This window comes from Sminthopsis crassicaudata, chromosome 3, assembly GCF_048593235.1.
Source record: "Sminthopsis crassicaudata isolate SCR6 chromosome 3, ASM4859323v1, whole genome shotgun sequence".
NCBI classification, from domain to species: Eukaryota; Metazoa; Chordata; class Mammalia; order Dasyuromorphia; family Dasyuridae; genus Sminthopsis; species Sminthopsis crassicaudata.
In genome coordinates, this window is record NC_133619.1 from 496,010,840 (window position 1) to 496,082,928 (window position 72,089).

At 37.1% G+C, this 72,089-nt stretch overlaps 1 long non-coding RNA gene across 1 annotated transcript; it reads left to right on the forward strand.

The window, feature by feature from the left end:
* The first annotated feature begins 10,979 nt into the window (after positions 1–10,979).
* On the forward strand, positions 10,980–47,715 carry LOC141559727 (uncharacterized). Its single transcript, XR_012487537.1, has 4 exons — positions 10,980–11,116; positions 38,781–38,982; positions 44,813–44,892; positions 46,381–47,715. It is a non-coding gene; the product is annotated as an uncharacterized LOC141559727 (long non-coding RNA).
* The last annotated feature ends 24,374 nt before the right edge of the window (positions 47,716–72,089 follow it).

Genomic DNA, 72,089 nt, shown 5'->3' on the forward strand with positions numbered 1-72,089 from the left:
ATTGGACTCGTATCTGTCCCACTGAAGAGAGAACCTGCTTTGGTGACATCACAGATTCAGCAAAGCAAAGAAGCAAAATGATTTTCTGATTTTTATCTCCTCTTTTGGGCCTCAAACTTCCATGGCCCCACAAGACATTTCTGCCAGTATGTCTTTTTTTTTTAAAGCTTTTTATTTTCAAAACATATACATGGTAATTTTTCAACATTGACCCTTGCAAAACCTTATGTTCCAAATTCCACCCCATTCTCCCCACCCTTTCCCTAGATGTCTGCAGTATATGTTACTGTCACCCCAAACCTCAAATTAAATTTAACATCTCTGACACCTGCTCCTCCACTAACTTTCCTATTTCTGTCTGTGGCACATTTATTAATCTCTAGGCCACCATGTTGGCAATCTTGGTTTCAAACTCTTAAAATAAAAATCTTGGTTTTAAGACTTTGTCTAGATTATACAGGTGATCTCAACTTTTATCTCTGTCCTTTCCAACCTGTACTTTACACGAATTAGTCTTCTTTATGTAGAGATTTAGTTATAATCATTTGCTTGAAAATCCATCAGTGGTTTCAAGGTGTCAATCAATAAACATTTCATATTATGTGTCAGGCACTGTGTTAAATGCTAGGGATACAAAAAGAGGCAAAGGACAGTCTTTGTTCTTGAGGACCTTACAATCTGCTCTTGTTCTTTGCTGTTTATTTTCAAAAGGACCAGCGACATTATGGCATGATGCTTTGATTCATGCATGAATTAGATTTAAGTGAATCAGAGTTGTCCAAAGTCATCAGTCTTGCTTAATTCTCCAAAGTCATCAAAATCCAGTGGCAAGACAAAGGTCAAGATGACTGGAGATGTCCCAGAATGTGGTGGGTGACCTTGGTACTTTGATGTCTGACCAAGCTCTGAGCATTCCCCATTGACTACTTCAGTCCCCATCGGAACAAATTGTTTTCATCCTCTCATTCAGCTGGAGGAGTTTCACATGCTTGGGGTAGACAGCCCCTTAACTCCGGATGGGTTTGAGGTCATTCAGTTATCCTCAGTTGGTTTATAACCCATCTGCTGAAACAGTTTTACGTGTGGTCACGGCTCATGCTGTTTAGTTTCTTGGAGCCACAGGTGAAAACTGGGTGAAGGTAGAGACCAAAGCTGGATGAACAGCCCTGACAAAAGGTCTCAGTAAACCTTCATACCAGAGATGATGATCCCCCTTGAATACTTATATAATCTATTTATTTTTTAAATGTGGAAATAGCATGTAAACTGATCTAACAAGTTTATTATGAGGCTTAAAAAAGCAAAGATAATTATAATCCTTTGCAAACTTTAAAATAGTATGTAAATATCAATTATTATTTGGCAACACTGTTATTTCTCTCAATATTTATAGAAATAGAATCAGAAATATGCCTATAGAAAATTGGGATCATTTATTTAGTTCTGGAAGGAATCTCAGAGATCATCCAGTCTATCAACTCCCCACTTAATAGCTAAGGAGACTGAGGCCCAGAGAAGTTATAAAACATGCCCACTTTCTTGTGTTTATTTTTATTTTTTATATAAAGCTGCTTCTTTCTTCCTTCCTTCCTTCCTTCCTTCCTTCCTTCCTTCCTTCCTTCCTTCCTTCCTTCCTTCCTTCCTTCCTTCCTTCCTTCCTTCCTTCCTTCCTTCCTTCCTTCCTTCCTTCCTTCCTTCCTTCCTTCCTTCCTTCCTTCCTTCCTTCCCTTTTTCTTCCTTCCTTCCTTCCTTTCTTTTTCTTCCTTCCTTTCTTCCTTGACAGTTGGGGTTAAGTGACTTGACCAGGGTCACACAGCCAGGAAGTGTTAAATGTCTGAAACCAGATTTGAACTCAGGTCCTCCTGACTTCAGAGCTGGTGCTCTATCCACTGAGCCACCTAGCTTCCCCTAAAGCTTTTTATTTTCAAAACATTTGCATAGTTTTCAACATTACCCTTGCAAAACCTTGTGTTCCAATTTTTTTTTCTCCCTTCCTTCCTCCCACCTTTTCTCCTAGACAGCCAATAATTCAATCTATGTTAAACATGTACAATTCATACACATATTTCCACAATTATCATGTTACACAAGAAAAACCAGATCAAAAAGGAAAAAAATAAGAAAGAAAACAAAATACAAGCCAACAACAATAATAGAAAAAGTGAAAGTACTATGTTGTGGTCCATACTCAGTTCCCAAAATCCTCTCTTTGGGTGCAGATAGCTCTCTCCATCACAAGACCATTGGAACTGGCCTGAATCACCCGGCTGTTGAAGAACCAAATCAATCATATTTGGTCATCATATAGTCATATTGTTGCCGTGTATAATGATCTCCTGGTTCTGTTCATTTCACTCAGCATCAGTTCATGTAAGTCTCTCCAGACTCTTCTGAAATCATCCTGCTGATCATTTCATAATATTACACAACACTCATACCATACTTTATTCAGCCATTCTCCAACTGATGGACCACTCAATTTCCAATTCCTTGCCACTTTACAAAAAGGACTGCTCTTGTATTTATTTTTAATGCTGATTTATTTGTGTTTGTGTTTTTCTCTAGTAAAATTGAATTTTTTAAGGACAAGTACTTTTCATTTTTGTCTTTACATTTCCAGAATGAAGCAAATGTAAATAATAGCTACTTAATAAATGTAATTTATTCATTACGTACCAGGACCCTCAACCAGTATTAATTACCATGTTTATTATGTAGTTTAATTAGGAAAGGCAGCAGCTAGATGGAGCAGTGAATAGAGTCCTGGGCCTTGAGTCAGTACTTCAAATCTGGCCTCAGACACTTAGCTGAATGAAGCTGAGCAAATCACCTACTCCTGTTTACTTTAGTTTCTTCTCAGTTAAATGAACTGGAGAAGGAAACTAACAACCACTCCAATATATTTGCCAAGAAAACCCCAAATGGGATCATGAAAATGGAGAAGACTGAAAAACTACTGAATAGCCATAAATGCTTGTCAAGGTAAGTCACTTAACCTATATGAACAATTAGAAAAAAACTCCTTTGCTGTGAAAAAAGTTATTACTTCATTGTAGCCACAAGGTGGTACTGTAGGCTTTGGCAAACTGGTCCTAATGCTAGTGAGACACTCGGGTTCTAAACCTGGTTCTCACTGCCTCCTGGGGAAGACTGCAGAATTACAGATGGAGAGGAAACCAGGAAATATAAAATCCAGCGCCACAAGCTGGTTATTTCTCCTCCCTTGACCTTTATATCACAAAACTAGAGTTAGAAGAGACCTCTCTAATTTTACAGTTGAAATTGAACTTTAGGGAAGTTAAGTAAGTGCCTAACAAGGTCACATAAGCATTAAGCATCAAAAAAGGTAAGATTTGAAAACTCATCCCAGTCTGAGCCCCTGAGTCACTGTATTTTGCTGCTTCCATAAGCTTTTCCTTTCAATAAAACAGAAAATTTCCTGGGAGGTTTCTAGCCTTGCTAGTGTGGGAGGCATCTGCCAATGTAGTGGCAAGAGTACTGAATCTGAAGTTAGAAAACTTGGGTTGGAATCTCAGTTCTCTTACTAAATTTGAACAAATTCTTTTTCTCTTTTCTTTGCATCTCAGTTTCCTTCTCTGCGAAGGCAGAAGAAGTAGGGTGGCCACTTAGGAGTCAGGGAGAGCTGAGTCAAGGACCGCCTCTGACATATATTAGTTGCGTGATGGTGGGCAACCTCTCTCTTGTTGTTTAGTCATTTTAAGTCATGTTTGACTCTTTGCAACACCATTTGGAGTTTTCTTGGCAAAGATATTGGAGTTGCTTGCCATTTCCTTCTCCAGTACATTTTATAGATGAGAAAACTGAGGCCAACAGAATAAAATTGCCCAGGGTCACACAGTTATTAAGTGTCTGAGGCCAATTTTGAATTCTGGAAGATGAGTCTTCCTGACTCCAAGCCCAGAGTTCTAACTACTGAACACCCAGCTGCCTCTCAGGAACTCCAGGCTACTCTCAAAGATTATGGGTTACAGACAAGTTGACAATCTGTATGAGGGTTACCTTATGCCAGTGAAATCCCAAATCTGTCTACTACACCAAAAGTTGCTAAAAAGTCTTTTGATGCTCATTTTCTTCTTTAACAGATGAGATGATTGAGTCCTAGATGGAGGAAATAATATGCTCAGGATCACATAGGCTGTGAATTACAGAATCCAGATTTGAATCCAGGATCTTTTGATTCCAACTTTCCTCTACACCGTGATGCATTTGATAGGAACATTAAATTGAATAAATAGCATCAAGGGATTTCCTTAGCTTAGGATCTAGACATATAGGAATAGTCCAGGACTATGAGAGATCACCAGTGACTCATTGCTGATATCAGGCCAAAGCACTCAATGGAGAACTATTAAAGCAACTATATAAAAGGAGAATCTTATATCCTCTTTAGACTACTCTGTGCAATATTGAAGGCTTCTATCAAGGGTTTTTAAAAAATCATATATCATTAATTTAAATCTCTTATGCTGTAATTGAGGTCATTTCTTCCTTCTTTGCCTTTCCCTCAGCAGGATGGTGAATGATTTTATACAAATGAAAATGGTCAAAATGCTCGGAGTTGACTGTACAAGCTGATCTTCAGCCTTCTTGTTTCCATGGAGAAGCACCCAATTCCTTTAATCTTTTTTTGTACATGTTCCCTTTTTTCCATGTTTTTTTTCTCTCTCTGAATTCTCTCAAAATTCTATGTGCTCTTTAAAAAGCTAAAATGTTTTTCTTCATCCTTTTTATTTTCCTAGTCTCTCTCTGAATATAACAAATTTGCAATTTCCAACTCCCCAGTCCTCCTAACACAATCATGTTAGAGTTACTGTTTTCATAATAAGGCTCCATTATATTGTCTCCTGCTCAGCTTTGGTCTATTATTACCCCCTGAATATTTTTTTGGGGGGGAGGGATCTTTACATGCAGATAGGCTTTCCCATCTTTTTCCAACTTTATTCCCATAGTATGTTTTCCCTAAAACTCTCAATGATATTGCATGGCAGCCAGACTGGGCTGAGTGAGAAGCTGAAATCCAAGTAGGAGAAACACCCAGATTCAGAATAGGAGCTAGAAACCTGGATTATTATTCCTTAATTCTGACTCCTTCCATCAGGATAACAAGGCTCATTAAAAAGAAGCTATTCCTGGATCTTTAAATATCTTTTAAATTTATGGCATGGAGGTCATTAGGCAGTTTTGACATCCATGACAACGGGATCTCTGACCACTTTCTCAGAGAAGTATTTGGTTGGCAATTTATCTTATACAAGCAGACTGCTCTCTGCCAGCTTCTCTCTGTTTGCCATCCTATTATCCATTTCAATTATTCTTTTGACTCTAGTTATAGGGTCTTCACAAAGAAAGTACTTCTGAAATAATTGGGTAGTGATCACCACTGTTAAGGGCACTATTTGAAAATATTATTTCTACATGTTAGGAGATCCAGGGAAAAACCAGTTGTTGGAAGTATTAGGAAATTAGGGATTGTGGGAGAAGTAAGATGAAATAGGGGTAAAAATTCAGTAGCATAAAGGTAGGTTAGTCCCAGACCTGAAGTATGGAGAATGAGAGCAAAGGGATTAATGGAGAGAAGGCTGGGCAGCATAGGGGGTCTTAATTTGTTATCCTTGCTGTGAAATTGGGAGGACTTGTAAGAAAACAGAAAAAGGATCAAGGACATGAAGCTTAGGAGTGGAAGAGGCACAGAGGGGAAGTAGTGCTGGTGAATGGAGGTGGATTCTAGGAGCACTAGGACAGAAAACAAAAAGGGCCCCGAAGGTCAGCAGTGGTATGTGTTTAAGGGTACTAATGGTGTTTTGACATATTGTTTCAAGAACAATTTCTATTGCTTGGAAGAGTTGGGAAGCAGCTGCTAGGAATTGGCTCCTGGATGACAGAAAAGTGAGTGGGAATGAAAGGGCTTGCTGATTAACAGACAGGCTAATGTTCTGCCACTTGGCATTGTCATCAATTAGGCTATTTAAAAGATGGATAGACAAATGTCCAGTCTCCTGTAGTTAAAGTAAGGGCAAAGAACCTGGTGTTTGAGGAGAGCCAAAGAAAGTAATGTCTGAGAGGGGACTGAATAGAACCTTTATTTGACTATAAGACTGGTCCAGGATGCTTGCCTGGAATACCCCCCTTTCTTTTGTGACTCTTAGTCTCCCAGGGTCTGTTTAGTCACCCCATCTTCAGAGTCTTTCTTCCCTAGCCTAATGATTAATTCTAGCCTCCCTATTATCATCCATATGGAAATTTAGCATCTCTGTTTCCATTAGAACCCTTATGAAGGGTTCCACAAACAATAAGATGTTTTGTGAACTCTTTTGATCTAATAGGAAAAATCTAGGAAAGTGTTATCTAAACATTTCAATTGATTATGTAGCTCTATCATTAAAAAATATTTAGCCTGTACCTCAATATGGATTTTCACTTATTTATAATTATGTGCATATAAAAAAGATGAAATAAATATAAAATATTATTTGGTCCTACAATCAATAGGAAACCATTGGAGTTGAGTGTGCAAGGGCAGGGAAGAAGCCCAGATAGTGATTAGCTATATTATTATATATATTAGCCCTAGAGGGCCAAGGCTTAACTTAGGAAAGATTAGGAAGTCTCACGGTATGGGGGAGTATGTAGGAAACAAAGCTAGGTTTGATGGTATTGAAGACAATCTCCATGATCATCAAGGATTGGAGATGGCCCAATTTTCTATCCTCCAATTTGAGGGTCAAGCCATGGCTTTCTTGGGTTCACCACATGACCCTCAGACTTTGTGGACCATTGCTATATTGGACCAGGCCCTCCACTTCAGCTGAAGTAATGTGAATTTTAACAGTGGTCTTCTGGAGACACTTCTCCTTTCCCTGCCTGAATTAGGGGAGTAACTAATTAAGGACAGAAAATTCAGATCATGTGGGAGGAATGGGCTGTGCCATGGCAGGCTGGTGGGAACCCTTTGGGGCCCTTCAAATTAAATCACGTAGGATAGAGGAGACTTCATCTCCTTGTCAGGCCAGCCCTGTTTAAATGTATCACTTTATTCTGGCTTTGCTCCAATAGCTCACAGACATTATAACTCAGTCTTTATTGCAACCACATGTGATATTGTGTTGCTCACCCTACAGGAAGAGCCTGCATAGACATAGTCCTAATCCTATGGGAGTTTTTAGTGTGAGACAAGTCTTAGTGAGGTGATGTTACTCGCCCTGGTTCAGGCGACCCTGGTTCAAGTGCTCACAATTACCAATTGTGAGTCTCAGTGTCATCCTCTTTAAAATGGGGGTGACAATATTTTTATTACCTACTTCATGGGGATGTTATGAGGAAAAAATGTTATAAACCTTAAAAAAAAAAGCCGTAGAAACGTGAGTAATTATTATGTGGTTACACTTGGTGAGCCAAACCTCCTGGATGCCAAATTCTTCCAAAGGGCCCCAGTTAACAAGCTTGCAACACAAAGTTGGCTCTTATAATGTGACACTTTGGGGAATGAAATGGCCTGAGGCAAGAAGAAGGATAACTCTCTAAACTGAATATTAGAGCCCATCCCATTGAATTTTTCTTGTGGGTGGTGGTCCCTTTCTCTCCATTGGTGGCTCCAGTCTTAGTCTGATTACTACCACTAATAATATACCCACATACACATAGAGTTATCCCTTCCACACTTTCCCTATCATGGTTTTGATTTATAATGGGTTGGCAGAATAAATAAAATGAGAATTTGGGGGGAATTTTGTGAAAGCCATAGATAACATGCAAAGGCCATAGATAATATGCAAAGGCCAGCAGACAACACAGAAAGAGTTTAGAAACTCAGAAATGCATAATATATATAGTATTATATAATATTAACATATTTTATTTTTTAATTCCATACTAATTCAGACTTTTTCTATGGTATGAAGGGCCAACTTTTTTTACAAAGATTTTTCAGATTGGTGGGGCACCCCTAACTCCTATGATGTGAAAGGGATAACTGTACACATTTTTTCCTCAAGGATTTGTTTCCTCTCACAGGGAAGGCAAACAAGCTTCATTGGAGCAGCAAGGCACCCTGAGATAGACATAAGAGAAAGCATGTGTCATTATCTCCTTAACCACCATCTCCCCTCAAATCTTGATAATCACTCCAGGACATTGAACTCAAGACCCTTGGGAACAGCAGGGTCCATCAAATCACTCCCTGACAAGTACTGGAAGCTTTTATTGAGAGGACATAGAGATCTACCTTTCTCATCATCAGTAACAGCTCCTACTGAGCAACTGCTCCTAATAGTTAAATAATCACAGGAACCTTGGGAGAGGTTGCCCACCTGGACTTCTAGTCCTACTTCCAATCTAGCTCTTTTAACTTATCATCCAGGGAAGCAGTTCCTGTGGAAAAGGGCCAGCCATATTCACCAACTGTCACTTATAGGGCAGGTGAGCCAACTTACCTGAAGAAACAAGGCACTCTGAGGGAGAGAGAGGAGGCAGCATGTGTCAGGCATATCAAGGCCACTACCTTGATCACCATCTCTTCTAGGACCCTAATGGAGACAACTTGGGGCTTTGAATCCAAGAGCTTTGGGAATAGCAATTCTAGCAGTCCAGTGCCTGTAGAGAGCATCCTGGGAAGCAGCCCCTGGGGAAATCTAGCCTGGTAAGCGCTCCTGCAATAGCCATCCCCACTGAAGCCCCAGAAATGAAAGTTACCATTGAAGTCCTTGGAATTTATAAAATGGTTCAACATCAGAAACTCAGTGGAAATGATATGAAGTGCCATTCCCATCTGCTTTGCTGCTACATCCCTATGAACATGAAATCTTTCCATCTAACTTGCACCTGAAACCTCTCATATGTATTGTTTCTTCAATTAGAATGTAAGTTCCTAGAGAGCAGGGACCTTCTTGCCCTGCTCTTTCTATTCCCAGTGCTTAACACAGTACTTTGCATATAGTAAGCACTTAATAAATGCTTCCTTCATTCAAAAGAGACTGTTGTCAAGGAGAATGAGGCTTGAGTTTCAGTTGTAAATGCTTCCTGAGGATTGTTTCAGTACCCACTGATGATGAATCCGTGGCTCATGATTTATGAAAATTTTGATCCTTGAAACATTCAAGCTGGTCAAGTTTTCTGAGACAAAGGACCGTGTCATTTATCTGACATCTTTAGTGAGAACTTTTGCAAGATTCTGGGTGCAGACTACCACATCTTGGAGGAAATAGACTGAGTAGAAATTCAAGAAAAAAAATTTTGTGGAGATCGAGAATGAGTGGAAAAGCAGGCACCTGGAATAGCATGTTTGTACTTCTGGAAGAAAAGGCTTGGAAAAAGTTGTAGAATTTCTATTCTCAAAAACTCTTCCCATGAAATAAGACCAGCTGTCTTCCTCCTCCTGATGGCTTGTGGTATAGTCCTACCAGAGGGGCAAAGGCCAAACAAAATTATCTCAAAATTATTTTAATATCCACAGGATTTATATTCTGTGTAGGATACAGGTATCTTGCCTTTCAATACCAGCTGACATTGCAGAGAGGCTACTTCAGTACTTTGTAACGATAAGGGATGAGTTAGAATCTGATCTTGATACTTATTAGCTGCGTAACTTTGTAGAGTATGTCACATTTCAAAGATTTACAAAATCTCTGATTAGAAAGAATTTGGGGGTCCTCTACAATATGGATCTGAACAAGAATCTTTTTCACAACATCTGCAATACGTGGCCTTTTCTTAAAGACCTCCAGTGACAGGGAGCTCATCACTCTTGAGGAAGCTCATTCTATTTTTAGATAGCTCTAATTGCAGCTAGGTGGCACAGTGGATGGAGCGCCCAGAGTCCATCTTCCTGAGTACAAATCCAGCCTCAGACAAGTTGCCAACTGTGTGATTCTATGCAAGTCATTTATCTCTGCCTCAGTTTCCTCATCTGTAAAATGAACAAAAGGAAATGGCAAATCCTTTTTTTTGCCAAGAAAACCCCAAATTCACAAAGACTTGGACACAATTAAAATGAATGAGCTACAACGTGTTAAGTGACTTTTGCTGACATCCCACCTAAATCTGCCTCTCTTCAACCTCAGCTCACTGACCTTAGTTCTTCCTTCTGGGTTGATGAAGAACAGATCAATTAATAAGTATTTATTAATGACCTACTATGTGCTAGGTATCATTGATAACAAAATAACGAAACTATTCTGTACTTAAGAAGCTTTCATTCTAGTGAGGGAGACAAAAGAAGACATAGAAATATGTATAGGAAAATATGAAGAGAGTAACTACACTTCGTTGTTAATTGTGTCTGATCCTTTGTAATCCATTTAGGGTTTTCTTAGTAAAGATACTGGAGGGGTTTGCCATTTCCTTCTCCAGCTTATTTTACAGATGAAGAAATTGAGGCAAACAGCTGGTAAGTATCTGAGGCTGCATTTGAACTCAAAGAAGATGAGTTTTCCTGATTCTAATCCAGTGCTATTATCTAGATGATGCATAGGCACCCCAAATACAAAAAAGTTTTACTTTGCTTTTAGAACACCTTCATTTAGAGTTTCCCCAATTCTGAAATGCCTTCTCCTCTTCCTGATTCCTTTTCCCATTTCTCTTTGGAAAAGACCTCTCCCTTTGGATGCAATCAACCAGTTATCAAGAAATGGCTTGTGAAATAGTTATCTGTATAACTCTCTACTAGAGTGTAGAGCCAGGATTCGAATCCAAGTCTTCTGACTCTTACTGCACTCCTCTCTCTTTTCCCATTGAACTACCCTACCTCTATGGTGGTCTCGCTCTTCAGAACACAATATACTTAATGAGGAAACTGGGATAAAGAGGTGATTCAAACTCAGGTCTTACTAAGCTAAATTTATTGAATGAATGTTCCTCTCTCTACTGCCAGGTGATTTTCTTTCCAGCTGGGCTGCATCTGTCAAGGCAGCCAGAGGGGACCATTTAGAAAACCACCATTTAGTAGGCTAGGATCCTACCAGAGTGGGCTGCTGAATGAGAGACAAATGATGGCTCCCACAAGTCAGCGTCCCTCCAGAGGGCAAGAGCAAGCTGGTCTGGAGTGAAGTGCCTGACAGAGCCCAAATAATAAAGGAGCTCCCCCAGGGAGAGCAGAAGAGAGGTAGGGCAAGGCAAGACACATCCAGAAGTGAGTCCAGGAATGATGGGATGTTTGGTTGAAATGATACTTTTCACAAAAGCCCCTTTGAAAGCTTTGTGGTTTGTTAATGCTTCAGTGAATAAGTTTATTTCAACAATTTGGACTTGGTTAATCCAGCATTGTATGAGATTTTGACATCCTTAACAGGTTGTTGGTTTTTCCCCCCTAGAAAATGAATTCAACCTTTAGTGAAAGGAAAGGTGTATGATAGCCCTGGGAAATGAATCCTTTCACTCTTTCTGTATAGTTGCTGTCAGGCAAAGTCTCAATTAGTGTTTAGAATTTTAAAATGATTAAATATTGGTTTTATTATCTATAACTAATGTCTGAAGTAACCTTTTCCCTTCCTAACCCACCCCTCTTTCCTGCCTCCTTTCATGTATTATCTCCTTATTTCTATCTAGTTTCAATCACTGATCTAATGTTGCCTCAGTCAAACTAAGACCTGGGAAAGAACTTAACTTAAAAAATCTAAGGTCTCCCATTTCATCCAGGGACAACTCCAGTCATCCTGATCTATATCTGGCCACTGGACCCAGATGGCTCTGGAGAGAAAGTGAAGTGCGTGACTTTGCATAGCCTTCTCTCACTTAAATACAATTCACTTGCATATCATGGTGTCACCTCCCTGAAGTCATGGTCCTCTTCAGGAATGAAGGACAAACAACAACGACAATCTCCATCCTTGCCTTCCCTATTAGATGGTAAACTCTTAGATGGCAGAGACTATCTTTCTTTTTATTAATTGGATTCCCCATTGCTTAGGACCCAGAGCATAGTAGGTACTTAATAAATGTTATTTTATTGGATTGCATAGCAAAATACTTTTATATGCTTTCTCTTGTGAATTTTTTAGAGGGATGGATTAGAGTGACTGAAAAAGCTTTTTATCCTCTTTTTTATCCTTTTTTAAAATCCTTTTTTATCCTCTTATTGACTGAAAATTTCATCACTCTCCAACCAGTCTGGAGATGAGACTTTCCAAACTCAGCTATGTTACTGGTGTTCATTAATGCTAGTTATAGCTACCATTTACATAATGCTTTAAGATCTGTAAAGTTGTTTACATAAATGATCTTATTTTATCCTTTAACAACCCTGGGGAATAGATATTGTTATTTCTATTTTACAAATGAGGAAACTGAGGTAGATTATGATTAAGTGACTTGTCCAGGGTCATATAGCTAGTAAGTTTCTGAGGTCACATTTGAACTTTGGTCTTCCTGACTCCAAATCCAGCTCTCCCTATATCCATTAGGCTGCCTGTCATTCCATGTCTAATGACAGAAATCGAATACTCTCCTAATCTTTCAATTCAACAAGTGTTTTTTAGGTACATAATCTATGTAAGGTATGGTTGTTAGAGCTGGGGGAATGAAGATAATATGTGAAAAACATTTCTAGTCCTCATTCTCGTGGAGGATACAATGAAATAAACAGCTATGAAAATACAAGAGAATATGAGGAGAGAAAAGAACACTGGCAACTAAGAGGATTCTAATAAGGTATTCTAATTATTCTAACTAATAAGGTATTCTAGAGAAGCTGACACTTGGAGAAAGTTTAAGTGATTAAGAGGAAAATGATAAGTGAGCAATACCAGGCATGAGGTACAACCTATACAAAGACAAAAAATGGAATCCCAACTTCAGAGAAGAGTAAGTTGATCAGTTTGACTGGGACACAGAATGGTAGAGTGTGGGGAATTAATGTGAAATGTCTAGATGGGTAGGCTAAAACTCAATCTTGGAAGAACTTGAAATTATAAGCTGAGAAGTTTGCCTTTTTTCTCAAGAGACAATAGGAAGCTGCTGTAAATTCATGAGCAAGGGAATGACCTTGGAAGATTATTTTGGCAGTTGTGTGGAGGATGGATTTTTAAAGTGAAAAGGGAAGCTCTGGGTCCAGTTAGAAAGCTCTTTTTATGCTCCAAGAGACAAGTGATGAGAATCTAAACTAGGATGCCAGGAAGGAAAAATGTTCAAGACATATAGGAGTAGCTTTGGTAAGACTGGTTAGATTATTGGGTAAGGAGAGAGAAAAATTGATAACGCATTTAAAATCTCCAAATCTGAGTGGCTAAAATGTAGATAGCACTCTTGATAGAAATAGGTAAATTTGGGAGCTGGGTAGATTTTGTATGGGATGATGAGTTTTTTCTTGGAAATGTTGAACTTGAGATAACTACTGGGTCTCACCATCAGGAGGTGATGCAGGCCTGGAGCCAGGGAGAGAGACCGGGGTTGAATACCTAGATCTGGGAGTCATCAGCATAGAGATGATGATTGAACTCTTGGGAACAGATGAGATCACTAAACAAAAGGGCGTAGAGAGAGATAGCATCATCAGTGTGGATTTCACAAGTACATCCCAACAAGCTCAATGCCATCCTAATTAAAATAAGCAAGTGAATCAATTGTAGTGGAAAGAACATCAAACTTGGAATCCCAAACTGTGGGCCTAAAGCTTTATTCAGGTCTTATTGTACAACCTTGACTTCTCTGGGGGTAGTTTCTTCATAAGTGAAATGATGGGATCGGACTCCATAATCACACCTGTCCCTTTTCACTCTAAATTCCTTAGGAGCCTAACAAATACTCAGACACCTTTCTAGGACTGGCAACCATTGACCCCTCAGCATTGTAAATGAGAGTGTAGTAGATGGCATTATCTCCACAGAGTTACAGATTAATTCACTACCTTTCAGCGCATTGCTAAGAGACTACCTTTAGCCAAGTGAAGGGGAAAAAAGTAGATGTCCAGGCTTCATGCTTACAAATAGTTCAGCAGTCTATAATCTGAGAGTAAACGATTCAGCCTCCTCAGAAGCCTTCCTTCCTTATCTTGAGCTTTATAATTCTGGGCTTCACTGTATTTTCCATTGGGTCAGGTATCTTTCTTTGTTCCTAGGCCAGGGTGGGACACCTTCCCAAGGCAGGATGGGTGTTGTCCCATGACACCTGGCCACTAGGTAGGGCTTCTAGAGGTTTAAGTTATTGCCACTCCCGTACCTCCTAGAAAAGTGTTAAGAAAAACAGAAAGGACGGGTCACCCCACAGGCCACTGGATAAATTCCCAGTCAATTGTTCCTAGTTCAAGATGATTTCACAATGGTACTCTATGCTTGTTCTATGCTCCTTGGGTCTGCACCATTGCAATGGGCAAAATGTATTCAGATTCAGAAGAGACTACGGCATGAAAGGGCGTTCTCAATATGAACCACAGATGTGTCCCAGCTCCACCCTGGCATTTGTCTGTCAGCAGGAGGCTATTATTGAGACACAAAGCTAGGTTCTATTAACATTGTCATCACTTAATGCAAATGGGAATCACTTCTGCAAATCTCCCTTGTCAAGAGCAAAAAGAGCACACCCCTTTGTCCCTGCTCCCGCCAAACATGAGCCCCTGAGACTTCCCAGGGGATTGGTAGGAACATGCCGGTGGAGAGCCTGGGTGACTTCATCTGGAAGTTTGGGTTAAAGAGCCTGTGGCATTAGACGCTGGATTTTGAGGTCTCCTTTACAAAATTGTATTTCTCCCGTTGGCCCAGGGCAGAGAAGAGAATCTGTTGAAACTTGGTGCTCAGCACCACCTTGCCTCCTAAAGTTATTCCAGCCGTGAAGTTGCAAACTTCACCCAGAACAAAAAGACTTTTGTTTATCTCCACAGGTGTTATGCTTTTCAGAAGCACATCCTTCTTGGGTAGAGGAAAGTAGGACACAGAGGGAGGAAAATAGAGGAGAAGGCACTAAGATGAAGAAATTAGAAATGGGTGATGCTCCCCATCATCATTCATCTGTGCATTCATTATCTAACAGTTTATGTTGTCCAAAGCACTGTCCTAGAGGATGTAGGAAGAAAAAAAAAGATGTGGTTTCTTGACCTTATGGCTCAGGAAGGAGTGAAAGAAATTTGAGAAAAAGAGGAAGCTGACAAAAAAAAGCCTCTTAATCCCCACTTTAACCCTTACTTTGGGAGAAAACCACAAGAATATTAAAGTGGCAGTAGGAGGAAGGAACCTCATCTGGAACATTGTGGTCAGTCCTGAGTGTTATGGTTTAACAAGGATATTGATAATCTAGAGAGTGTACAGAAGAGGACAACAAAGATGGGAAAATCTCAGGTTGTATAATAATAATAGTGATAGTTAATATTTATTTAGTACTTACTGTGCTCCAAGAACTGTTAATCTTATGATTATTATCTCATTTGGTTCTCACCACAAATCTGAGACAGATGCTATTATAATTTACCATTATACAGATGAGAAAACTTACTGGTTAAGTGACTTGCCCAGAGTCACATAGTAAATGTCTGAGGCAGCCTTTCTGATTCTAGGTCCAGTTCTCTCTCTCCCTCTTCCTCCCCAACTCCTCTCTTTTTGGGTACTTAGGTAGCTACCTGAATAAGGTAGTTAGGTGGCTCTGTGGGTTAAGTGCAGGACTTGGAGCCAGCAATAAACTCAGCAGCTGAGTTCAAATCTGATCTCGAGCATTTATTAATTAATTTTTTAATACACGTTGCTTTATGAATCATGTTGGAAGAGAAAAATCAGAAAAAGAGGGACAGAAAAAAAGAAGTGAACATAGCATGTGTTGATTTGCATTCAATCTCTGTAATTCTTTTTCTAGATGCAGATGGCATTTTCTATCCAAAATTTCTGGGCAAGTCACATAACCTTGGATAACTTTAGTTTTTCAATCTGTAAAGTGGAGATAATAATAGCATCTGCTCTTCAGGGTTAGCTGTTGTGAAAATGCAGTGAGGTGATATTTGTAAGAAACTTTGCAGACCTTAAAGAAATATAAAAATGCTATCTATTATTAGCTAACAATTTGCCCCAAATGTAAAATAGATTACCTTGATAGCAGTGGGTTTTCTCCTTCTTGGAGATCTTTTACCAGAGTTGAGATGACTGCTTGTTGGGTGTATTATGATGGGGAATCCTTTTGTGTTTGGCTTGGATTAATGTCTGTTGAAGGTTCATTTCCCAGATTCTGTGATTCTGTGACTTTTGTTTCAAAAATGTGACCAGAAACAATTTGGTCCAGTGCAAGTTCTGAGGCTGTTTGCCTCTGGCTATCTCGGAGCTTTTTCTGACTTCCAATCTTAGTCAAAACTCCATCTAAGGGGAAATGACTTTCCCATAGTTAAAACCAAAGTTTTAGTCAACTATTTGTGATGTATGGAATACTTAATTTAGAAGACTTACTCCTTAGACGTCTCCAATCATTGTCTCTTCTTAAATCATTGGCTTCAACTTCTCTCCATTGGAAAATTGGACTCAGCCCCTGGAAGCTCCCTGGACTTTGGTAGGTCAACTTTGGGTTTGTTTTGGTCAGTTCTAGGCCTCCATAGTACTCCCTAGAAATCTCCAGTCATGCTACCCCATATTTCCTAACCCACCTCCCTTTCTTGTTCTCCTTTATGTGTCGTCTTCCTTTGTCAGAATGTAAGCCTCTTTAGTTCAAGGACTGTCCTAAAGCTTAGCCTAGTGTATAGAATGAAGTCCTTAATAAGTATTATTGAAATTCTCTTTCTCTCTCTGTCTCTGTCTGTCTCTTTCTGTCTGTCTCTCCGTCTGTCTGTCTGTGTCTCTGTCTCTCTTCCTCCCCACCTCTATGTGTGTGTCTCTGTCTTTCCCCACCCCCATGTGTATGTATGTGTGTGTCTGTCTGTCTATATGTGTCTGATTCTGTGTGTGTGTTTGTCTGTGCCTGTCTCATTTCACTGTTTTTCTTTTTCTTTGTTTCTACCCCTCCAAATGATCCCTCCAAGGTTTCCATAATCTGTTTTTCTGTTACGAGGTTGTTTCTGTACATCAAAAATGTACTGGAAAAATTCCACATCATTTAAAATCTCAAATACACTTTTACTCACTTTATTGTTGTTGAGTCATTTTAGCCATGTCTGACTCTTTGTAATCCCATTTGGGATTTTCTTGGCAAAGATACCAGAGTATTTCCTTCTCTAGATGAAAAAACAGTTTAGTGACTTGTTCAAGTCACACAGCTACTAAGTATCTGAGGCTGAATTTGAATTCAGGTTTTCTTGATTCTAGGCCTGGTATTCCAACTATTGCACCAACTATTTGCTCCTTTACTCAATCACTTGAATATTTTAGGTAAAGGAGTTTAAGAAAGTTGAATTATCAAGATAATTCTTCAAATCTTTTCTTTCCTTTGCATGTAGTTTCAAAGTTTTCTCTTTCCCAACTGAGATTCCTAGGAAAACTAAACAAGAAAGGGACTCCCATCGTATGCAGCCTGACTGATTTGACTAATCCAGATTTCTTTTAGCTCTCATATAGATTAATTGCAATAGTCTCTGATTGGTCTTCCTGATCCCAGTCTAATCCTCATTCTATCTATTCTTCACTTAGTATGAAATGATTTTTTAAAGTGCAGGTCACTCTTATTACAGAATAAATTTGGCTCCCTATTACCTTCAGGATCAAACTTACATTATGATCCAGCTCTACTGGACCATTTGTTGTTTTTCCAGCATAGCATTCCATTTCCTAATTCCATGCTTTTGTATTGATTTCCCTCTCCCCACTCCCCACCCTAGACTATTCTCCCTTATCACTACTACCTCCTAGCTTTTCTGGCTGTCTTAAAAAACTCAGCTCAGATCCCATCTTCTATAGGAGATCTTGCTCAATTTCCCCAGCTTCTAGCATAATGACTCCTCACTTTACTTTGATCTATTTTTCATATATCTTGTTTGTACCCAATTATTTACATGTTTTCTGTCTTATTAAAATGTGAGTTCTTTGTGGATAGGAACTGTTTTGCTTTTTTGTTTTTTGTATCTCGGAACTTAGAACAGTGTCTAGCATACAATAAACATCAAATAAATGTTTGTTGAAGTTTTGGGCCCTAAGAAGAGGTATGAGAAAATACATTCTCCTTTCTCCCTTCCCTTTTCAGAAGTGGAGAGCCACAGGTATCAGGGAAAACCCCCATCATATATAAGGTTAATGTAATGACATACTTCATGTATATTAAGGTGCTATATATTGCAAGGGGCTGTCATCCCACCTATAGTATGTGTGTGTTGTTATGCTTCTTTAATGGAGCCAGAATAGCCATTTCTAGCTTCTAATTTCCCTTACCCTTCTTCTCCATGGGATACTTTAATTCCTGTTAGGAGGAGGAGCAGGAATTTGGGCTGGAGGGCACTTTGCTTTCCTCAGAGAGAAGTAGTACCAGTCTAGAATTACATCTAACTGCTCACTTAAGTATTATTAGCCTATGAGATATGATCAAGTTCCATCTAATTTCTGATTACTGTTTCTAATTATTATTAGGGCTAAGGACACTTGAAACTCTATAGGCTTGACCCTTTTCCTAACCAGTTCCATAATAAATATATATCACAAATAGCAAAAGAAAAATGGGATAAATTTTTGATTTGTCCAAAAATCAGCAAAATATAAACCAGAGAAGGTATATATAGGAGAATATATACCAGACAAAAGAAAATGAAGAATCTCTCTTATTGGGAGTGATGTAGCTCAGATTAAAGAGATAGACTCCCAAATCTCACTCAAGAGGAAATTCCCCCAAATCTCTACAAGCTGGAGATAAGGAGATGATGAAGACTATTAGCTTCTCTCATATTTTCCTGGAGTTTTTTCCTTTACCAACTTGAAGTAAAGTTCCTCCTTGAAGCTGGAAGCCAGAAGTGTCTGAAAAACTTGAAGAGTCCTCAAGAAGATGAGATAAGAACTGAAGGTTTCTCACTCTCCAACTTTGCCCCACCTTTCACACTAGGCAAGACATTCTCCTCTACCAATGAGGAGAGTATCCCATAGCAATAGACTTTGGGACAGGGATTACATTCGATTTAAAATATATATGTGTATATATATTTTAATAGCACATTATTTTTTCCAATTACATGTAAAGATAGTTTTTAACATTAATTTTTGTAAGATTTTAAGTGCCACATTTTTTCTTCCTCTTTCCCTTACCCTCACCAAGATAGCAAGTAATCTGATACAGTTATAAATATACAGTTACCTAAAAACATATTTCCATATGGGTCACGTGGGAAAGAAAAATCAGAACAAAAGCAAAAAATCACAAAAAAGAAAAAGATGAAACAAAATAAAAATGGTGAAAATAGTATTCTCTGATTCTTATTCAGTCTCCAGTGTGGATGGCATTTTCCATCCAAAATCTATTGGAATTATCTTGGACCACTGGATTTCTGAGAAAAGCTGACTATTATAGTTGATCTTCACAAAATCTTGCTGTTACTACATACAATGTTTTCCTGGTTCTACTCTCTTTACTCAGTATCAGTTCATTACATTCAATTTTTTAAAGATGAATTGGTTTTGATTAATTTTTCCTCTTCTACTTTTATTAAAAAAATCTCATTTATTGTAAAAGATGATTCTGTGAGGAAGAAAGGAAAGGGATATGGGAAAAGTTAGGCAATATAGAAGCAGAAGGTCTCAATAAAAATCTGCTAAAAATCTGAAAAAAAATGTATGACTGACCGACTGGATTTGCTAGATTACACTTGAATTATCTCCCTCACTATGTATCATTTTTGGTTCCAGGTATTTAACAGGGTGAGAACCTTCTTCACTAAGAGAGCAGGGAAATTCCTATGATTGTTGGTCATTCACCACTTACAGTTTATGGGACCTCTGTTTCTTCTGCCCTGAAAAAAAAGTAGGGGAGGCCATAAGTGAGTGGGTAATTATCTACATAACCTCAGGACAAATGGTCTAACTCTGGGGCCTGACCTTTCTGCCTACACCAGTACCAGGCCTCCTAAGGGGGAAGCTTTTATCCCCACAGTGAAGCCTGAAAAGCATTGGACACTATATTTATCCCCAACCTAAAAGAAAAATGCCTGCCCCTGGGCATAGCCAGACCGGAGACGGGGGATTGTCACCTCTGAGAACACCCACTTATTGTCCACCTCAGAGACAAGAACAAACGATCATGGAATTCTGTTCCCTTCTTTGCTGGGCCTTCAGCTGCTAGGCAGTCCCAGGCAAAGGCTGAGTCAGTTTTGGTGAGAAGTAAGGGATTAGGATGCCATCAGACATGAATAATAATAGCTCACATTTACAGTAGATAATGTCCCATAATTCATAAAGTACTTTCATCACAACTGCCTTCAAGGGTAGATAAGATGATATTATTACTCCCATTTTATGAGTGAAGAAAGTGAAAATCAAGTTTTTTTTTTTTATCCATATCTAGAGAATGGAGGGGAACCTAAGAGTTCTTACTCTCAGTACAATGTTCTTTCTGCTGGTCCATGCTGCTTTCTTGGAAATCAGAAGAAGGGACTATTAGCTGAGATACCTCCAAGTACAGGCAATATAATCAGAACACCTGGGCTGGGTTTGGGAAGAGGGAAGCAAAGTGGTGAAACAGAGGCAAAGCCAAGGGAGAGGGTTTGGGGATTTTGGCTTATCCACATGAGCTCACCATTACTGTGATGCCCAATATTCAGAAAAGCCTCAGTTCCTTATCACAAAATGGGTTTCTTATGCCAGCTGGGCTATATTTTATGGCAGCCAAAAGCTTCCAGTTAAGAGTTAGCATTTGGCTCAGTAGCAATGTTAATTTCTAAGAATTTTTTTTAACATTTAATTTTTTTATTTTATTTTTTTAAAATTACATGTAAACTTTTTGAAAATAAAAAAAAAATGTTTTCAATTCCTAATTCCCTCTCTCCCTATTTTCCCTCCTTTCTCTTTGAAAATGCAAGCAATTTAATATGGATTATACACAGGCAATCGTGCAAAACTTTTCCATATTAATCATGTTGCAAAAGAAAATGCAGACAAAAAAACACCAAGAAAAATAAATTTAAAAGAAATATTCTTCAATCTGCATTCAGACTTCAGTAATTCTTTCACTAGAGGTGTCACCAAGTAGTTTTAAAAAATTTAAATCTGACTTTATTTGTATAAAAAGTGTTTTATAATTATGTTCATGTAATTCCTGGGTTTGTCTTGGCAGGTATAATCCCAGGTACTTTTTACAGACTATAGTTATTTTAAATAGTGTATCTCTTAATATCTCTCTCTCTTTTTTTAATATCTTCCCAATTACATCTAAAAACAATTTTTAACATTTTTGATAAAGTTTTGAGTTCTCATATAAGAATTTTTAAAATACCCTATTATTAATTTATGTAATGAAAAAATATTTCCATATCATAATATAATTAAAAAAAGATGACTGGACATGAAACTGCAAATCTGTTATGTACAACTTACTATTCCGTTTAAATAATATTTAAATATATATTTTTTTCTTTTTCCTTTTCTTCTTCCCTCCCACTCTTATAATTACTACCATTAGATACAAATATGTATATATATATATATATATATATATATATATATATATATATATATATGTGTGTGTGTGTGTGTGTGTGTGTAAAATTATTCTATATATACTTCTATTTTGAGTTCTTTCTCTGGATGCAGATACTATCTTCATATGCCTTTATAGTTAATCTGTTTATAATAGCAAAATAATTTAATCACTCAAAGTCATTCTTAAAACAATACTGTTGTTACTGCATACAATGTTTTCTTGGTTCTGCTCATTTCACTCCTCATTATTTTGTACAGATCTCTTGTTTGTTTTTCTAAAATCATTGAGTTCATTATTTCTTATGGCACAGTAGTGCTATATACCACATACCATAACTTATTCAGACATTCCCTAATTGTTGTATAATCTGACATTTCTTTGCCACCATAAAGAAAACTGCTATAAACATTTTAGAATATATAGGTTCTTTTTCTTTTTCCCTAATCATTTTTGACAATAGACCTAATAGTATTTCTAGGTCAAAGGGCATCGGCAGGGCATAATTCCAAATTGCTTTCCCCCCCCCCCCCAGATATGGTGTTAAGTGTTGGAGAGAATGAAGGATGATATCAAGAGACAGGGTGATCTAGAAAAAAGAAGAGTGCTTAAACTAAATGCCTTCTATTTTCTCAATAAAGCATGAGAAATTTTGAGGCACAAGGATAATGTTGAAAATATTTAAGAGAGAAGAAAAAATTTTTGGAATAAGATAAGAGCGTTCCTGTGGGGAGTGAGTTAGAGAATCAATTAGGAGCAGTAAAAGGATTGTCTTCCTACAGTAAGGGCTTAATTGAGGTTAAAAAAATGTAAATTTATAGTGGGCACAGTCAATTCAATTGTATGACTTTCTCAAGTTTTGTTCAGTAGTTAGAGTACCATAAGTAAGAGGAAGCCAAGGGTTAGAGTGGTTCAGCTCTGGAATTTGGCAAGGCACATTCTGCAATAGCATAAAGGGGCTTGCTTGGGGTTTGAGAGTAAATGACAGTGTTGAGTTAAACTGTCTAATTGTTTTTTCTTCCTTTTTTATCTTTTAAAACATTTGCATGGATAGTCTCTTCGATATTAGCCCTTGCAAAACCTTGTGTTCCAATTTCCCCCCTTCCCCTCCCCATCCCCTAGATGGCAAGTAGTCCAATATATGTTAAACACGGTAGAAATATATCTTAAATCCAAAATATGCACACATATCTTATACAATTATCTTGCTGCAAAAAAAAAATTCAATCAAATAAAAAAATGAGAAAGAAAGTAAAATGCAAGCAAACAACAACAAAAAGAGTGAAAATGCTATGTTGTGATCCACCTCACTTCCCACAGTGCTCTCTCTGGGTGTAGATGGTTCTCATCATCACAAGATCATTGGAAATGGCCTGAATCGTCTGATGTCCATCAGAAATAATCATAGTATAATCTTGCCATTGCTGTGTCCAATAAAATCCTGGTCCTGCTCATTTCACTCAGCATCAGTTCATGTAAGTCTCTCCAGGCCTCACTGAAATCATCCTGCTGGTCATTTCTTACAGAACAATAATGTTCCGTAATGTTCATACCAAACTTATTCAGCCATTCTCCAATTGATGGACATCCACTCAGTTTCCAGTTTCTTGACATTACAAAAAGGACTGCCACAAACAATTTTGCACATGTGGATCCCTTTCCCTCCTTGAAGATCTCTTTGGGATATAAGCCCAGCAGAAACACTGCAGGGTCAAAGGGTATGCGCAGTTTGATAATTCTTTGGGCAGAGTTCCAACTTGATCTCCAGAATGGTTGGACACTGAACTGGTTAAGGTCAAGGAACAAAGGAAAGTAAATGAAGTAAGAACAAGGGGTGACCTAACAGTAATAAAGGATAGTGGAATTAGACAAGGCCAGTATTGATTTAGAAGGATAAAAGGTAGCAAAGAAATTTCAGAAATCCAACAATTAGGGAATGCTGGACAAGTTGTGGTATATTATTGTGATGGAATACTATATTGTGATAAGAAATTATGAACTCAATGATTTTAGAAAAACCATGGAGAGACTTGTACAAAATAATGAAGAGTGAAATGAGCAGAACTAAGATCCAATAGTATTGTTTTAAGAACTTTGATTAGATGGAAGAATGTTAGTTTTTGATCATGCAAATGGAACTCTTGTGAGTTATAGAGAGCTAGAGAGTAACCATCTCTACAATAGGTTGAAGTGAATGGAGGAACAGGTTAGGGCATTAAAGAAATATAAGAACATGAGAACTATCCAAAACTGGAATGGGAAGTCATTATAGATAGCAAATTTTCTATCACTAGAAGTATTCAAACACATTGGATGACCGCTTGTTTTAAACTTTGGTTTTTCAACTAATAATTATTTATTTTCTTTCCCTTCACTAGGATTCCCAAATTGAGAAAAAAATGAAAAAAATGAAAAGAATTAAAAAAAACTCTCTATTACAAATATGCTTATGTAATCTGAATTCCAAAGTCCATTGCTCTGGGATTCCCTGTTCACTGGTTAAGATTGATGCCCTGAGCCTATGTGAGGGATGGGGTGGAGTCATCAAGAGTATTAAGAACTGGGGCAGCTAGGTGGCGCAGTGGATAGAGCACCAGCCTTGAATTCAGGAGGACCCGAGTTCAAAACTGGTCTCAGACACTTAACACTTCCTAACTGTGTGACCCTGGGCAAGTCACTTAACCCCAGCCTCAGGGAAAAAAGCAAAACAAAACAACAACAAAAAAAAGAATAGTAAGAGCTTCAGGCTCTTGAACTACAGGTTTTTTTTTTTTTTCCCTCCCCAAATCTCTTCAGTATCTTCTGGCTTCCACAATTGAGAGAGAAGATGAATGATATTAATCCCAGATTGTTGAAGGGAAAAAAGACTCTGGGAAGAAGCCTACATGAATAGATCTTGCCCCTTTCCCCAGCTTGCTACTCTAGAAATTTTGGGAAACCCATGGGTAAGATGAAATTTTTTCTCTTGGTTGAACTGAGTTACCTCACTCTCAGTAGGACAGTTCCCTCATTCTATATGGTCTGGCATATATTTTCAAATGTATATTTTTTCAGATTTTTGTTTTGCAATCAACTTGGATAAATGGGTTTTCTTGCTGCTGCCTACATTTATGCATTGTGGAACTGGCATTTTGGTAGAAAGATGTTAGGTTCTTACTAAGTGCTAAGTTGGTACTTAACAATTCTTTAGTTCACACCTTTGGTTAGGGCCTTTAAGGGGAGTTTACCCCTTTGAACTTCTGAGGAGGAGTTTACATATGAAAAGGAGTTTACACAACCTTTAAAAGGAGCAAGTTCATTGGTTGAAGTAATTTTCCCACAAGCCTTTGAGTTCTCACACACCCCTTCTCTGGGAGGATAAAACAAGACAACATTGAGCAAGGAATAGTCGAGTCTGGGCCAGAGTTGGGACGCAGCCTGGAGAAGGAGTCTGGATTGGGACAAGAGCTGGAGGAGATTCAGGGCTCCCAAGAAACCTGCTCACAGAGAAAGATTTTACAGAAAAGAGATCTCCTCCCAGAGAAGGATTACAATTGAGAGACAACAGGACTTTGACAAGAATTAATGAAGAGGAAGAAAGAAGAGAGAAAAAGGAAGAGGAAAAGGAGGAAAAGAAGGATGAGAAGGAAAAATATAACTTAGAATGCAACAACTTAATTTTGAATTACTTAAAAAAGTAATTGAAAGATTAAAAAATGGGGAGTAAACAGTAAAAATGACATTGACAGAAATTACTGTAATTTCATTCATAAATTAAACTAATGTTAGTTAACTGCCTGCCACAACAAGAATACCAAAAAAGCTTGAAAGCGCCTTGGTCAACAAATATCTAACTTGCCTTGCCAAACAGAGAGAGCTGGCTGCCAAAGGTGTGAACTAGAGAATTGTTAAGTACCGACTTAACACTTAGTAAGAACCTAACAGAAAGGGAGTAAAACAAACAAATTAATTAATTAAAAAATAAAATAAAATAAACATACAAAATATGTGTGTGTGTGTGCACGTGCATGTGTGTGTGCACGTGCGCGCATGTGCCCGTAAATAAAGAGCTTGGGTTCTGTTTCCCCTCCCAATGATGAAATGGTGATCAAAAATTAGATTGAACCTGAAAATCATATTCCCTATGATCCAACCATTCTGGGTTTGCTGCCCAAAGAGTGATACATCAATACCACTACTAGGTCTGTATCTCAAAAAAAAAAATTATAAAAATGAGAAAAGGACCCCATGTACTAAAAAAAACTTATATTTTTGTGTGGCAAAGAATTGAAAATTGAGAGGCTGTCCATCAATTGGTATTCCAATACAATAGTATTGCATTGCATTCATATACTACAAGTATTCTATAAAAACAATAAGTGAGTAGATTTCAGAAAAAACCTGCAAAGACTTTCATGAGATGCTGAGTGAAGTAAGAAGAACCAGGAGAACATTATACAGAGTAATAGTAACATTCTATTAACTATGATAGAATTAGCTCTTCTTAGCAATGCAATGTATCCAAACAATTTCAAGGGATTTATGATGGAAAATACTGATCATTATCGGGAGAACGTACTATGGAATCTGAATGCAAATCAAAGCATACTATTTTTACTTTTTGTTTTTTTTTCCTTGTGTTTTTTCCCTTTTGTTCTGATTCTTCTTCCATAGCATGAGTTATGTGGAAATATGTTTAATATGATTGTACATATATGGCCTATATCAGATTGTTTGCTGTATTGGGGAAAAGGGATGGAAAAGAGGAAAAGAGAAACATTTGGAGCTCAAAAATCTTACCAAGATTAATGTTAAAAACCATCTTTACACGTAGTCAAAATAGTTTTAAGTTAAAAAATTATATTCCATAGATTAATAATTTTTAAGGGAACAGATTGATATGATTCTAGCCTGTATCTTTTTTCTCTGAGGAGAGCAGAGTGACCAATCTTCTGATCTCTGGTAGGTCTTAAAGTCTCCCTTGGAGAGTGCAGTGGGGATTAGGTATGTATGAGATTAAAGATTTCTGTTGTGCTTCCCTTTGGACATATGGGGGATTGCCTGTGCTACATATATATAATCACTACAATGACCATTTTGGATGGCCATTTGTTATAATTGTTGTGGTAAGGATTCGTGCTTCAGGTTAGAGTAGATGGCAATTGAAGTTCCTTCCAATTCTAAATTATGATTTTATAATTCTTGTTTTTGCCTTAACTTTTTTCCTTTAAATATAAGAAATATGGTATTAATTATTATTTGGGGGTTGTTTTCCTTTTAGTCTAAAACCCCTATCTTTCCCCCAACCCCATACTCTCCAACACTAATCATTCTTCCCTTCCAGACAAACTGACTAGTCATTCCTTGTTCCCCACACATACCTTGAACTTGTGCCTTTGTTTATTATGGGGACATGCTAAATAGAGTACCAAACTTGCAATCAGGAAAACTGAGAGTTCACATTCAGTTCAGATATTTTCTAGCTGTGTGAGACTCTGGGCAAATCACTTAACCTCTATTTGCCTCAGTTTCCTGAGGAGAATGGGGATAACAATAGCACCTGTCTTGTAGGGTTGTAGTGAGAACCAAATGACATCATAATTGTAAAATGCTTATAAGTCACAGTGCCTGGCACATAATAAGCACTACATAAATGTTAGCAACTATTATTATTCTATCATTTCCTATGTAGAACATATGCACATTTATATAACTCCTATGCCATTATTCAAGTCCAGTTTGCAAACCCACCTCCTCAATGAAGATTTCTCCTACTAGCTCAGGTGAACTCTTGCTCTTCTGAGCTTTGATTGTCCCTAGGGTCAATACCACATCATTTATTATGAAATTATTTTCTTATGATCACAAGTTTGTCAGTCTAGTATCTCTAACCAGATCCTAAGTTCCTTGAGGGCAATGACCTTAGAATTCCCTTGTTGCACCTTATGTAGTGTAAGTGCTTAATAAACATGATTGATTTTTACAGAGAAACATTCAGAAATATTTACCCCCTCTTTCTTAATTAAGTTGATTGTAGACTACTGTAAGATGAAACCCAGGAATGAAAGCTCAGAAGGCCTGACTACCTAGCTGTAGACTGGGTTTAGGGCTGGAAAGAATGTACTCTTTCCTCCTATCTGTTATCTGAAGACCAAACTTATAAAATTTGGGTGGAACTTCCATTCTGTTAATTTTAAAAACCGTAAATAAAATATCCTATTTTTTTTTCCATAATCATGTCTATCTTTCCTCTTGGGGAATTATAAGCTCCTTGATGTGAGGAAGCTTGGTATCTGGATCCCTAGTACCCAGCACAGTGGTCCCATATCAATAGAGAATACGTCAATGATGTATGTCTGTTGATCTGAATCAGACTGACTTTTGAACTTTACTTTTGTATATTTTCCCATTTTATATTACTGCTATTCTGCTATTATGATTGATGTTATCAATGATTATTTCTTTAGCCCACAGGCTATTCCAAAAATTTTAATGTAATTTTAAGCTTTGTTGCATTGTTTCAGCTTTCTTTGTTCTGCGTCATTTCATGTGGATTTTTATATTTTGTTCTGTTTTAATTTTTTGTTTTAATTATTTTTTCCACTTACAAAAATCTATTTTCTCTCTCTCCTACTCCCCCTCTCTCAGTTGCTGTGTTCTTCACATCTGTTGTTCCTTATTGCATTCTGGCATTCCATAGCATTGATACAAAATTAGATCATAAGAGTAGATTTAGAGCTGAAAGGGATTTTAGAAGCCACCAAGTCCGACCCTCTCATTTTACAGAAGAGGAAACTGAGGCATGAGAGGTCAAGTGTCTTGTCAGATAAAACCACTAATAATATACAAAAGAAATTAGAATGGACCCAAAGAAAAGTGGGCAGATTCTGAAAACTATAGGTCATTGGAAGGAGTTTTTTGGGACTTGGGCCCCACCCCTTTTCCTCCATCAGGGATAATCAGAAAAAACCCAGTACTGCCAACAGTCCGAAAAATTGCAAATGTTCTTTTGGGGATGTCCAACCTGCAGGAAGATCAATGAGTGGTGCTTCAGACAAGGCTACCAGGCAGTGCCATAAAATAAAGGAAATAAGGCCTTAAGGAAGGGGCTTTGAATAGGGGATGGGGTGGTAGTACAATTTAGCAGAAGAGAAAGCACATCACATACCCTTCAGGGTTCCTAGAGTGTTGGAGGAATGGGAAAATGGCTCAAGGCAATGGCCAGGCCCAGCCTGTCTCTCAGCAGCTGTAAACCATTTATTAGTGGGTCTTTGTAGAAGCCAAGGGAGAGCTGGAGAGGGGGCAGACAAATGGAGAAAAAAAATTGTGTTAATTACCGGTCCATTTCTATGATGCAAAGACGACCGGGTCTGTCATCTCCTTCCCCTGGCTGGAGTTTTGTTGGGTCTGACATTTGTGGAGAGTGCTCCCAGAGGAGCTGTGTTGCCCCCCATCTCCATGGAGACAGCAGCTGCAGCTGACGTCTCCTTTGAGAATGCACCCGCAGAGATTTCAGGAACCATTTTGGAAGCATTTGTCCCAACAGTCTGATAATCTCCCTTTCATTTGTAATTATTTTATCGCCCTGATGCCCTATTCTGGCATCGTTCCCCCCAGCTAACCCTCCGAGGTCCTTGGGGAGGTGTCAGCCGCCTCAGCACTGTCTGGGTGGAGATGAAAAGGGAGTGGTGGGGAAAGTCTTACCAGGACCACTGCTGTCTTCAAACAGGCCCCTTGTCTCCTGTAGGCAGCTCTGGGAGGGTCTGGCCTGATTGAAGTGGGCCGAATTATGAAGCCCGGAGCCTTTGAGGCAAGCCGCCCCATCTAGTCCAAGAATAATTGAACAAATAGTTTATCTGGATAACCAACAGCTGTAGAGCCTAGGCGATTTGGAGAGGATTAGGCTGGAGCTGTGAAAGGATACTCCCACGGGGTCCTTCAAATCCTAATCCTGAATTCTACCAACGAACAACACATGTTGAAACCCCGGGCTTTCTTTTTAAGTCCGTTTTTCTCCCCTTTCCGAGGGACTCTGATCAGCGCTTCCAAGAATTTTAAGTGGCTGAGGCACGGTCCTTGGGATTGGCCGACTCATTTGCCTCCTTTTAGCTCCCTTAAAACCTTGTTCCATCCCAGACGGCTCAGAGCCATCCATGGATGTTCTGTTCAGTCTGAGAGATAGATGCCTTCGGGCTGCTGCCTTCTTTTCAGGCCCTCGTGTCTGGCCGATGCTCTAATTATGAGCAGAATGGTCAGAGTAGGTCCAGGTTGAGATTAGAGTGTGGAGAGGGTGGATAGGAGGGAGGGTAAAAACTTTGAATTCTTCTTTCTCTTCTTTCTCATCTCCCCAAGTGCCTTCAGTGTGAAAAATTATCAGAGAAAAAGTCAACGATGAATCTATGATGAAGCCATTGTCCCAGTGTCCCAATTGTGGATAGATAGCCCTAACTTAATGAGTCACTCAGCCTTCATCTGAGTAGGGGGAAAGATAAAAAATGTGTGTGTGTGTGTGTGTGTGTGTGTGTGTGTGTGTGTGTGTGTGTGATCTTCTAGCCACTTGCATCATTGAATTTGCAACTTCATGCAACTTTAATGTTTCTTTCTTACTAAACCATGGCAGCCTGAGATCTTTTGCCTAATGCTTTTTGACTTATATGTACTTTAGAAAAGAATTTGTAAATTTTTCTTGCCCCAGTAGCTCTAAGATAGTACACAGGTCAAGTTAGCTGGAGCTGATGGAGGATTTGGAGACTAGGTTAGAACTTCTCTCTACTGGCTTGGAATTAGAATTGTTAAGAAGATTGCTGAAAGGTAAAGATCCCATTCCCCAAAAAGAACATCAAAGGATTTAATGCTGTGAGCTACCTTAGAGGAATTTGAAATTAGGTCTTCTAGATCCACCTCCCTTTTATCTTTTGCAAGGCATTTTGTGAGAAGTCAGGGGATGCATTGATGAGATTTAGTCTATCCTTTTCTGTGTTTGGTAGTCAGTCAGAAATGGGGAAATCATTGCTTGGATGGTAAAGAAGCAGCAAGATTATTATCTTTCCAACTTTCTTCATTGAGGTCCCCCCTGCCCCCCCCAGTACACAGTACAAAAATTTCTCCTCTTTTTGTCCTTCATTTTTTCTTCAGCTTAGCTATGAAAACATGGAGAAAAGTAGTCAAGCACCAAAAAGATGGAATAAGGATAGTTAATAGTGGTGTCTGGAAGTGAGCTATCTGCTGCATAAGACTGGCAAATCCTTCCTGGTGTTTTCTTACCTTATCTAATCCATTGTAGACATGTACATTTAGAAAAATGCTGCCTTTTAAAAACATATTTATTTTATATTTATTTATTTTTAGCATGGGCTACATCACACATCTGAGAAAAGTCATCCATTTTCTCCTTTGACCCTTTAACAAGGCTGAGATCTGGCCCATGAACTTCTGGTACTTTGCTAGGGAGAGAATAGACCAAATAAGATTCATCATACATAGGACGAACCTGGTGAAACAGTTCAAATGCAGGAGCCATTTGCATCCCCAATACAAAAAGGGCTCAGAGGAAAATAGGAAGGGTTGGGAAACATCAATCCTAAAGGAAGACCAAGAATATTCCTAACAGGTATGATGCATACTAACTAGAGAGTTGTTGATTATTTGCTTTTGATTGTTTTTGTTTTCTTTTAAGCACTGCACATGAAAAATATCTGTACTTATAGTACAAAAATAAGTTGATGGTAGCATACCATAATCATGAGCTATTGTGATCTTGGACTGCATTCACAGAGGTATGGTATCCAGAACACAGGAGATAATAGTCCCGCTGTATTCTTTCCTCATTAGCTGTCTAGAGTATTTTGTAATTCCAGGAGCACATTTTAGGCAGGGCATTGACTAATTGGAGACCTCTAGGAGAGTAACCAGAATGGTGAGAAGCTTTAAGGACATACCATATAAGAAATGATTGAAGGAGAGGAGACTTGGGGAGGTTATGTGGCTTTATAGCTATGTATAAGAAATGGAAGATTTTTTTTTAATGTAAAAGAGGGATTGGGCACATTTTGAGTGTAAGATAGAACTAGGATTACAGAGGGTCAGGTTAAGGAATGACATAAAAGAAAACTAACAATTTGAGTATCCCAAAGTGGATGGAGCTATGTAGAAAGTGTGTATGTTCCCCAACCCTGGAGGTTTTTAAGAAAAAGTTCTATGCTCACTTGTCAGGGTCATTGTGCAAGGATTCTGACTCAAATTTTGTTGCACTAAACAGCCTCTGAGATTGTGATGCTGTTTGTACCTTTTTTTTTATTTGTAAAATCTAGACTAGGATGTTGGACCCAGCTGACAGTTTGACTAGAGCTGAAGGGAATGGAGGAAAGGTTTTTTACTTCTTTGGGCATTAGTATGTTATTTCTGATTCTAGCTAAAAGTTAATCTTGTCTTATCTATGCCTTCTAATTACTCCCTTCCTATTTATTTTTATCTTGGATATTCTTCAGCTTCACAAAAGATAGACTAAAATTAGTTAGTGGAGCTCTTAGTTAAACTTCTAACCTTATTTATTTATTGCCCAAAGTTGGACTTTGATAGTTAACTTCTTGAATATACAGTTTTGGGAGCTCCTTTAAAGGGCCCTATAAATGTAAGCAAGGAACTGCTCAAGAAAATTAGGTGATTATCCATTTTTTTTTCTAATTTGATTCTGTGATTTTTTTTTTTAAACAGCTGAAAAGCATTTAGTGAGTGATAAGATACCTTGTGTAGGGTGCTGCATAATCAGGATAATTGTCAGTGGTTTTTGAAGGAATATCCTTGTGTACACATAGATTCCAGTTGCCTAACTGGAATGATGACAGCAGAACAGTTTTGCTGTCTATTTTTTTCCTGTATCTGGCTTAACTTCTTCTCTAATAATTTGGATGCTGTATCACTTGATGCATATATATTTAGTATTGATACTACTTCATCGTATATGGTATCCTTTAACAAGATGTACTTTCCTTCTTTATCTCTTTTAATTATATCTATTTTTACTTTTGCTTTATCTGACAGCAGAATCGCTACTCCTTTTTTTTTTTTTTTTTTTTTTTTTTTTTTTTTTTTTTTTTTTTTTTTTTTGCTTTGGCTGAAAGCATAATAAATTCTGCTCCAGCCTTTTACCTTTATTCTGTATGTATCTCTCTGGACAACAGCAGAACAGGAAAAAAAAAAGCACCATCAAATATTTGCTTATGCTTACAGTTTATTCTGTTATGACCTCAGTACCTGGAATACCTGAGGAATATATTAAACTTGAGGGAAGTTTTGTTTTTAAACATTTCTTATAATACAATGACGAATAGAGATAAAAGTTGACAGCATCCCAGAAAGAGAAAGTTTGTTCATGTCTATGCAGATATCTCTCTCTCTCTTTGTGTATGTGTGTGTGTATGATTCACCCAGAGACAATATAAATCTAATTATAAAACACTTTGTAGAAATACAAGTCTAAATAATTAGAGAAACATTAATTGCTCATGAATAGGACAAGCCAATAAAAATGACAGTACTAATTTATTTATTCAGTGTTTTACTTATTAAACTCCCCCAAATATTTAATGAAGCCAGAAAAAATAACAAAATTTATATGGAGGAACAAAAGATTGATAATCTCAAGGATAATAATGAAAAATAGGAGGAGAGGATAGTGTTTTTTAGTATCAGATCTTGAGGTGCATTACAAAGCAGTAACAATTAAAATGATTTGGTTCTGGTTAAAAAAAGAAATTGATCAGTGGAACAGATGAGGTGCACAATATATTGAAGCAAAAAAAAAATTCCTCCCAAAATCCCAAGCCAAAAAACAAACAAACCACAACACAATAGCATATAAATACAAGGTTTCAGCTACTTTGGGAAGGATTCATTATTTGCAACAACTTTTAGGAATACTGATTAGCAGTCTGGGAGAAATTAAGTTTAGATCAATACTTCACACCCTCATACTGAGATAAGATCTATATGGACACATGACTTAGATATAAAAAGTCATACCATAAACAAATTTGAGAAGCAAGGAAGAGATTACCTTTTAAATCTGTGTACATGCTAAGAGTTCATCCCTAAATAGTGATATAGAGTATCATATAAGATAAAATGAACGAATTTGATTATGTCAAATTTAAAAGCTTTTGCAAAACAAATTTAATGTAATAAAAATTACAAAGGAAGTAGGTGAGAAAAAAGTATTTTCAACAAGTTTCTCTAATGTTTCATTTCTAAGCTAAGAAACTGATTCATATTTATAAGACAAAGAACTATTCTCTAATGGCTAAAATGATCAGGATATAAAAAAATTTTACCTCTGTGTGTGTGTGTGTGTGTGTGTGAGATTTGGCGTTGAGTGACTTGCCTAGAGTCATACAGCTAGTAAGTATTAAGTATCTGAGGTCAAATTTGAATTCACTTCTTCCTACCTTCAGGGCTACTTCACCATCTAGCTGCCCCATGAACAATTTTCAAAAGAAGAAATTCGAGTTGTCAACAATTATATGGAAAGTCACATTAATTGGGGATTATTAAATAAAACTAACTTTTGAGTTTCCATCTCACAAGAGAGTGGCAAAATTGACACAAGGGGACAATGATAAGAATTGGAGGGGTGGTAAGAAAACATATCTTTAGAACCGTGAATTGATCCAACTACTTGGCATAGCAATCTGGAACTATGCCCAGAAAGTTACCAAAATGTGTCTAGTCTTTGACCCAGCTAAACCATTACTAAGCCTATACCCCAAAGAAACCAATGAGAGAGGAAAAGTACCTATATGTATAAACATATCTACAGCAGAGCTTTTTTTTTTTTGGTGGTAGTTAAAAATTGGAAAAGCAGAGGGTATACTATTTGGAAGGAGCTAAACAAATTATGCTAAAAGAATGTAATGCAATATTATTGTGCCATAAGAAATTATGAAATGGACAATTTCAGAGGAAACAAGGAAGATTTTTTTTATCTTTTTTTTAATTTAGAATTTTTTTCCCACAGTATATATGCATGAGTAATTTTTTTATAATATTATCCCTTATATTCATTTTTTCCAAATTATCCCTCCCCCCGATGACAGGCAATCCCATACATTTTACATGTGATACACTATAACCTATATACAATATATGTGTGTAAATACCATTTTTTGAAACAAGGAAGATTTTTATAAACTGACACAGCAAAATGAACAAAACTGAAACAACTTATACAATGGCATCAACATTATAGAGATAAATAACTTTGAAACACTTTTAAAACTCTGGTCAACACAATGATAAACCAGGAATCCAAAGAAATGAAGATGAAATCTCCTTATCTCCTAGCAAATTGAGGAACATAAAAATGCAGAAAAAGACATGCATTTTTGGACATGGCTAATGTGGGGATTTGTTTTGCAGAACTATATTGATATGTATTATGGGACTTTAAAAAATTTGTCCGATTGATGAGGGATAAGTTAATAAAAACATAATCGATACTTGGAAACATTTAAAATATATAAAAAAGAATGTTTTTAAATATTTGAAGGAAATGATAAATTTCATTTAGGGGATTGTGAAAATAAAGATACAAATTCTTTCCTATCCAAGTTCAACAACCCCCTGAAATCTTCACCCCAGATTAAGAGTTCCTCCTATGGAGTTTGTTCTTCAGTATGTGTATAGATAACTTTAAGTTGTTTTGGGTTCAGATTTGAATAAGAGAAGGAGAGAGGGCTGAATTGCTTTCAGAAAATTACAAAACTCCTTTACTGATCCTTTGATTTGTTTATTCTTTTTTTTTTTTTTAAAGTTGTGTTCAAATTTTTATGATCTCTTTGGAGTACTGGAGTACTTTGCCATTTCCTTTTCTTCTCATTTTATAGATGAGAAAACTGAGGCAAACAGGGTTAAGTGACTTGCCCAGAGTCACACATTGAATAAGTATCTGAGGTTGGATTTGAACTCAGGATGATGAGTCTTCCTGGCTCTAGCACCCTGTGCACTATGGCATTACTTAACTACTCTGGCTCTAGGTTCTTCATTAAAGCAAAGGGCAACCTTTTTATTGTCAACATTTTACCAATGTTGCTATAGAGCTTCCTACATATGATCTCGTGACACCTTATCCTATATAGGAAAGCTGGGCCAGCACTGAGTAGCATCCTGGATAGAGTGCTAGGTTTAGAGGCAGAAATGTCTGAGTTCAAATTCTGTCTCAGACACTAGCTATGTGATTCTGGGAAAGGTGCCTAACATCTACCCAACCTCAATTTCCTCATCTGTAAAATGGTGATAATCATAACATCTACTTCAGAGTTGTTGCAAAAACTAAAATGAGATGAAATTTGGAAAACACTTTGCTAATCTTAAAGAGCTTTGTACAGGTTAGCTGTTACAATTAGCATTAACATGAAATTCTAGCTAGCATCCCATTTCTAACCTGCAGAGTGAGAAGTACTAACAGTGACCTCTGGGGGTCAGCGTAGTCTGCTCAGATTGTTCTTGAGAACCAAGATTAGAATTTGGAGATTCACGCAATTGTTTTCTGGAGAGTCCTGGGTCTTTGGATGTGATGGAAAATACTAACTGGAGGAGGAGTATAGATGAGCTAAAGCAAGTCATAAAGGATAGGGACCAAGCCAAGGAAAAAGGATAGAACTGGGATCAATTGGGAATTGGGTGTGGGGAGAGTATCCCTGATAGTAATAATCAAAAGAACTTCTGGAACAGAGAAATGAAATGAGAAAATAATAGTAGAGAGAGGGTGAAAAACTGACTTCAATGCCACTTGGGAGATCAAATGGGAAAAAAGTTAGAAGGGTGCTTTAAAAATCTATTGCTTTACTAATTTTACAGAAAACAAGAGGACTTAAGGGGAGACATTTTCTGTAGTAGGTGAAGCAACTGAAATTTTCAACCAAGAAAAAGAGGGTCACTCAGTTCAACTATAATTTGTTTCTACAGAACAGCCTTTTTTAACCTCAGGATGCCTTCTTCATCTACATGGCACAAACTAGTGACTTGTTTAATTTCTTTAAAGCATTTGAGGAAGTTGTAATTGATCTATCATCCTAGCCCTGCATTCATTTGAAGATGCTTATTGTGAAAGAATTATTTCCAAAAGGATCTTTGTTCTATGGGGGCTTTCTCCCCCTGCTTAAGCTATTTTCAGGAATGATGCTGATGTTCTTACTCTCTCAAGGACCTACAGAGCAGTTTTAAGATTTGATATGCTATCCTTTTAACTGGGCCTGGTGGAAATAGGACCAGAGCAGATATAAGAATCTACCACTCTTGTCACAGCTACAAGTTGAAACCTGGGGAGTCTAGTCTATGCTTCTGTTTTTATAAAGCACCTCAAATATCCCTCTATAAGTGGTATTTTCTTAGCTAACTCTGCAGTCCAGTTCCTGTTGTTCCAGAAGAAAATCCCCTCAAATGTTCATGTCTGAAGTCTTCTCTCAATACTCTCTTTGATTCTCCATTTAGAAGTGGAAAGTACCTTCCTTACAGTGTTACTATCAAACTCTGCACCGTCCTCTGATTGTCTGGTAAAAGTTGGGGTTCATAGACTTTGGAGGAATTGGAAACCCATTAGGAGCCAATAAAGTTAACCAGGATCTGGGCTTGGGACATTATAGACTGGAAAAGCCATAAAGAATTAAAGTCATAAAGCCCCAGCTCCTTCAAGATTTGCCTCTATCTCTGAGTGTGTATATTGTTGTTTGTCCTTCCTTCTTTAAGGAGACCATGTCATCAGGGAGGAGATACTGTGACATGTACGTGAACTGGATTTAAGGTCGCCTGCCTCACTTTCCCCTCCAGAGCCATCTAGGTCCAGTAGCAAGATATAGATCAAGATGACTGGAGATGGTCTATGTGGCCTAAATTCTACTAAGCCTCAATTTCTTGACCTGAAAAATGGGGATAGTAATACATTAGTGCCTACCTCAAAGTTGTGAAGAAAATAAAACAATAAGTGCTAATTGTTTGGTGTGTACCATTTTTGTTTAATTATTTCAATGTCTTCTGTAAACCTCTCTGTTCTGGGTTGTTGACCTTAGCTTCTGAGTAACTTAGAGCAGAGGTTCTTTACATGGGATCTGTGAACTTTTAAAAAAGCTACTTTATTAATTGTATTTCAATACAATTTCCTTTGCAACCCTTTGTATTTAGTTTTAAGCACATAAAGCACATTATTCTGAGAAGGAAACCTCAGAGGAAGTCACCAGATTGCTCACAGGATTCATCACACACAGACACACAGACACACAGACACAGACACACACACACACACACACACACACACACACACACACACACACACACACAGAGTTAAAACCTCCTACCATAAAGGACATTTATAATAGTTTATTATATACTTATTTTATTTTATTTTAAATAAAAATTTAAATTTAATCTTAAATTTAAATTTAAATCAATTTTTAAAGTAACATTTTTTCCAATTGCATGAAAAGAGATTTTTAAAAAACATTTATTTAAAAATTTGAATTATAAATTTTCTCCATCTCCCTCCATTTCCTCATCCCTAAGATAGTAAGGTTATGTATGTGCAATCAAGTAAAACATATTTTTATATGAGTCATGTTATAAAAGAAGAAACAGAACAAAAGGAAAATAAATGAAAAAATAAAGTAAAAATAGTTTGCTTTGATCTTCATTCACACTCAATTAGTTCTTTCTCTGGATGTTACATTTAATTTAAATCATCCTGGACATAGCACAATTCCTTGGGAAATGGTGACAACATGAGTAAAGATGAGAATGGATGTGTTAATACTGAGGAAAGAGGAAAGGAAAGTGACAAGAATGAAATATTTCATTAATTCCTGAAGTAGTTTCCTCTAGGGGGAAGGAGGGGGAAGAGGGCAAGGTCCATGTGTCTTTAGGGTACTGGCTTCATCATGCTTGTTGCAGGAGGCAGGGAGTGGCTTCTTGAGGCAGATGCAGAGGCACTCAGGGGACATGGGGGCCAGGAGATGTGCGGTGTTATGGGGCCAGTGATTAGGATTCTAACATCAAGTGTTTCCTATTGGAGAGGTGCATATGTTGCTCTCTGCATTTCAGGAATGTAGGATTAGCAGGTCTGTGCCTTTCAGGCTCTGCTCAGTATGCCCAGGGTCTGGGTTGGAGCACATTTGAGCTTGCTGGAGATGTGGGCTTGGGACCCTCTGGAAAGGTGGTGAGCGCATGTTCCTGTAATATTAGAATCCTAGTCCGGCTGTAAACTCAGATCTGACCGACTGTCTATTCTTATCCTCTTGCAGGCTCTGGCAAATCCACAAGGACGGCAAGCAAATAGCTGAGATCCCCCTGTGACTGGAACATACAATAGACCCCTGTTAACTCAGCAGCTTGCATCGCCTGGTGCCCTGCTAAGTTGTTGTCTCATGTCTCCTCCTTGGCTGTTCCCTCCTTTCCTCCATCCCTCCAAGATGTCCCATAGAGAGTGGGACTGTGGATTTCATTGTGAGTGATTGCTGCGGACTGCATTCTGGTTAAATATGGTCACCAAACTCTCTTTGTATAAAATGTGCTACGCTTGGGACAGCAGAATGGAAGGCCAGGGTGGAGATGGGTGATTATTCCACAGTTAGTATTGTGGGAAAAAACGTTGAATTTGGAATTAGAAGATGGATTTAGAATGGAAAAATCATAGGACTTGGACTTGGGTTTGAACCTCAGCTTTACCACTTGCAGATCAAGTGACTGTAAGAAAAACACTCACACTGTCCCCTCCTCAGTTTCTGTAAAATCAGGATAATAATGTTGTTTATTGGGATTGTTGGAGGATATTTTACAGTGCCAGATAAATAGCATGAATTATTATGACTATTGTTGTTAGCAGAAAGGATAGAGGAAGTGAGTGACATGGCCTGGACTTGACCATTCTATATCGTGCATTACTTTTTCATATCTATAAAATATAAAGAAAAATTACCTGGAGAATATTCAATCAAAGCATGGAGCTAGAAATATTTCTAATTAGACATAAATCTGAGACAAGTGGCTGAGCCACTTATAACCTTATGTTCTGAGAGCACGTGGAAAGTAGGGTGAGACTATCCTTTGGCTGGGATGAGATCAGCTGTGTTTCTTCCTGACCTTCACAATAATGGGATTTCAGGGTTTACTTTACTGTCAATAGACAGAATCAGAGTCATTTAAGAGGATCCTTCCTTTGTTTGTCAATAATAATTTTCTAATTGATAATTGAGTTTCCTGATACACTGGCATTTCCTTTAATTAATTTGTTTTGTATTACTTATTGGGGACATTGATTTTCATAAATTTTATAAATTTATAAATATGATGATTAACTTAAACAGGTTAGTAACTGCCCAGTTGGCATGTAGCTGGCAAGGATTCAATCTCCAAATACTGCCCAACATGCTCAAGAGGATGCATCATCCTCTTTGGCATCAGATGTGGTAAGAAAACTGATTCTTGCCGGAGGACCAGACCTTCTGGGGCAGTGATCTTGTCAAGACACAGGAGCCTGAAAGGTCAGTTCTGTTCATGACCTAGATGGGAGCAAAACCACTAGGAAAATCCCATGGATAGAGAAAAGCAAGAAAAACACCTTTGGAACCAAGAATTAAGTGGTTCTCAGGGTTTGAAATAGGACCAATAAGAAGGCTAGGAATACAGAATTTTGGCTAAGTAGAAGAACTTTTGAATAGCTGTAGCTGTCCAAAATGATCATTTTAAGAAATAGTGAGTTGAGTATCATGGGAGATACTCAAGCATGTTGCAGAGGGAATTAATCTTTCTAATTAATGGTTATATTAGACCTCTGAAATAATTTTCAACTTTAAAGTTCTATAATTCTAAAACTGAAGACATCATAGTAAACCTATGACTGATCCCAATACATTCTTAGACTTAAGAAATAAAGAGTTGGAAGATACCTCAGAGTTCACCTAGTCTACCACCTCCTAAAGCATGAATCCCATCTACAATATCCCACATCACCTAAATTATACTTGAAAACCTTCAATGATCAGGGACCTCACCACCTCTTATTATATAGGTTCTTTCCCTCCTCTCCTCCCTTTCTCTCCTTCTCCCTTCTTCTTCCTTTCTTTCTCCTTTCTTCTTTCTTTCTCCCTTCTTTCTCCCTGTAAGGATAAGGTTCTCACAAAACAAGAGAAGGGAATTGTAAGGGTCCTTTAACCTGGCTCCCTAGCCTGGGGTAGCTGAGCCAAGCCAAGATGGGTAGCCGAAAGAGGTAAGGAGTTTGGTAGTGAACACGTGGGTCTTCAGACCAGGTGTTCACTCGGGAACCAACAAGTCAGGGCATCAGTCAGGGCATTATGTGAGTAGGTATAATAAAGGCTTTTAAGATTACACATGGCTGTTCTTGAGTGCGCTACCGGTTATTAAACTATAGATTCAAGAGATTGTGGCCAGAGACCTTTGAAGGCCTCAGAGGAGGCGATCCGGGTAGAGTTGACACTTCAAAGGTCAGTGGTCAAAAGTACTCTGTTGGGCATAGGGTAGACTGGTAATTGTAACTGCTAGGAGGGCATGTTACATCTCCCTTTCTTTTTCCCTTTTTTCCCCTCTCTCATCCTTCCTTCCTTCCATCTTCCCATCCTTCCTTCCTTCTTTCCATCTTTCCATCCATCCTTCCTTCCTTCCTTTCACTCTTTTTTTCTCTTTGTCTCTTTCTTTCCCTCTTACTCTTTTTCTTTCAAGTTTTTCCAGAAGTTTTTTTTTAATAGTGATTTCTTGCTCCAAAAGCTTGAATTTTTGACTTTATCAAGCACCAGATTACTTTAGTCATTTACTTCTGTCTGTTGTGTACCTCTCATCTATTCCACTGAAAACTACTGTATTTCTTTTCCAGTACCAGATTATTGTTTGATGATTACTCCTTTATAATACATTTTGAAATCAGGTACTACTAGGATGTAGACAGGAACTAGGATTAAGAAGGATTAGGAAAGGCTTCTTATAGAAAGTGAAATTTTAGCTGGGACTTGAAGAAAGCCAAGGAGTCCAGGAAAGATGGGAAGGGATAGAATTCGAGGCATGAAGGAGAACCCTTGAAAATACATTGAATCAGAGGAGGTATTGTCTGTGAGTAATAAAAAGGAATCCAGAATCAGTAGTTTCTAGAGTATATCAGAAGGAAAAAGTTTACAAAGGTTGGAAAGGTAGGAAGGGGTAGGTCACGAAAGGCCAAATAGAATATTTATATTTGATCCTGAGGACAATAAGGAACTACTGAAGTTTATTAAATAGGAGTGATATGGTCAGACTTGTGTTTTAGGAAGATCAATTTGACAGCTAAGCACAGGATATCTATAGTAGGAAGAGACTTTCGATGGAGAGATCATCCAGTAGGGTATTACAATAATACGGACATGAATTGATGAGGACTTGAAGTGGGGTAGAAAGAGTAGCAGGGGAGATAGAAGATGTTACCAAAGTAAAATCTACAAGACTGGATATGAGGGAGGAAGTAGTAATGAGAGAAGGTGAAGACATCTAGGTTGTGAGCCTAAAAGACCAGAAGGACAGTATAACCCTTGAAAGTAATAAGGAAGCTAGAAAGAGGGGCAGGTGTGGGAGGAAAGACAATAAGTTCACTTTTGGACATGTTGAGTTTAAGATTATCTATAGGACATTCAGTAAGCAACTAGAGATGTGGGATTAGCATTCAGGATAGATGTCAGGACTAAATAAGTATATTTGAGAATCATCAGCATAGACATGATAATTAAAACCACTGGACCTGATGAGATCATAAGTGAAGTGGTATAAAGTCAGTTGAGAAAGAAGGAAGGCACACACAATTAGCATTTATAACCTGTATAAAGATCCCCAGCAAAAGGCTGGGAAATCTAGACAGAAGAGCATATCAATGAGTGATTTACAGAGTCAGAAGCTTCAGAGAGGTCATGAAGGATAAGGAAGGAGAAAACGTCATTAAACAGATAATTAGAAAATCATTGATAGTTTTAGAGATGGTGGGTTCAGTTAAATGTTGAGGTCAAAAGCCAGATTGTAAAGAATTTTAAAAAAACAAGCCAAAGGACTTTCAAATCATATGATAACAACATGGAGGACTAGAAACTTTCTCTAATTCCTTTGACCTCTCAGACTTTTCCAAAACAGAAAATATACATGAAAGATAAAGCAACTTCAATTGTGTTCATCATTTAGAACATTCAGAATCCCAAAGAAGGCAACCCCCAAACCTATGAGCTCACTCTGAGCTTGCTGATATTCTTCCAACCTCATTATTAGAGAAAGGGCCATACTGCTGTCCTAAGGACATAAAACACTGACTTGTAACAAAACCCAAGATCCCAACACGTGGGTTTGTAACAAAACCCAACTCTACATTCTGGTTTCCCCCTCTTTCTTTCCAGTTCCATGGAGGTCCAGATTCCATGCTGTGGAAGTTTGTTTGGGCTATGGCAGACCATCAACACTTGTGCCATAACTAATTGGGCCTCTGAGAATGTATCAGTGAGACATTCTATGTCTCTAAAGATCTTTGTAGAAAGCCAGAATACAGAAGGAAATGGACAGGATATGTCTGGGCTTGAAATAGAATTCAGTCCCACATTCTGTCCTAGCTCCTTTCAGAGTCTCAGAGACCCAGACTATTGAAATCAACTCTATAGCACCAGTGTGCTCTCTCTCTGAATTTTTAATGCTGGGCCAGAAAACCAAGAAATAGAAAGAGTGGGACAGGATCCAAAACAGGTCCCTCGTGTGTGTGTGTGTGTGTGTGTGTGTGTGTGTGTGTGTGTGTGTGTGTGTGTACTCCACTAAACCAGAAGAAAAGAGCTCAGCTGGGAAAGTTCTGTCCTTTTTAGTGTCACCTGAAGCAGAGACCTACATAACTATGATTTGCTCAGTACAAGGGGCAGCTGAGATCCTTTGAAGTCTAGCCCTTATGGAAACCACTAACATAGGGGAGGGAGTTAGAAAGTGAGCAAAAGGGGAAAACCTGAAATTACCAGAGTTCTTAGGAAGAAGAAAACTCAAATATTTTGAAATTAAGCAGATAAATCAACAGGGAAAACATTAACAGTATAAGGAAATATAGTTTCCAGATCTAGTAAATAAGTTCAGACATCTATGAATAAATATTGCAAAACAAAGGAAAATAATCAACACTTGAGGAGACTGAGAACCCTGTGGAATTTGAGGAGAACATGGAACTGCAACATACTTTTCCTGAGTGATTTAAAAGGAAAAAAATAATTATGAGAGCAAAATTTAGGACCTGCATAAAAAAGTAATGGACAGAATAGAAAAACTGAAATCTGCTATGGCAAGTCTCACTGAAGATACAAAAGAGAGAATAATAGATTAGAAATGCAAATGCACAGAAATGAAAAGCAAGCTAGGAGAAGCAAAAAGTATTTACATTAACAAAAATATGCTTACCATACCAGTAAAACATAATGATCTCAATGACAAGATTCATAGAGACAATCTAAGGATCATAGGACTCCCAAAAGAACCCCAAGACCAAAAAACAATTGCAGAAACTGCCTAGAGGGGAAAGTCTAGAATGGATATCTTTACAGTTTTGATTCCACGAAAAATAAAGAAAACAGAGATTATTAGGGAATAAAAGAGCACAAAAAATAAAATTTAAAAAACCCTCGAAGGAAAAGGACTAATAGAAGAGGAGGAGTTGAAGAAAAAATCTATACCAACTGAGAGGGGAAAAAAAAGAGAAGGGGAAGAATTAAATGATAGAATAAAATCTGGAAAGAGAAAAGAATTAATAAACAAACCTGTAAAGAGAAAGGGGTAACTAACAGGAAGGAGGGGACTAGGGTTGAGAGAAAAAAGAACTAATGGGAATAAAACTACCTTAAAAAAGGAAAAGCTAAAAAAGAGAATAAGTGGAAGAAGAAGCAGGTATTGTAGATAGCTTTATCAAGGAATTTAATGATAAAAGGGAGAGGAAAGCCAGCATGAGAGCTGGTAGGAATAGATAGATCAAATGAAGTTGGTTGTTGCTGTTTAATTTCTTTTTGGGATGGGGAGACATTGGCATGTTGTAAGTAGTAAGTAAAATGCCAGTAGCAAGGTGAGATTGAAGATAGTTGAGTGGGTGGAGATGATAGAGGGGTAATTTGCTTGAGAAGACAGGATGGAATGGATTCACTTGTGTAGTATAGGCTTTCCTCTTGGCAAGGATAACAGCCACTTCTTCATGTGAGACAAGGCAAATGGGAGAGTCAGGGAAAGCATCTAATTTGAGCTGAGAAGGAGGGGAGAAGGTGAAACTCTTGATTAATGACCTCAATTTTTTTTTCAGTGAAATATAATATGAGGTTTTCAGCTGAGAAGATGGAGGAAGGTTTGAAGAGAGATGAAAAATTTGGAAAAGCCACCATGGTGAGTGGGATGGGGGTAATTTGTTATTTTTTCAGTCATTCTTTAGTAATGTCCAACTCATTTGATCCAATTTGAAGTTTTCCTGGCAAAGATACTGGAGTGGCTTGCCATTTCTTTCTCCAAGTAGGTAATTAGAGAGGTACAAAAGAATTGCCTTACTGTTGTGAGTGCCCAGTTTGGATTATACAACACAAATTTGTAGTGGATCTAATTAGTAGTTTTGTGATTTTCTTTTAGTTTCATTCAACAGCACTTGAGTAGGAGCAAAAGAAGTGAATGGTGGAAATAATCCCAGCTGATGCTTGAATATCAGCAATAGGATACGGGGGGAAAGGGACTCAAGAGTCAGAGTAAAGTTGAACTAGTTCATCAGGAGTTCAAGATGAGGAAGGGAGACCAATGCAACCAGAGCAGGGGTTAAGGCTTGGGAGAGAGAACTGAGGGATCAAGGAATTGAAGTTTATGGCAAGAATGAAGAAAAGAGTTTAGAGTTACAGCTCTGTAACTTATGTGTGTAGCTGAAATGAGGTGGAGTTCATGGTCATGAGAAATGAGTAATTTGAGGAACTAGAGGTTAGGGTTTTTGAGAGAGTATCAATATATTTGTTGAATTCCCTTACAATGAGGGCAAGAGTGGGGGAGGAAAGAAAGAAATAACTGAAATAACTGAGGAAAGGAAGAGTCTCCTAAAGGTTGGTAGATAACAATTGCCAGAATTTTGATTGGGTGGTAGATGTAGGTTGAGTGAACTTCCAAGGAAAAGAAGTTACTGAGGAGTGATAATAGGGGGTGAACTTGGAAGTGACAATGGAGAACAATTATTTTTTCCAACACTGCCCTCTCATCCCCCAACTACCTCATGTCTTAACCAGTGAGGGGAGGAGGGAATTAATGAAAGTGAAACCAGTGCTGGAAAGAGGATCTAGCATCTGAAGAAGTTATGTCCTAAGGAAGGAACCAACCAAAAGTTGGAAGGAGTGGGAAAGAAAAATATTTAAGATGAAAGAAATTGTTACCTACAGAACACATATTCCAGAGAGCACAGTGGAGGGAGTGTGGTAGCTTTGAAGTGGGGTGTTGGATAGGGGCAGGTAGAGAGATATGGAGAATAAAGTTTGAATAATAAAAGCTGGGGGTTCCAAATCATTGTAATGGGGAGGCTATAATTATGTGGGAATATGTTAATCAATAAGGAATGAAGTCAAATAAATTATCAACATCCCTAGACAGTGATGTCCTCCCAGGCTCAAGAAATTCAGGTAAGGAGACCATTGTGGAGAGCCAATGAAATGACCCTTAAAGGCAGGAAGTTTTTTCCCTTTTCTTTTTATTAATCTACATTCAAGGATCCTCTTCCAAAGATGGGCACTGTCCAGGTACTCCCTCTTCTTTCTTTGAAAAGATGAATTCCAGAACTCTCAAATTTTAGGTATCTAAAAAGGCACTCCCAAATTGTAAAAGAATTCTCCCTTTTTCTTCTTCTTTTAGACCCCTAACTCTCTAGAATACCATATTATTAAAGAAATACTTCACTACTTCAGCAACTAAGAATCTCCTGGGACCAGGTGGTTGAAAACAAGGACAACTTCAACATTTCTATGACTGGATTCAGAAATTCTCTACTCTACCATTGTCTCTGACCAGAAGGAAAAAAAATACAATGTAACATCAGAGATGTGAGTTTCCCTGGTGATATGTGAACAATGACTATAGATCTATACCTTGACTATATAGAAAGATTTTCCCAGATCCTTCATTTAAAAGGCCCTCATCTCATAATTTCTACCTGTTTGCACTCCTTTGGAGTGCATTATCATGGTCTCCAGAAGCTCATCATCCTGGAAAATCACATCTGGAACTCATATCTTTTCAATGTCTCCTGCTCTTGGAGCCCTCTCCACCTTCCCTCTGATTGGAGAGGTGGTGGATGAACAGTGGAAAGCTCCTTAAAGAGAGTTTTAATAATATACACTGCATTGAGCAAAGTGCCTAACATTGTGAAGTCTTCCAATGACCCCACAGAGAAATCCCAAACTGGAGATATAAACCAATGCTGCTAAAGGCAACCAGAGAGAATTTTTAAAAAAATTAACTTTTGACATTTACTTTGATAAAATTTTTTCTTCTTCCTCCCTTCACCCTTCCCCAAGATGGCAATCAATCTAATATAGGTCATATATAGGTTTTTATTTATTATTTAAAAATTTGTTAACCTGCTAGAATTTTTAAATATCTAACTTAGGGTGGAGTACGAGGAGTTGATCAGCTTTGTTCTCTAATCAACTTGATAAGCATAGAGTGGATAAAGGCTTTTTTAAGGACTGATTGCATCTTCCTATAGTGGTTATGGATATGCCTGGGCAACTCCAGTGAGAAGACTGAAAGACATCCAGTGGGCTGTGGCTGTTCACTGAGGATGAGAACATCTATCAGCAGGAAGAACAAATTGGTTTGGGTTTTCATGGATTATTTAGGGAAGAGCTGGTTAACTCAGGCTATTGTTAGAACCATTCTTTTGTGATAGATATAAAAGGGGGACTTCATGGCAGTGCTTTTTCCCCCCCTTTTTTTCAGAAAAGATTCAAAGTGAGCTGAGTACAAGTCAGAGACTAGAGACCTGGGAACAGACCTGAGTCCTTGGAAGTGTCTGCACTTTGGCACAATCTTCCAGTGATTAAAGCCTTTCTATTCATCCCTAGAGATGACAGCTATGCTCTGGTAGCTTGGAGCCGTGTGTGTGTGTGTGTGTGTGTGTGTGTGTGTGTGTGTGTATGTCTATGTCATTAAAAACTCACATGCTGGATTCTTGGAGACAATAGTCTCATTCAGCCCTGGGACCAAATCATGAATCCATTCAATCCCAGTAAACTTCTCCTTTTCAAATAAATTATTATAACTCTCTAATTCTATCTTGCCTCAGTTTCTCAGTCATTACAATAGAAATAATAAAAGATTCTACTGTTCCTATTATTTACTATAAAAGAGAATTTGATTTTGAAGAGAAAAATACCACTTTTAAGGCTTTCCTCTAACAAGGTGTCTCCCATACATAATAATAAAGTTCATTAGGAAGAACAAAAAGTCAAGAACATTAAAGGAATCAATGAAAAAAATATGAACAAAGGTAGTCTACTAGTACCAGATGTCAAATTGTATTACAAAGTAGTAATCATCAAAATAATATGCTACTGGCTAAGAAAAAGAAGGGTGGAATAAAAGGAGGAATACAATACATATCAGTATATGACATTAGTAATGTAGTTTTTGACAAACATAAAAAAGCAAAATTTGGGGATAAGAACTCAATGTATGATAGAAATTACCAGGAAAAATGGAAAGTAGTTTGGAAGAAACTGGATATGGATCAACATCTCACACTGTATATAAAGATAAGGCTGAAATGGGCATATGATTCAAATACAAAGAGTGATATCATTGGTAACTTTGATTACATTAAATTAAAAAGGGTTATGCATGAACAAAACCAATGCAGCCAAGATCAGAAGGAAAGCTAGAAACTGGAGAAAAACTTTTACAATAAATTTTTCTGATTAAACCCTCATTTCTCAAATATACAGAGAATTAAAGGATATGAACAGTTAGTTTTCAGAAGAAGAAATTTAAGTTATCATCATATTTAAAATGCTCTAGGTTACTACTGATTAGAGAAATCCAAATTAAAACAATTCTAATACCATCTCACACCTGTAAAATTGACTAATATAATGAAGATATGGGAAATAGGAACATTAATGCACTGTTGGTGGAATTGTAAACTGATCCAAGTATTGTCGAGAGCAATTTGGAACTATGACCAAAGGACTATGAAACTGTGCATATTCTTTGACTCTGAAATAACATTAGTAGATTTATATCCCAGAGAGATCAAAGAAAAAGGAAAAGTACGAACAAAAATTTTATAGCATATATATATATGCTGTATATATGTATATATAGTAATAGATATAGTATATATGTGTATATATATATATGTATATATATATTAGTGGCTAAGTATTAGAAACTGAGAGGATGCCTGCCAAATGGGAAATGGTTGAATAAGATATAGTATATGGTTATTACAGAATACTATTGTTCTATAAGAAATGATGAGTAGGATGGTTCAGAAAAAATCTGGGAAGACATATGAACTGATACAAAATAAAGTGAGCAGAATCAAGAAAACATTGTACACAGTAGGAGCAATATTTTAATACATTCAACTGTGAACGACAGCTATTCTCAACAATACAATGAACTAAGACAATTCTGAATAATTTATGATGAAAAATAATATCTACTTTCAGAGAAAGAGCTGATGGAATCTGAATGTAGATTGATGCTTACTTTTCTTGCTATATTTTTAAAACTGTTTTCTTTTGTAACATGGCTAATGTAGAAATATATTTTACATGACTGCCTGTGTATAATCTGTATAAAATTGCTTGCCTTCTCAAGGAGAGTGGGGATGGTGAAGAGAAAGAATTTGGAACTCAGACTTTTTAAAAAAGAATGTTAAAATGGTTTTTATATCTAATTTAATTTTTTTAAAAAAGATGCAACTGACAAGGTTTCGTGACCTCATGGTTTCCAGTTTACATTAGTTTCACAACACAATAGTTCATCCTTCTATTTTGCCTAAATCATTTTTTATCCCTTGTTCTGTCCTTAGAGAAAATGGAGAATAATTAGTCACCATGACAATAATTACCATCTCTAAATGATAGATTACTGTTTGAATGAAATTATTGTTAGGAAGAGTTAATTTTGACTCCATAGTTGACTGTTGAAATTATAGCTGAGACATCAAGGTGTTTTGGAGACATCTTAAGTGGTTCAGAATCTGGAGGGGAGAAAGGAATGGGAAGCTGTCACCAAAGTTAGTAAGAAGCAATAGAAGAATTAAGGAAGGAAAGAAGTATGGAAGGAAGGAAGGAAGAAATGAAGGGACAGAAGGAAGGGACTGGTAGAAGAAAGGAAGAAAGGACAGAAGGAAGGAAGGAAAAAAGAATGGTAGTAATAAGGCAAAAAGGACAGAAGACAAGGACAAATATACAAGTAGGTGAGGATAAATTCTAATTAAAATGAATAAGGAAGAGTAGCAGGAAAAAAGATACTAAAGAGAGCGGATGGAGGACAAGGAAATGCAATATGCAACAAGATATAGAAAGATACATTTCCCCTTGTCCATTTAAAGTAGGAGATAATCTGTCACAGAATCACAGAATGTACATGAGAAGAGATCTCATTGGTCATCTAGGCTAACATATACCAGAGCAAACATGTCTTTGAACATCTTAAATGAAGAGAAAATCACTACCTTTTGGGGCAACGCATTACACATCAGTATAATTCTAGGAAGTTTTTCCTTATATTAAGCCCAAATGTGTCTTTGGACAACTTTTACCCATTATTTGTAGATCTAATTTCTCAGGCCAAATCATAAGACTCATCCCTCTTGCACATGAGAACCATTCAAATACTTTAAAACAGCAATCACTCCATTATTAAGTCTGTGGTTGACTTCTCTGAATTCTCTCTCTCTCTCTCTCTCTCTCTCTCTCTCTCTCTCTCTCTCTCTCTCTCTCTCTCAAGTCATGCAAAAATATATCCATATTAGGCATGTTGCAAAAAAGTAAGAAAAATAAAGAAAGTGAAATAAATAAATAAATAAATAAATAAATAAACAAATAAATAAATAAATAAATAAAGTGGAAAAACAGTATGCTTCTGGACAGCTAGGTGGTACAGTGGATAGAGCACCAGCCTTGAAGTCACAAGGATCTGAGTTCAAATGTGATCTCAGACACTTAATACTTCCTATGTGACCTTGGGCAAGTCACTTAACCCCAATTGCATGAGCAAAAAAAAAAATAGAAAAAAGAAAAACAGTGTGCTTCAATATGCATTCAGAGTCCATCAGTCTCTGGAGGTAGATAGGTGACCACTTTATATTGATCAAGGTAGCTAAGTCTTTCACAGTTGATCATCATTGTGATATTGTTTTACTGTGTACACATCACTTCACTTTTCATCAGTTCATATAAGTCCAGTTTTCCTGAAACTGTCCTTCATCAATTCATATTTCATCATAGTATTCTATCACAATGATATACCACAACTTGTTCAGTCCTTCCCCAATCAAGGGACATCTCCTCATTTTCCAATTCTTTGCCACTACAAAAAGGGCTGCTGTATTTTTAATTATATATGCCCTTTTCCGATTTTCTTTGATTTCTTTGGAGTACAAACTAGCAATATTGATGGGTTAAAGTGTACATACGCATAGATTTATGGCCCTTTGTCTATAGTTCCAAATTATCTCCAGAATGGACAGATCACCAATGTTCTTCCTAAATTAGGGTGCCCCAATCAGAACATCCTATTACATATGGGGGAGCATATCACCTTATTCCTGAAAACTATGCCCCTTTAAAGCAGGTCAAGATCACATTAGGTTTTTTGACTATCAGTTTCAACTATTAACTTGTATTGAACTTATAGTCTATTAAAACTCCGGGATTTTTTTTTTTCAGAAAAATTTCTATCTAGCCCTGTCTTTTTATTTCCATTTTGATATCGTAGAAGGAAATTAAGAAAATTATGTTTTTGAAAGAGGATTAGTTGGATTTTGAAGTTGATCAAGAGATAAAATAGACTGATGAAGGAGAGGCAAGAAAAAATGTCCTTAACTTAAGGGGCAAAGTTGTCCTGAGACAACTTTTGGAGGAGGAAAGGATTGGATCTTTGCCAAGTTAGTTTTGAATGTAATTTACCAGAACAGACTAGATTTTCCCCAAGATGGCCCTCTAACTTACCTAGCCTCCTAGAGAATCATTGAATAAAGTTAATCATTCTATTAAGTGGCCTAGCTCTCCTTTATCCAGGTATCCCTGGTTGTTCCTTGTTTCTAAGTTTCTTGTCTTCATTTTCTTTCGTTTTGTTTACCTGTATTATTTTGCTATTTCTACCCTATCAAGAAATTCTCAAAAAAGTTGCTAAGGATTTGCTGAAGGCTTTTTTTTTTTTTTTTTAAAGGTTATATAGATGAGAAAACTGAGGCCCCACAGAGATTAGACAGCATGCCTAAAGTCACATGAGTAATAAGTAAATGGACCTAAGATTGTTAATTAGCATTTGTAGCATTTGAACCTGGGTCCTCTGACTACAAATTTCTTTTTTTTTCTGACTACACCCTCCTGCCCTTTCTTGCTGCTATAGCACCTTGATCTTTCCCATCTGCAGCTTGGGCATCATGCCGCTTCCCTCCCCTGAGCAGCTCTATTAATTATCTCTCTAAGTTCCTGTGGAGTACAAAGCCCCGGAGCACTCCAGGATGCAAATTTGTCATTTTGATTTTTGCCAAGCCTCCCGCCTCAGCTCCAGTTTCATAACCTCGGTCACCCTTCTCCTTTCCCTCCCTCCCTGCACGTCCGGACTCCTCCTCTCAGGCACAGATGCACACCTGCAGGAGAAATTGGCAGGGCCTCCTTCCCATCCGTCACCACTTCAAATAGCTTGAGTGTGCTGATGACAGATAAAGTAATTGCAGAGAGTATGAATGACTTAATATTTGATGTGTTAAAATAATTTTTTAATGCCATGTATTTGTATAATTTATAGCTGGAATCCACAGTTTTTAGCTTGCTTCCCAATTCTCACCTGGCTGCTCCTTCATCAGAGGGGGAGGAACACTGATGCCCCTTAACTTTTTACTTTGAGGAAAAAATGGAAAATAGTTGGGTTATACAGAGGTAAGAAAGCACCCCAGGGAGAGCACAGTCACAGAATGTTAGAACTGGAGGTGACCTTAGAGATCATCTAGCTTACCACTTTACAGATGATTAAACTGAGGCATACAAGAGTGGGGCCTTTACAAATATGATCTCATTTGAGCCTAAGAAAAACCTGAGAGGTAAGTGCTTTTATTATTCCCTTTTTATAAATGAGGAAATTGAGGCAGATAGTAAATTACTTGCTCCAGCTAACATAACTAATTAGTTTTTGGGGCTGGATTTGAACTCAGTTTTTGTCTAATTCTAATACTATATCCACCATACAACCTAGCTGCCTTGTATTAGAAAAGGCAGTTATCCCACATTTGGTCAGCTTCTTAGGTTGTTTCAATCTCAAAACTGAATTTGTGTTTCTAGGGAATGAGGCAGCATGGTAGAAAAAGCATTGATTTTTTGGAGCCAGAAAACTTGGATTCAAATCCCATCTGTGATATTAGCTAAACTCTTCACAAGTGGCCAATTGGCAGCCTGTCTTTGTGCTCCTATCTCAGCAGCCTGACTGTGCTCCTATCTCATCCCCGCATATGGAACCAGCAATTCATAGGAGCCTCTCCACCAGGTGTTCATAAGTTGTCATCACTTCCAATCTGGCTTCAAACTGGTTTGTTTGTTTTCTTTTTAAGTAAATCATCATTTGTTTGTGACATGAAGGTCTTCAGAACTGTACCAGCAGAATGCAAGTTCCGGCAGGTCCTCCTATATTGGAATCCATTTTTGCAAGGAACGGTCCCTGAGGTGGGCTGTATATGTGCTGTCTAAGGAACAACCTTGCAAAGTGTGGGGAGGCATATCCATCCCCAGCGGCATGACTGATAGGTGATGAATTTTTACTGCTACATCAGCTCATGAAGACTGATCTGGGGGATTTTCTATCTGCAGCAGGGAAAGTACTCATACCAATGAAGTCACAGATCTTTGAAGTATGGAAGTATTTTTAAAATGATAAACTTCATAATAATCTTAGCAAATAAAATCAAAAGAAATAAAGATGAAGGCCTCTGAGTAAAACCTTATAAATGTTTTTTTAATTTTAAAAAAGAAAAAGAAAATAGGGGCAGCTAGGTGATGCAATGGCTAGAACAGAGATACTGGAGTCAGAAGGACCTGAGTTCAAATACTACCTCATATACTTAAATCACAGCTTCCATTGCCCCTAAAAAGAAAACACACTTTGACAAAATAATAACAAAGCAACTTAATTACTGAAGGCCTCTTATGATTGATGTTGTTCTTTGTCCTTCATCCACAAAGAGGATCAATGACACCACGGGTAACTTCTATTGGAGATCTCGACTCTAGGAACAAATTCAATTAAGTTTTTACCTTATTCAAGGCTTGTCATATCTGTTATAGCTCAGTCATTTTAAAGCGTATCCAACTTTTTGTGGCCCCATTTTTGTTTTTCTTGGCAAAGATACTGGTATTTTACCATTTCCTTCCCCAGCTCATTTTACAAATAAGGAAACTGAGGCAAACAAGGTTAAATGATTTACTCAGGGTCACATAGTTAGTAAATGTCAGTGTTGGGATTTAACTTCAGATTCCAGAGCACCAATAGTTTTTCTGATATACCAAAATGCATAGCCTTATCCCATTGCCTAAAAGTAGGGCAATCAGTGTTCTAAGTATATCTTACATTTCAAATTCCTTCCCATCTTGACCTGATTATTCCAGATAGAAAAGAGTAAACTGTCCCCTTTCTCCCATTCCTCCTCTCCCTCTATTTTTCTTAGGCTTCCCTTCCCTTTCTTTCCCTTTGCAGTCTGACTCATCAAGTCACATTCCCCAGAGGTGGCTGCAAATCCTTCCTCCAATACCAGCCTCTATAGGCAGCTGGTATTGGGCCTTGGAGTATGTGACAGCTTTACATGCAGCCTAACCTAATGACTAGCCTTCTTCCTTATCTTTTCTCTATTGTCTTCACACAACTGGGGCCAGAGGAATCAACCCTTTGCACAGTCAAGAAAACATTCAGACTTGTGCTTCCCTCCCTTGCATCCCAGCAGCCTCCACACCGTGGGAACCCTTATCAAGGGGACTCGCATGGTGAGCCATGTATAGGAATGGGCCTTTATAATAAATAGGCATATTCACCACCTCCGCCAGTGCTGGCTGTCAGTTGCCCCAGTGTTTCCTGCTCTGCAGGTTCTCTGTGGCTGGGGTTGGGAGGAAGGTGTGTCAGAATTAGGGTGGTAGTAGCTTCTCAGCTGATGGAACTCCTCCTTTTGACTTCCCCACCCCTTTTTTCCCTCTTGCCCTTTTCTCAATCACACAGAGAGGAAAGGCTGTTTTATAATTTCTATTTATTAAGAGAACTGAAAAGCAATTTATTCATTTTGGACCCCTATCATTCTTAGGAGATACCCTTGATTTTTCCTAAATGCATAATTGTCTGATGCGTCATTTTGGTACGGAGGTGACCCTGGAGTTTAAGAATAAGTCAATGAAGACAAGATTCTGATAGATTCTGTCCAGCTGGAAAGATTCTGAGTGTGGGTTCTTTTGTCTATTCAGAGGAAAGCATTAATTTTAAGGAAGGTGAAAAAAGCTTCTTGCAGAAAGTGGGACTTGAAGGAAATCAGGAAACCAGAAGTTAGAGATGAGGAGGAAGAAGTTCCTAGCATGAAGGACAGACAGGGAAAATCTGAGGAGTCAAGAGATGTTTTTTTTTTTTTTTTTGCATGGGGTTTCTTGTTTGGGAATAGCAGCTAAGCTAATGTCTCTGGTACATTCTGTATGTAGAAGAGATTAAGGTGTAAGAAGACTAGAGAGGTATGAGGGGACCAGGACATGAAAGTCTTTTTTTCTTCTTCTCAATAGTCTTTTATTTTCCCAATACTTGCAAAATTAGTGTTCAATATTCATTTTTGTAAGATTTCCAAAATTTTTCTCCCTCACTTCCTTATCTTCCACTAACCCAAGATAGCAAGCAATCTGATATGGGTTAAATAAATGTAATTCTTTTAAACATTTCCATATTTGTCATGTACAAGAAAAATCAGACTAAAAGAGGGAAAAAAAGTACAAGAAATAAAAAAGCAAGCAAGCAAACAAATGAACAACAACAAAAAGGTGAAAATACTATGCTTTGATCCACATTCAGTGTCCATGATTCTCTCTTTGGATGCAAATGGTATTTTTCCATCCCAAGGCTTTTGGAATTGTCTTGAATGTCCACAGTGCGGAGAAGAGTGGAGTCCATCAGAGTTAATCACACATAATCCTGTTGTTGTGTACAACATTCTCTTGGTTCTATTTACTTTGCTTAGCATCAGTTCATGCAGGTCCTTCCAGGCTTTTCTGAAATTAGCCTATTTATAATTTGTTATAGAACAATAATATTTCATAACATTCATAACTTATTTAGCTATTCCTCAACTGATGGGCATCTATTCAATTTCCAGTTCCTTGCCACTATAAAAAAGGCTGCTATAAACATTTTCCCCTCTTTTATGATCTCTTTGGGATAAAGACCCAGTAATGACGCTGCTAGAACAAAGGGTATGCACAATTTTATAGCCCTTTGGACATAGTTTTGAAAGTCTTTAAAAGCCAGATAAAAATTTTATATTTGATCCTGGAGACAATAAGGAGCTATTAGAGTTTCTTGAATAGTGTATGTGTGTGTTTGTGTTTGTGTGTACATGATATGGTCAGATTTGTGGTTTAGGAAGATCAAAGTGACAGCAGAATAGAAGACATTGGAGTGGGGAGACAAGCAGACCTATCAGAAGGCTATTACAATAGTTTGGACTTGAAGAGATGGTACCCTATACCAGGAGCAGCTAGATGCATCAGTTTATAATTGCTGGGTCTGAGTCAAGAAGACTTCAGATATTTACTAGCTGTGTGACTCTGGACAAATCATTTAACTTCTGTTTGCTTTGTTTTCCTCATCTGTAAATGGGGATAATAATTGCATCTACCTCCCAGGATTGTTGTGAGAATCAAATAAGATGAAATTTATAAAGTTTTTTGGCATATAGTAAACACTATATAAATGTTAGCTGTTATTGTTTTAATTTTTAAAATATATATTTTTATTTAATTTATGGAATAAAACAAACCTTTGCATTACATAGGATAATAAAAGAAACTTTTGCATCTGCAACTGCAAATATATTATCTCTGTCTATTAAATATGTAATAAAGTTATCATTTTTCCTTTTTTCTCTTCCCTCCCCCTGAGAAAATGACCATTTAATATAAATAGGTATACATGCATATACACATATACATATACACATATACATATATACATATGTATGTATATATACATATATACATACATATGTATATATATGCATATATATACATATATAGATACAAAATTATTCTACATATACCTCTATTTATCTGGATTCACATATCATCTGTCTTCATGTGACCTATATAGTTAATCTGGGTATTAATAATAGTTAAAATATCTTATTTAATCAAAGTTATTCTTTCTTTCTTTTTTATTTTCTTTGTGGAGGCAATTGGGGGTTAAATGACTTGCCTAGGATCACATAGCTAGGAAGTGTTAAGTGTCTGAGGCTAGATTTGAACTCATATCCTCCTGACTTCAGGGCTGGTGCTCTATCCATTGCACCATCTAGCTGTCCCCAAAGTTATTCTTAAATTAAAATTGTTACTAAATATATAATGTTCTTCTGATTCTGATCAATTGCCTGTATCAATTTCTAGGTCATAATCAATCATAGTGATCAGCGGTTAGCTGTTATTATTACCAGGATGATGGAATATTAGAGAGAAAGGGGTATATCTAAGAGGTATTAGAAGTTAGAAAAAACAGGACATGATGACAAGTTGGATACATGGTGTAAGAGAGACTGAGGAGTCAATGACGATATCTGGTAAGGTTGATTGGAAGACTTCCTCATACATCCTTTTTCAGCTTGAGTTCTCCACTGGATGGCCATCTTCACTCTGCCAACCATCTTTGGTGAGATTCTCTGTTCTATGTCTTACCTGATAATAATGATGAGGTTATCAAATGAAGCTATTTCTGTTGTCATATGTTTTAAGGAATATTTTAAAATGTTGCCATCTGGATGGAGGACAGCTTGTTGGAAGAGAATAAAAGGGTTTTTAAAAAAAATATAATCACTAATAAGCACAATGGGATCTTGTTTTAGCTACCTCTTTTAGTCACTTATATGTTAGTAAACATTGTGATTTAGTATAGAATATTGCTTGTGAAAGCCTATTTGTTCCTATTAATATGCCCTTTGAGGATGTCATTAAAGCATATGTAAATGATTCTCAGTTTTAAAAAATTAGATGGGAAGGTAGATCTATAAAATTATAGTTTCTGATTTTTTGGGGGGGAGGGGAAAGGGGCTCAATTTTCTGTATTAACAAGGTCTGAGACTTTCCTCCTCTATATCTTGATATACTTCTTCAAATACCTGTGACTTGATTTCTTAATTCTCTCACAGGTGTGTTGCCCTGAGCATGGACTTTTCTGGGTATGCTTAATCCATCTCATTGTCCCATATTTATTCTCTGTAGTGCCATTTCTAGGCAACTATGTGATGCAGTGGATGAGTCTAAGTCTGGACTCATTTTCCTGAGTTCAAATCCATCCTCATACATTTACTAACTGGTCTACCCTGGGCAAGTCACTCTTTGCCTCAGTTTCATGATCTGTAAAATAAGTTGGAGAAGGAAATGGCAAACCATTCCAGTATCCCTGCCAAGAAGATCCCAAAAGTTTGTGAAGAGTCAGACATCTCTGACAACAAGAAGTGCCATTTCTACTTGTTTTATAGGAATATTCCAGATAGATAAATTGAAAGTTCAACTTGTTTCAAGTATCCATAAGGGTGAAAAATAATTTGTTACAATGTTTTCACAGATTTTTTCATTTTTGTTACTTTGTTGTCCTGCTATTTTCATTTTTAAATTCTATCTGTCAAGCTTTATTTAAACTGAGTTTTACTCTGTTTTCTTTCTCTTTTATGAATTTATCTTATTCCTAATCTTCTATCATCATGGGGCAGCTAAGTAGTTCAATAGGTAGAGTCAGGATCTAGTTAGGAAAACCAGGATTCAAATCTACTTTCAGATACGTATCAGCTATATGACTCTGAAAAAGTCACATAACCTCTGTCTGCCTCAGTTTTATCAACTGTTAAATGGGGATAATAATAGGGCCTTATGGGGGTTGTGAAGATCAAATAAGCTAATATTTAAAGAGCTTAATACACTGCCTAGCACCTAGTAGACACTTCATAAATGTTCTCTTTCCCTCCCATCATTCTTCTCTGTAAGATTTAAAAGTTTATATTTTAAACCAGTATTGCTTTTAACTGCCATCCATCTATGTGTTATAAAGAAATAAATTGTCTCTTACCTATCTTAACTAAGGACATTTTTTGACTCTTTTGATCTCCTTGCTTTGACAATTGATTTATATATATATTAAGATCTGTGTGAAATTATTATTGTCTGTGTTAATATCAATGTCTTTTCTTCCATCTATACATTTTTCATTTTTCAAAAACTTGTTTGAGTAGGTAAAGACTACATTGTTTTAATTGCACATCATTGTCCAGTATGGTTCTGTCCTCATTTATTCCCACCTTTCTATTGCAGTTAAAAAATATTGAATTGTCAAAGTATATATTGATTCAATTTGGAGGGTATTATCAAGAATTTTTCTTTTTTTTTGTCTTCTGAGATAGATATTGGTGCATCAGCTATAATTCTTTTCATGAGGGTATTTTTTCTTTTTTTCAATAACATCATGAAAACTGCAATATTATACAATGAATGTGCTGTGAGATGATGCTTCTTGTTACTCTTCGGTGCATGACAAAAACAACTGACAATTCTTTTATTTACTTCTATAAATAGATTCCCCTCCATTTGCAATGAGGGAAATTGATAAATGGGCACTCTGTGAGCCATTTCTAACTCATTTGAGATTACATGATGTAAATCAGGTACCTGTATCATTAGAGGAAATATCCAACTTATAAGATCAGACATATTTAAGTATGTTGAAGACCCAGTGCATGGAAATCAAATATCCTAAAAAAGTTTATATTCTAACAGGAAAAGACACTACATGAAAAGGAGCCAAAAAGAGGAGGGCTGGAGGGAAGAAGAGGAAGGCAGCATGGTGAAGGCATGATAGACAAAGTCTTGTGGAGATGAAATCAGGAGTGTGGAAAGAAATAAAGAATAGAACAAAGAAAGAAACAGAGACTTCCTCCTCCTCAAAAGTGAAGTTCTGGAAGAAACTAGCCAATTGGAAGGAGAGAATGAAGGGGCAGAAGACTTCAAAATGGACTGAACTTTCGGGTTGCAGAGGTTTTTATGACATGGTAGAAAAAATCCTGTGCAGATGAATCAAGGGGGCAACCTAGAAAGAAATGAAACTATTCAAAGGAAAGAGAGACTTGTAATATATAACATGAGGAATATATACAAGGAAATTTGAAAAGGGAGAAAATGCAAGTAAATGTGAAGATAGGGATGAGGGAAAAATGAGCAGGTTTCAGAAAGGTAGTGTCACCTTAACTGAGCCTTGAAAGAAGCTAAACTTAATTTTCTTTGAAAATTGATTAAGTATTAAGAGTGAAAAGACTGAGTGACATTCAGGAATCTAGCTTTTACCTACATATTATAACCACAATGCCAACTTGAAAATGAAAACCTATTGTTAAAATTTTTAGTGTGAGGAACCAGCAAATGATGTAAGCAGGGCTTGATTTGTTATTTTGTTGATTGTTCAGACTTGAAACAGTTATGGCAAAACGTTATTTATGTAGATTGAACATAAAAGTATTTTGAGGGTACATTTCTTTAATTGAATAAGTGCTTTACATTGTCACAAACTGGTTACCCTCAAATGATTGATAACCCTGTAGGAAGATGATATTAGTTACATAATTGAACCACCATAGACTTGGGTTTTTGTTTTTGTTTGTTTTCATTTTGTTTTATTTTTCAGTTAGCAAGCTTATATATTTTTTCTTCCTACTACCACTCCCAGTTTAAAAGTGAAAAAGAAAAATATTAACCTTTGCAATAAATATACAGAGTGAAATGAAACAAAATTTTTTGCATTGTATATGTACAAAAATGTATATTTCACTCTGTATCTTGAGGCCATTGCCTTTCTGCCAAGCAGTGGATAGTATAATTGACTTTTAATCCCTTGGAATCACCTTTGGTCATTACATTGGTCAGAATTCTTAAATTTTCAAACTTATTTATCTTTAAAATATTGTTACTGTATAAATTGTCTCCCTGGTTCTGCTTATTTTACTCTGAAATAAGTTCATGCAAGTCTTCTCAAGTTTCTCTGCAACACCATTTATCATTTATTATTGCAGAATAATATTTGATTACATTAAAATATGATTTGTTTGGCCATTCTCTCATTGATGGGTAGTCCTTTAGTTTCTTATAAATATTTTTGCACACATGAATTCTTTTCCTCTTTCTTTGATCTTTTTGCTGCATACTCTATATACTTTGGAATTAAATTACCCTATCCAGATAAAACCAAGAATTATCTTCTTATCTTAGAATGCTCAATTCTTTGGTCAAATGGTTTCACAGAAGCTGACTTCTGGAGGGATGCCATCTCTGTTTGGCTACAGAGAGAAGGTAAGTTCTTGAACAGTTATTTTGTGGGTGTTGTACAAACGTATTAGCTGTATCCAATTTTTTGTAACCCTGTTTGAGGTTTTCTTGGCAAAGATACTGGAGTGGTTTGCCATTTCCCTCTCTACTTCTCTAGCTCAGTTTAAAAATGAAGAATTAAGGCAAACAGGATTTAAGTGACTTGTCCAGGATCAAACACCTAGTAAGTGAGGTCAGATTTGAATTCCAGGAAATAAGTTTTCCTGATTCCAGGCTTAGTACTCTGTTTGCTGTACCACCTAGCTGCCCTGAATAGTTAAAGAGAATGCAATTAATCAGTTAACAAACATTTATTAAGTGCTCATTGTGTGCTAGACACTTTGCTAAGACCTGGGGATTCAAATACAAAAGTGAAACAATCCCTGTCCTTGGAGATCAGAGCATGACATTGTCCTAAGACTCAGGACTCTTCTCATGTCTTCATAGCTTAGATCATGAGGGTGGTTGTTCTAGGCAAACAGTAGTGATTCCTAGATGTTCACAGGTCATTTCCTTTCTTAAAACAAGTCTCCTTTGAAACTAAAGAATTAAAGTTTAGGAGTTTTAGTGAATACTCCCCATGTCACCTACATTTCAGATTTTTTCCTGATTCTCTACATTCCATCATTCTTTATCTGTTGTATTCACTCAAGACCCTGCTCTCTGTTAGGTAAGGAGGTGTAAGTTAGAATCATAGAATTTGGAAGACAGGAGGGACTTTAGGGATCATCTGATAGAAGCCTATTATATTAGAGATGAAAAACTAAGACAGAGAGGGTTTTAAGTAAGAGGGCATATGGTATAATGGAAAGACCACTGCCTTTAGAGTTTAAGGACTTGTGTCTGAATCTGATTTTCATATTTATAACCTGTGAGCTTCACTTTCCTGTTTCTGGGTCTCAATTTCCCAAGGCATAAAATGAGTGGAATTAGATGATCTCAAAATATCCCTTACAGTTCTAAATTCTATGATTTCTATATATAGCTTATTCAAAGACACACAGGTGGTGATCACCAAAATTGAGATTAGAATTCTTCTCTATAGGCCAGTGTAGTTGAAGAATCAACTTGAAGCATTCCTGGGGATCCCTGGTTGAAAGGTCTTTTGAATGTCATGTCTTTTCTTTTTGTAATGGCAAAAAGCTGGAAAATAATGGGTGGAGTACTGGTGCCTTGGAAACTGGCTAAACAAATTATGCTATATGAATGAGATGGAATATCTTGTGCTGTAAGAAATCCCAATGAAAATTATAAAAACTTATACAAACTGATACAAGTGAGCAAAAACAGGAGAATAATTTGTACAATAATAACACTAAAGATAAACAACTTTGAGAGACTTAAGAACTCTCACCAATGTGATGACCAACTGTGATTTCAGAGGATTAAGGATGAAGTATTTCACTCACTTCCTGGCACAGATGATGTATTCAAGATGCAGAAGGAAATATATTTTTATAAATGTAATATGTGGGCATTTGTTTTACTTGACTATACATATTTGTTACAAGGCTTTAGTTGTTCTTTTAAATTGGGGGAGGGTGGTGGAAGGAGAAAATAAATGCTAGTTAATTGAAAAGTAAAATGAAATGAAAGTTTGAAAAAAAATTCCTTCCCTTTTTCACAAAGAATGCTATTGTTATTTTAGACTGGTATGATGAAAATGGGCAATTAAAAACATGGCACACATCATTTGAACTTAGGTCCAGGGAGAAGTAGAAGGGGAATAAGATAAGCTGTAGTTTGCCTGTTCTTTTTTCTAAAAAAGATTATGAGGTCAGGAAGGTGATGTCATGGCATGCAAGTAAGTTAGATTTAAATGAGAGATGAACAAAATTACCATCCATACTTTCTCCTTCAGAACCATCTAGGTCCAGTGGCAAAAGATAGATCAGGATGACTTGAAATGATATGCATGCAGTGGGAAACCTTGGCCTTTTTAAGCTCAGGTCTTTTATAGGTCTTTTTGAATGAGGCAGTGACCATTCAGTGATCAAGACTAAGTAAGAATTGAGGTGAAGAATGGCTTTAAAAAAAAAAACAAAAAATCCAAAACTCCAATCTGGGAGGCAAAGAACTTCAGGGTTTCTGGACAAAACAGAAACAACTGCTATTTATATTCACTCAGAGTCAGTCAGTACCCAAATAAAGATAATTGGAGCTTGGCCTAAGACCCATTGTTGACCAATCAGTGAGAGCCAGAGTGATTTGAGTTTAAGGGATAGTCCTTAAGAAAGAAAAATCAAAGCAAAATATAATCAATGAAGTCCAAAAGAATTAATAGGACAAAGAAAAATAGGACAAAAAAACTGGTACTATATAGATAAAATAAACGATTAACTGAATGTTCACTTTTTATTTAACTATTTTTTGGGAGGTCTGTATCGATTTCATTGGTATTGGGAATTCTGGTTGTAGAAACTCACTTTTGATGGCTGAGGTGATACAAAAATAACTATCAGGGGCAAGGTTTGAACCCAGTTTTTCCTGACTCCCAGATCCATATCTCTATTTTCTGTAATATTGCTTCTCTTTAGCAAAATTGTAGAAGTTGGGTGCTAGAGCCAAGTCTCTGGTTTTCTCATTTTAGCCCAGAGACAATCATGTTACTCATATGGAGGAGTTAGATTAGGTCCTTATCTACAGGGATCAATTGCTCTAATGTATTTGACTAGTCACTTTAGTCAAATCAGTTTGATTATGTCACCAGTTGTTTTGCTGAACTTCCTGTTAGTTTTGCCGTCCTAGATAAATATTATGTTATTGCTGGCCCCATTAGAGATAATTGGTTCTGTTATTCCATCAGTTAGGTTTCCAAGAGACCATAGGAACAATCATAATTAAAATACAATTTCAAGTCCATTTGGTAGGGACATGGAAAAAAAAACTTTCTAAATGTAATCAATGAGAAAGAAATGGATGGGTTTATTGTGTTTGCTATTATAATTATGTCCACCTTGAGATTATGTCAAACAGGGACAAATGGAAGGAACTAGAAGTCTGAAGAGGAGAAGACTTGAAGAAGGGGATTAGATGTTTACAAATAAATGAGGGACTTTTAAGGAGAAGAGAGATCAGAATTCTTCAGTTTGAATTTGGAAGGCAGAACTAAGAGGAATTGATAGAAGATGCAAAAAAAAAAATTCAGGCCTAGATATAAGGAAAACTTGTTAACAAAGCCATCCAAATGTTGTATGGGAGGCTGCCATGTTTTTCCTCAGTGGAAGCTTTCAAAGAAAAGCTGGATGACCTTTTCTCACAGAACTTATAGATGGAGGTGTAATGGGCCAGAACTCTGGATAAACGTACTTGAAACAAGGATTCCTACAACAAGGTGTTAACTCAGTGGAATTGATAAGACAATGGTTATCTAGTTTAGCATGCAAGTTCTCTAGTTCAGTATGATTGATGTAGATTGACTCAGGGAAACAGGAAGCAGGGCCCACCTCCAGGGCCCCAATGGACATCAGAATATAGATTGACTCAGGGAAACCAGAGGTGGAACCCAGCTCCAGGGCTCCAGGCAAAAAACAGATGGGGCATGATGGCAGCCAGGGTTACACCCAGAGAGTCTTTAGAAGTTCAGTACTTGGACATGATCAATCACCCAAAAAGCAATCAGATGGGAGAAAGGGATTACAATTGGGGAGAATACAGGTTTTAGAACCCAACAAAAGGGCAGTGTCCAGTGCAAGCACTTGCAATATAATCACCAGGTGATGAGAAGAGATCCCGGAAGTGGTGAATGGAAGGGACTAGATAGGTTAACTGCTTGGGGGAGAGGGTTTGCTTCTATCTCTACAGAAGAAAAAGGAATCAGATGGATGCCAACAGCCATATTGACCTTGTCTATCAGAGAGAGACAGAAAAAAAGAAAAACCTAGAAACAAAGGAGAAAACTTAAGAAACATTGGGTGGTTCCTTCTCTGACTACATGTGCCACTGAAAAAGCATGACTGTTAAGCCAATGTGTATAGCAATTCACTTATGAACATTAAAAAATGTTGATAAGTTTGTTACAGAACTTCAAAACCCACAGGAATCATTGGATTCTCTGAGACATGATAAGATTGTTGTAGGACTTCAAAACCATCAGCAATCATTGGATTCCCTAACACATGATGAAACTATTACAGGGCTTCAAAACTTGCAGCAATCACTGGATTCCCTGACACATGAAATAATGGACAATAGATTGGTTTTGGACTATTTCTAGGACTTATGGACATGTATAATTCCTCATATTGATTCATGTTGTTTGTTACATTACTATTAACCTGTGTTATATTACTATGTGCTTGTGTGATACTTCTCATGCTGATGGATTTATGTATACCTGTTTCAAGTGAGACCCTCAGAAACCCACTAACAAAATCTGATTTGACTCCTCATTTCCCTTTGATGTTTTCACCTCTCTTCCTGAGATTTCAGGGAAGGCACTATCACCTCCTTTTTGGTGTTTTCACCTCCTTTCTGAGAAGTCAGGAAGGGCATGACCACTATGTTCTAACACAAAAGAGAGCATGAGATGTAATGGGCCAGAACTCTGGAGAAATGTACTTGAAACAAGGATTCTTACAACAAAGTGTTAACTCAGTGGAATTGATAATACAATGGTTATCTAGTTTACATATACTTAATTCTTAGCATGGTGATGTAATAGTTTTACAACTGATGTAATTGTAATTAGAATTCTTCCCTATAGGTAAAAACATCTAAATAAATAAATAAATAAATGAACGAACAAATAAATGGATAATATCAAGAGACCCTTCCAACTCCGAGATTTTGTAATTTTGTGAATGCATTCTCTTTAATTCATAGGGCTTCTACTTTTTATAATTGAAATCAGAAAGCTTGTTAATATACATATCACATCATTATATCTATATTTTCATTAATATTAATATCTTAGATAAAATCTGGGAGAATGATGGCCCTGGGAATTCCCCATTGTCACAGATGCTATCTTCAGAGGCACTTGGCCATAAATATTAATTTATGATTAAGGACTGTTAAAACTATGGTTCACATAGGCAACTATAAAGAGAATCAAATTATTTCCAACTTTCCAATCTCCCAGAGATGTCAAAAATCACATCCTCATCCAATAGAGAGCTGAAGAATTTTTTTCAGGGATGAACATATGCCTGAAGTTCCCATATATGTCATTAACAAGGAGGAACTATTTATTTGAGTGGTATTTATGGGAACCCTGGTGAAGTGACCATTTCCTCCTCTAGCTAGATAGAAGATAGAAAAGGAAATCTGGGCATAGTCTGCTATTTACCTTACATTTCATAAAACAGATTTCAAAGGGTTCACAAAAGGTAAGATCTCATAGACTAAATTCTATATGGGAAAGTCATCTCAGGAGGAATGGGAGATACTTAAGAATTAAATACTGAAGATATAAAATGAAATAATTCTAATGAGGAAAAATTGGCTTAAGAAACTGATATGAATACACAAAGAACTCACTAATCAACTTAGATATTTAAAAAGAAAAAATATTCCTCATTAGACTGTGACTTCTTTGAGAACAGGGGACTATCTTTCATCTTTCCTGGTTTCCCAAATACTTAGCACCCTATGTGCTTGGCACATAGTGAGGGCATAATAAATGCTTGTTGACTTTAAAGAAAATATAAATAAGGTAAGATACCAGAAGATGAGTATAAGAATATGTCACACTCTTATAAAAATAATATTAGTATACTAATGTTTAAAACTAGCTGAGGTTAAGAGTGACCAAAAATATTTCTTTTTAGTTATATTGGGAGAAAAAGAGAAGGGATCAAAGAAGGGGTAGGAATTGTGCTTGGGGTAGAGAAGTGATAATAACTGTCAACAGAAAGAAGACTGAGTTATTCAATTTTCTTTTTATTTATTTTTTCTCTGCCATATATAAGAAAAACATGGTTCATGAGAAAGAAATGAGAGTAATGACTTTCAGATTGTACTGAAGAATCATTACTCCTTGTTATGAACAGTTTCTTCAGAGAAAAAAATTGGTCAGTACTGAGTGCAGCAAGCATCAGCCTATATCATTAAGAAGGACATTGACTATATTTTAATAGAAAAAGACTTATGAATATAGGAGCTTTTTCTGTGTCCACCATCTATACACAGTCAGACCATCAAATTACTAGAGCTAAGATCAGAATTTAAAATAAGCCAGAACAAGCATATTAATGAGAAAAAAGAATGGAATAAAATTAAGATTATTTAAATGAACTATTAAATATGAAAAACTGAAAAATGGACAACAGGAATAACATTAGCAAGGAAAATAATTACACCCAGAAATTAAACCAATATAAGTTAATTACTACAACAGGGAACCAAAAAATCTCAGAATGTGTCTTAGTCAGCAAACATTTGACTTCCTTGCCAAATGGAGAGAGATGGCTGCCAAAGGCAACAGCAGATTAGAATATAAATTCATCTCTAAAAGCTTAGGAAGGAGGAAGGTAGAAATTTATGAGCTGTATTTTCTCATAAAGCAGAGAAATGTGGAGGATAAACTAGTTTTTAAAAAATCACATCAAGATATGCAACCAAGGAAAATCATTCCAAGGGCATTCAAGGATGAAAATGGAAAGGACTACAAATATAAGAAAAATGGAAAAGATTTGCAAGTTATTACAATAAACTATTTTTTCCCCTCAAAATAACTAGGTGATATAGTGGATAAGTTGTCAATCCTGGAGTTAGGAAGATCATGTTCCTGAGTTCAAATCTGGCTTTAGACACTTAACCCTATTTTCCTTATTTTCTTTAACTATTAAATGAGCTGAAGAAAGAAATGGTAAACCATTACAATATCTTTGCTAAGGAAATCCAAAATAGGGTCACAAAGCATCAGAAATTATTGCATAATAACAACAATTTCTTTTTCTTTATGAAGACTAATGGAATTACTATACCTGGATTTTTATAGCCCTCATGGGATTTACAGAGGAAATAAGTTAACATTAAAGAGAAGGAAGATAGGATAAAAAACTAGATTTAAAGAAAATATCAGTGCTACAGACAATACCATTGTGAAGACATTGATTTACATGATAGCTAAAGGAGAAGAAGATGGAAGATACTAAAAGCATGGGAAAAAGTTTTTGCTCTTTATTCAGAAAAAGGTAACAGAAAATATCATCAACCACTTACTTATATGTTTTCTTTCCAGTCTATAAAATTTTTTATGAGGGTCTTTTATGCATGAATTGAAAGCAGCCTTTGTGAGGGGATAAGTAAGGAACAAACAGACTTTCACAAAGAACATTCAACAAAGGACCACATCTTTAAAATCTCACAATTCATTAAAAGGTGCAAAAATATAATATCTCTTTGCCCATGTTTTTTGTTAATTCCATTAAGTAGAACAAAGAGCTGCCTTACGGATTCTTTTACAACAAAATATCCTTATCCATATTATCAAGATCATTCCAGATTTTGTGGATGATATAACAACAGAAAAATACTGTTCAACTATTTTTGATAATTGACATTAGATGAAGAATAAAAAAAGGCAAAAGTAATTTATCACTCTGATGGAGGTGATCTTGGTCAAGGAATATTATTAGTAGATGGTAAAGTTGATTAGATACTCTTGTTTGCAGATGATATTATATTGATTTCATCAAACCCAGAGGCATTGCAAAGCCTCCTGGGCAAGGTTTGTAATTATTCAAAAGAGTTTGGCCTATTAATCTGCACAAGAAGCACCAAATGGATAAAAAACATCAATTGCCTAATTTTCAGCATGCATTTTCATGGGCATCCTATAGAACTTGTTCAATAGTGAGTTATATCTGTGGCAAATAATATAGATGAACAAGATTGCAGCATATACAACTAAACAGTCATTCCAAGGACATTTGAAAATGGAAAAAGGACTATAAAAGGACTATGAGAGGTTTGAGTCCAAAGCTTATATTGGAGAGTAGTATAGGCTAGATGGGTAGACTACAAAGCACTTTTGCTGACTCCCAAGATTCTCATAACAGTACAATACAAACATCCCCCCCCCATTATGATGATGAGATCACACTATCTGTAAAGAACTAAAGATGAACATCTCACAGAGGACAATGGTAGGGCTGCAACATATAATCAACCAGGAATACTGAAGAAGAATCAAAGTAAAGGATGCCATCAAAGGATCATATGATAGAGAAGATGGGGTGGTCATATGGTGACTCAGGGGCAGGGGCAAAATGCTTTCTAGTTAAGAGTCACACAGGATAGATATGTGTGGATAGAGTGTGATTTGCATCCCTGGAGAAAACATCTGAACTGGTAAGACTGTAGAAACATTTGAGGATTTCCTTGTAAGGAAGATGACCTCTATATTCGAAATGACAGAATGTAATTTTCCTCTTATGAGGCTGATTCCCAAGCTAATAAGGAGAATATACATAGTACCTCATAGACTTTGATGGATTCAAGTCACCTGATTCAGCTTAAATATATCTTTGATTATTAAAAGAACTGGACGATATGGTTACTAAGGCTATTGTTAGTGTATTTAGAAAATTACAGAAAAGAGAATCTGCAAACAATAGATCAATAAGGTCAATTTCAATTACTGGAAAAATTCTTTCATAGATCATTAAAGTGGTGAACATCTGGAAAGGAAAGTATTGATTAGAAAAAAAGTCACTATGACTTCATTAAGAACAGATTATACCAGCCCATTCTCCACATCTTTCTTGATAGTGTTCCTAAGTTTGGAGAGTGTTCAGGAGGACCACCATGTCTGAGTGTGAGAGTTTGATGAGCCCTTTTCATGGGTGTTTGTTTATTGTTGGTGTCCACTTGGCACTCAACACTCACTTGTGACTTCAAGAAGCTGTAGCATGTGCAGCAGCCTAGTAACTAGTTACTAGCACACCTAGTATAAACTGTATTGGCAGACAGGCTACATTTGGTCAAAGGTGATCTACAGTCCCCAAACCTCAGTGAGTTAGTGGGATGTCTGTACCCAAGTATGTGAAGATTTCCCCCAAGGAATGGGCAGATGAGAACAATTTATTCCAATGGCCACGAAGATGACTCAAGCAGGAATTTTGGAGCACTTAGAGCTTGGTTACACATCAAAAATGCCAATGCTATCTACCATATCCTGGGCCATTGCCAGTTATCTCACTCTTTGTCCTACCACTGGACTTTGATGACTCAGGGAGAGAAAGTCAGGCTGAGGACTCTGTGCAACTCTGTCTTACTCAAATCATGTGCAAATCAAGACATCATCCATGATGTTATTGATCCTCTTCAAAACAAAGGATGAGCAATTAAGTGGGTTGATGACTTGTAAACATAGTTTCTCTAGAAAAGTTTCTGCAAAGGTGTTACATATGATTCTTGGGTATAAGATGGAGAGAGTTGAGCTATTTGGTAGTAAGATAGATTGAGAGCTGATTGGGTTGTAATCTTCTTGAAGTCAGGTACTATATTTGGCTTCTTCTTGTATCTCCAATGTTTAGCCCACTGCCTGGCACACAATAGGCACTTAATAAATGTTTGATTCATTGATTGGATGTTCCTAATCAATAAGCAATTGTAGTCAATATCAACCTGGCAGCAAATATACAATGTAGTAGGGATCCGAGCTTGGTCTTTGAGTTGTTTGACATTTTTGTTAATGACCAGAATAAAGGCATAGATGGCTTATTTACCAAATTTGCAGAGGACACAAAGCTGGAAGTGATAATTAGCACACAGGATACAAACTCAGGATCCAGAAAGATCTTGACAGCTTAAATTATTGAAGTAAATTGAATAAGATGAAATTCAATAGGAATAAACACCTGGACATAAAAAAGTCAGCTTTACAAGTCCAAAATTGGAAAAGCATAATTATAAGATTTTTTTTTATGAGAAAGATCTGGGGATTTTAGCAGAACACAAACTTCATATGAGTCAGCCATATGAATTTTCAGTCAAAAAAGCTTATGTGATCTTGCGCTATCTTAAGGGAAGAATAGCTTCTGGAACAAGGAAGTGGTCGTTGCTCTGTATTTACTCTGCACCATAACTCCTCTGGGGTATTGTGTTCAGTTTTGGCTTATGTAATTTGAGAAGGACATTGATAAATTGGAGAGTATCCAGAAGACAGCAGCCAGGATGGTGAAGGACCTTGGGTTCATGTTATGTGAGGATCAGTTTAAGGAAATGGGTATGTTTAATCTGGAGAGGAGAAGACTCTTGTGGGAGCATGATAGTTATCTCAAATGTTTGAAGGGCTGTCATATGAAGGAAGGATTAGGCTTGTTCAATTTAGCCCCAGAGGGGAGAACCAGGAGCACTGGATAGACGTCACAAAGAGACAAATTAAGGCTTGATGGCAAGGAAAATAAAAACCCAACCCAACTAAACAACTTTTTAACAATTAGAGCTGTCAAAAGTGGAACCTCTCTTAAAGACGTGTGAGACTCTCTCTGCCAATTGATCAGTTGTCAGGTATGTTATGGGAGATCCCTTTACCAATTGAGTTTAATGAGGTGCTCCCATGAGTTCTTCCCAAATCTCAAATTCTGTGAAAAAAAGCACTGGATTTGGAGTATTACTAATATTGCAATTCAGATGTGTGGGCAAATTAGCTGACATTTCCAAGTCTCAGTTTCTTAATTTAGGTGGTGCAATGGATAGAGTACTAGGCCTGGACTCAAGAAGACATGAGTTCAAACATTTCCCCCTATTCTCCTCAGTTTCCTGAGCTGGAAATGCAAAGCCACGCCAGTACCTTTTCCAAGAAAA